General features: G+C 39.7%; 3 protein-coding genes across 5 annotated transcripts in view; all 3 read right to left on the bottom strand.

Annotated features, from left to right (window-relative positions):
• SUPV3L1 (Suv3 like RNA helicase) overlaps nt 1-13,377 on the bottom strand; it is a 20,287-nt gene extending 6,910 nt beyond the window's left edge. The window contains exons 1-11 of one of the 2 annotated variants that reach the window (XM_089510474.1): nt 13,323-13,377; nt 9,521-9,598; nt 9,011-9,118; nt 8,329-8,443; nt 6,324-6,492; nt 5,638-5,749; nt 5,026-5,103; nt 4,607-4,698; nt 2,930-3,110; nt 1,729-1,822; nt 1-7 (exon numbers count right to left, since the gene is read on the bottom strand). The exon at nt 1-7 is cut by the window's left edge and continues 213 nt beyond it. In XM_089510474.1, coding sequence (XP_089366600.1) covers nt 1-7; nt 1,729-1,822; nt 2,930-3,110; nt 4,607-4,698; nt 5,026-5,103; nt 5,638-5,749; nt 6,324-6,492; nt 8,329-8,443; nt 9,011-9,074 — 912 coding nt within the window. In that variant the 5' untranslated portion in view covers nt 9,075-9,118; nt 9,521-9,598; nt 13,323-13,377. Of the gene's footprint in view, nt 8-1,728; nt 1,823-2,929; nt 3,111-4,606; nt 4,699-5,025; nt 5,104-5,637; nt 5,750-6,323; nt 6,493-8,328; nt 8,444-9,010; nt 9,119-9,520; nt 9,599-11,780; nt 12,055-13,322 lie in introns of those variants that run through there. The other variant, XM_089510473.1, reaches the window with a different exon arrangement.
• Nucleotides 13,378-15,423: 2,046 nt separating this feature from the next.
• On the bottom strand, nt 15,424-41,884 carry LOC149318795 (vacuolar protein sorting-associated protein 26A). Of its 2 annotated transcripts, none has more exons than XM_089510476.1 (9): nt 41,780-41,884; nt 27,705-27,854; nt 26,136-26,211; nt 25,175-25,331; nt 23,702-23,866; nt 21,616-21,722; nt 21,106-21,174; nt 19,056-19,198; nt 15,424-16,572 (listed from the first exon to the last, which is right to left on the bottom strand). In XM_089510476.1, the coding sequence occupies exons 1-9, from the start codon at nt 41,780-41,782 to the stop codon at nt 16,459-16,461; spliced, it is 984 nt and encodes a 327-aa protein (XP_089366602.1). In that variant the 5' UTR covers nt 41,783-41,884; the 3' UTR covers nt 15,424-16,458. The 2 variants fall into 2 exon arrangements, with proteins under 2 accessions (XP_089366602.1, XP_089366601.1); XM_089510475.1 differs by lacking the exon at nt 41,780-41,884 and adding an exon at nt 28,007-28,244.
• A 2,192-nt stretch (nt 41,885-44,076) lies between these two features.
• On the bottom strand, nt 44,077-53,860 carry SRGN (serglycin). The gene is made up of 3 exons (XM_089507885.1): nt 53,716-53,860; nt 47,442-47,589; nt 44,077-45,098 (listed from the first exon to the last, which is right to left on the bottom strand). The coding sequence occupies exons 1-3, from the start codon at nt 53,819-53,821 to the stop codon at nt 44,888-44,890; spliced, it is 465 nt and encodes a 154-aa protein (XP_089364011.1). The 5' UTR covers nt 53,822-53,860; the 3' UTR covers nt 44,077-44,887.
• Nucleotides 53,861-67,640: the final 13,780 nt, after the last annotated feature.

Consider the following 67,640-nt stretch of genomic DNA (forward strand, 5'->3'; position numbering starts at 1 on the left):
TATGCTCCTAGAATAAAAGCACAGATAATGGATTAAAAGTGAAAAAAGAAAACAGCAGTTGTTATACCACATCAGTTCTTTCATAAGATCCTAGCTATGCCAATTCAAAACCCAATTAGAAAACCAAATGAAGTAGTAGTCATAGTAGTAGTAAGAATTTATTTCTTACCCACCTCTCCCCAAGGCTCAAGGCAAGGTACAACATAGATTAAAATATATAAAACAATTTAAATACATAAGTTAACACACATAAACAAATGTAGATCAGGAAAAGGTGAGAGATGTGCAACACTAAAAGGAAAAGCTCTCTAGACAGTTTCAGGTGATGCAACATAAGCAGCAGCAACTAGACCTTAGAGGCAATATGTCAAACCAACTCTGTTACTCATTAGTTTGCTGTAATAACAAGGCTAATGACACAACTTTTAAGCATTATAATGATGGTGTTAACATTAGGGGCTGAAGTTTTCACACTGCAAATAATATTTACTTGTTCCAGTAGTGTTATTTTGGGGAGGGGTACTGAGGTTGGTTGGCTATTAGTAGTTTTGTTTTTCTATAACTTAAAAAAATTGACAATAGTATGTTACTAGTGCATTATGCTACTCATTACTTGGAAGAAGTGAGTACTGTAACATTCTTTTTTTTAAAAAAAGTAATGCAACCAATAATGTGGTACTTCTGAAAGTAATACTTCAAAACTCTGGCAGCAACAGAACCCCCCCCCCCTCCCCAATATTTCTCTCCCATCAGGAATGCTACATAGTGCTTTGTGCCTTCAAGCTGACTCTTTATGGCAACCCCATCATAGGGTTTTCTTGGCAAGATTTATTTAGAAGACATTTGCCACTGTCTTCCTCCAAGGCAGGGAGAGTGGGACTTGTCCAAGGTCATTCAATGGGCTTTCACAGTTGAATAATGATTCCAACCCTGTCTCTCAACAGTCAAACCTCTAAATCATGTTGGCTCTCTATATATTCGTGGAAGGTGCTTAGTTAAGCAACATCCATCCTCAACTCTATGAAAAAATGGCTATTCAGTCAGGTTGAACCAATGCAACAAACACTGCTCCAGTATCAAAGCTCTACCTTCCCTTCACCAGCTTTTCCCTCCCTGTGGGAAGAGACATTCCCACCCTTATACACCTAGCTTGGCCAGGTCCAACAGAATGCAACTCCAATGTCTGTACTTTCCAACCAACTCCTGATGGTATTCAATCTTCCACAGAACTAGAAAGGCATGAAGGATGAAAGACAAAAGGATGCCTTCAATGACAGATAACACTTTTTGAACTGTACCTTGTCAACATAAAGGTATGTGCCTCAATTGCATTCTGTTCATTAAAAGGGACATGTGTGTTTAGAAACACTCTTCCAGTCAGGTAAAAATCATGATCAGTGCACACACACATGATGTGCCTTTAAGTAATTTCCAATTTATGACAATCCTAAAATGAAACTATAATGGCATTTTCCTGGCAAGGTTTGTTCGGGAGTGGAAGTGGCCATTGCCTTCCTCTGAGGCTAAGGGAGTGTGAACTTCTTAAGTTCTTCCAATGGATTTTCATGGTCAAGTGGGGAATTGTAACCTGGTCTCCTGGAGTCCTAATCCAACAACTCAAACTATTACACCACACTGGCTCATGAGAGGCATGTTCTGAGAAAGCCAAGAACTATCATCATCTGCACCTCAATGAAATACTGTGTTTAATTTATTCAGGATACTTACAAATTGAGGCCCATTCCAATTGCATCTGTAGCAACCATGATTTTACATGGATCATCAGGATCATTGAACTTCTTTGCCTGGGTAAGTTTTGTTCCTGAAATAATCAAAGAATAGGCTGTATCCCAAATAAAGTTACAATTGCATTCTTTGGTTTTATTTTGGCTTGATGTGTAAAAACTACCACTTTCTAAGTTCCCATTCCACAGTAGCATTTCCAGTGGACTGCAATAAATAAATAAATTGCTCAGGACAATTCAAACACATCAATGACCCACTGAGATTACTTTGGTAGAATGCATCCCATGTTTACACAGAAAGCACTACTTGAGTAAACTGAGGGCTCGATATGGAACTATGCATATATAATCAAACCTATTTCTGATTACAGCAGAGCACTGTCAGTGTTACGGAACCCATGCATAGACAATCTTATTTGCACTTGCCCATTCACACAATATCTTTATTTCCAATAGAAGCTATAGAGTCTACAGAAAAAGAGGCTGAATAAACATTAGGAAGAACCTCCTGATATTACAAGCTATTAAACAGTGCAACAGGCTGCCTGGGAAGGTACTGGACTCTCCTTGTTAAAAGTTTCTGCTAGATTCTCATCAGGAACATCAGAGTAAAAAAGAACATTAGAGTAATTTCCTGTATTGGTAAGGGGTTAAATTAGATGACCCCAGATGTCCCAATACTGGTTGAGTGTAGGTCATTCACAAAGAGAAAACAGCTGCCTAGAGTTATATTCTTTCTGTCTTTCCCTCTTCCTGTATAACATTTTACAAAACATCACCACTTTCACACTGCTCACACCAAGATTGAAATGTCCAAACAAAGAACTGCAAACCTAGAAACAACACAGGTATACTTAGTTCCATATTAATACAGTGTCTTAATGTGGTTTGGGTGGATACTGCCACTATATAATTAAAGTAATCAAGTCCCTGCCTGTTAACAATTAGTGAGCAAAACAAGGACAAGATGTAAAATATATATATTTTTACAAGACAAAATACTGCCCCCTGCCCCCCCAAAAAACCCCACAGGATATGCTAACATACTAGGCATAATAGTTTGATTAATACTTTATATAATTCAATAGCTAGACATCAAGTATATAATTGTTTTGTCACTTATATCAACAGTTAATAGCCAGGGTTATAGCCCCACAATTTCTCCAAGCATAGAGAACATTTACCAGGGGGCAGACTTCCATAGATGACAGCACATTCCAGGCCCCGTGCTTCAATCTGACGACTCACTGAATAAATATCATTCTTACTGAAGCATACAATGCAGTCTCCAGGGCGAAGCTTATCTAAGGATTCAAGTGCCTCATCTAACACTGTGATAGGAGTTAGCCTCTTGTAGTTTCTCACCTAGAGATAGATAGCAATCATAAAAGAAATTTCATCAACAAAGAAATCTTCAAGAGCAACTGGGGAGCCATTTTGGTGCAACAAGGGCTTGAATGTGTGGAGTGATGCCTCTGTCAGGTACACAATCTGTAAGTCTCCCAGATTTCAAACAGAGCTTGCTATACAGAACAAGAAGGGAAGCAGTTTATAGACTTTACAGTACAGACTGCCAAAATAAAGCTGCTTCGGGTCTCTTTGGAGGTATGCTGTTTAAATGATGCATGCATCCTAAGAATCCGAAAGCTGCACCAAAGCTGCACTCCAGTGCTTAGGAATGGAGTGTGGCTTTGGCGCAACCTCCGGACTCTTAGGATCCATGCATCATTTAAATAGCATACCTCCAAAGAGACCCGAAGCAGCTTTATTTTGGCAGTCTGTAACAGGCCTATATGATCTTCTAATCTTGGTCATACACTATAAGCACAGGCACTTGAAAAGGACAGAGTTTGGAAGAGTTACTTTTTTGGACCACAACTCACAGGGTCACATACCTCCACCTCCTTCCCTGTAGTACACAGTCACTAAATTAATAGCAGCAGCTTCCATGGCCAAAACAGCAATGCTTCCAAGTACTGGAAATACTGGAAATAACGTACCCTAACTGAAGTTCTTTGTACCAGTTGAGACATCCAATTAATTTACTGAGTGTACCTCTTTAGAGTTTTAGAACCATGTGATCTAATGAAAAGAAATATGGGGTGTAAATATGGACCTAAAAGTTGTTCAGCGGCCCTTTGTTTTCAGGGGAAGGAAATAGGAACCTATTGAAGAAAAATCCTGCACTGTCACTTGATTTTAATAGATGTTTTCAGCATAACAAATAACACTGTGATTGCTAGCATAACCTCCCCTTTTCTGCTGAGGAACAACTGTGGCAGAAACCTACTGTCTTTAAGTTCTGCCTGTGAGCTTCCCAGACGCCGGCTCCCAGTACTTATTGTCAGGTGCCTCCAAGTCATTTCCAACATATGGTGACCCTAAGGCAGCCCTGTCATGGGGTTTTCTTGCCAACATTTGTTCAGAAAGAGGTTTGCCTTTGCCTTCCTCTGAAGGTGAAAGAGTTTGATTTGCCCAAGGTCACCCAGTGGGTTTCCATGACTGAGTGGACATGCAAACTCTGGTGTCCAGAGGTCTAGTCCAGTACTCAAATCACTATACCATGCTGGCTCCAAATAGGCAACTTAAAAAAAGTAGGAAATTATAGGCTTTTCTTCTGATCCAGAAGGCACTCAGCATACAAATTATGCATGCCACTGTGAAGGGCACTCAGCAGCCATTACAAAAACCACTAGTTGCACATAATAAAATTATGCCAGAAATGAATTTCGGAAAGTTAGATCTTAAAAGCTTTAACTCCTAACAGAAAATAAGTGATTTTAATAAACAGGAACTAATGACTATTTTAAATAAAGGGAGCTTAGACTATGTACATTTAAGAACGAAGGTGTGACACATACCTCCACCTCTTCCCCTGTAGTATACATGAGTTCTGTCACCAAATTAATGGCAGCAGCTTCACCACAAACATGGATTTCTTCTGCGCATAGTCCTGAATACAACATACATGCAAGACAAAAAGGATTTCAAAGCAATTCACCTGGATCACAAATGTATTTTTAACAATATTAGTGGGAAAAAATTTGCATCTCGTCATAGCTAGCAATATCTAATAAGCAATAAGCAATAACCAACACAGACTTCACCATCTTTCAAATGGTCAATGGAGTTCAAAGCCATGGTTACAAAGAGATTTTTCTGTGTATCAGTGTGCCAGAACAGCCATGTAGTATACATGAAAGGGAAGCCATACAAGTCAGCACTAACCCTAACTCTGGATAAGGTGCTTTCAAAAACAACAAACTCACATAAAACATACCTAAGAGAGCTCGCGTCCAGGCCCAACCTCGAGAAGGATCTTTAATCATCTGAATCTCATCAATCACAGCCACTTCATCTAGAAATAAAAAAAAGATAGTAGGGTGAACAGTAAAAGACACCTAAAATTTAAAGGCACAACCGAGTGTGTATCTACACTGCAGAAATGCTGTTTTACACTTTAGCTGACATGGCTCCATCCTACAGAAGCCTGGGATTTGTAGTTTTGTGAGGCACCACCACTCTTTGGCAGAGAAGGCTATAAGTCCTTGTAAGACTACAAATCCCAGGATTCCATAGGATGGAGTTAGAGCACTTAAAGTGGTGTCAAGCTGCATTATTTCTACAGTGCAGTTGCACCCACAGCTATAATAATGATTCAGAGTATAAGCTCTTCAAAGTGGTGATCCATTTAAAAAGTGCTTTCACATTCTCATTTCTCCAGTCCATAACCAGTGCTTAGGAAAGTTAATTTCTGAGCTACAACCCCCAGAATGTTGCATCTAGCAAAGCCAAGAACACATTTTAAGTTACAATATAACTGAATATCAAATTTAAAAAATGAGTATGAACTCTTGAAGAACATTTTAAAAAGAAAAAAATGTATACATACAAGGCGTAGTAACACTACACATTTCAATGGTGCAAGCAACATGGGCAGCTGGTCGACCCTCAGAATCAACACAGACGCGTTCTTCTCCCGTTACCAAGTCACATGGCACATTCTATAAGGAAGAAAATGGCAATTTATAAAAAACAAAATGATTTGTCTGTACAGAAAGAAACAGTGGGGCCCTTCCAAGACACTACACTGAAAACTTTGAGAGGATAACATGTAAATAAACAAAGCATTTTGGTCAGCAAAAGGAATCTTTAAAAAAAAAAAAACCACCCTCAGATAAGGTCTGGATTATGGTCTCTTAGCTACAGATATTCTTTTCATACTCTACCATTACAGAATTCCAAAAATTCACTACGCTCTAAAGCAAAAGGGATAATCACATTGAATTTTTCACACTGAAAAGTATAGCTAGTTTTATCATCTGTATATCAGTACTTGTATAATACTCTTATTCTGTCTTAATTTTCCCCTTTCTGCTCTACTCTTTCCCTACTCTCTGTTGTACCTGCCCATAATAAAAAGATAATTATATTTTAGGGATACGTATTTATATGATTATGAAAAAAACAGTATCCATAGTGGCAGCCTTATATCATTTATCACCATCAGAGTACTTTGTATAATAATCTGGGCTGCAACATGGTCATAGAAGCATGGAAATACATTGACATACTGACAGCATCATTACTCTTTTGGAAGATCTCATGTGCCAGAAGCTTTAAAGGGCCACAATATATTCCTGATTTTGCTGCTAAATATCTCTGGATTGCATGATAAGTTTTTCCACTGTTTGTAGGGCCAGCATGGAAAACAATTTTTCTTTGAATAGCCCTGGCTTCCGGATACCTAGAACACACAAACAACACAACATACAGAAATGCATAGTTGAGCAAGACAGTCTGGATACAATTTTGGATTAAGCCCCCTTCCCTATGATGTAGCATGTGTTATCTCATCTGTTTTAAAAACTTCTCCTAATTTATCAATTATTCATCTGAGAACAAGGAAAGAAAAGTTTCCAGGGGTGAAAGCATAAAAAATATTATTTGTATAAAAAGCCCAACATGTGTCTTTTGACTAGCAGCAACAAGTCCAACTTACATCATCACAAACCACTTAGACGCTGAGCAGAGAGCAGAGCTGGACTTGGGCCGCAGCAAGCACATATCACAGCTCCAACCCAGCCCAAATAGGAGCAGCATAAAGCCACTCCTATTTGGGGCAGATTAAAACCACTCCACCACAGGTTCAGCCAGCTACCAGCTGGCTTGGGGGCGTGTGGTGTCTAAACGCCATGCCCCCAAGTCACCCGGAAGATGCCCAGTGTGTAATCACCAGCGTGACTTCCAGGTGACTGAAGGTGTAGTGTGTGTAAACACCACACCCTCAAGCTGGCTTGAAGATGGCCAAAGCTGCTATTCCGGCCCTTACTTGGCTATTGCAGAGGTCAGTATTCTGTTCTGCAACAACAACCCCAAAACACCATTTCCCCCTGCTGCACTTGCCCCATGGGCAATTCTCTGCTGGTGAAAAGTGAAGGAGCAGCAGAGATGTGTCCAACTACTTTGCTTTTCCCAGGAGATGCAGCAACAATGTCATCACCAGGGACCTCCTGAGGACTTCCAGAGATCCTAAAAATGTCTGTCATGGTACACCCAGCAGTGTTCAGGAGTGCATTTGTACAGCTAAAACTAGTGCACCAACTGTGCTCATTCCTTTGGATGTCAGATCTGGCTAAAATGACACATGCCTTGATTACATCCCATTTGGACTACTGTAATTCACGCCACATGGGGCTGCCTTTGGAAACTGTTCAGAAAGTTCAGCTGCTCCAAAATGCTATGGCCAGAATGCTGACCAGGGTCGGTTATAGGCAGCATGCAACTCCTGTGTTAAAACAACTTCACTGGTACTGATTTGTTTCCAGGCACAATTCAAAGTGCTGGTCATGACTTATAAAGTTCTATATGACATAGCTCCAGACTATTTGAAAGACCACATCTCTTCATGTGAACCTGCTAGAACTCTAAGATCTTCAGGGAAAGGCTTTCTCTCAGCCCCATCATCAAAGGTTTGCTTACTCAAGACACAAGAGACAGCCTTCTTAGTGGCTGCTCCCACCCTCTGGAACTCCCTCCCTACTTTCCATTTGCTGGCAGATAAAACTTTTCTTTTCAAGTAAGCTTTCAATATGTACTTGCATCCAGGGATGCTTCTAATTGGGGTGTTTGCTTTTGTATGTTTTCAATAGTTTTCTATTTTTAACATAGTATGTTTTTAGTGATTTTATATTTTTAACTTGTTATATTAATGTGATGTTTTTAATTGTTTTTAAAATTGTACTGTTTTTAAGTATCTTTTGTAAGCTGCCTTAGTTCTACTTTAGTAGAAAGGCAGCATGATAGATAGATAGATAGATAGATAGATAGATAGATAGATAGATAGAGGAAAATAGCCAGGCATGCCTCTGCTGTTCCCTTCTTACTCACTACACTCCAAATGGCCACCTTTGGAGGTAGGGGCTGCCACAGAGAAAATGCAAGTTTGAAGGGGCTGCATTAGGAACATATTGTGGCTATATTCCAAAGATACATCTCCAAAAGAAGGATCTCAGCAGAGAATTAATCACATAACAGTAATATTGTTACTATTGGGGAAGATGTGTGATTTCAAAAAGCTAACCAGTTGGGTGGCAATCTTAAATCGCTGATTTTACGCAGATCATCCATACACTCCAGCATAGGAAAGATTTGCTTAGCATGCCTCATGAAAAATGGAAATAGATCATCAACATGCCCTGTAGGAGGAAAAGGAAAAGAAAGAAAAAATATTTAAAATAACTTACCAGTAGATTATCACACAATGTTGCATTAAGAACAAGTGTAATCTTGTTAAATTTGACAAATAGATTTTACCAGTAAAAAAATAATTCCTACTTTTATTAAAATTAGCAGGGAATGCAGTTCTACATCACTGTCCTGTCACAAGAAAGCATGGGAATTCTGACCCATATTTAAGACCTTCAGTATTTTTCCAAATTATATAAAGAATCTTCAAATAAATATTAAAAATTCCTTTTGGAAAACAGCTAATTTTTAATACACACTTTGATATGCACAAAGTATAATAGCCTCTGTATAGTTTTCTTTGCTCCTAGTGAGAGTTTGTGCTTGATTTGCTCTAAGATCTATTCATTTGTCTTTTCAGCAGTCCACACAGTCCATCTCACTATATAACCAATATTTTAATGTCTACAAGACCCTCAGGAGCAAGGCCAAGGTCAGCAGCCTTTAAGCAGCTACTGCATGTAAAAACTAACCTTTTTAAAAGTAAGGTTATGAAATAGTCTGTTCCATAGGCTTACCTGCACCACAGCATATATCATTTAGAATAATGTGAATATCAGGACTCAGATAATTAGACTCCATAATATATTTCCTAAAGCTTATAAATGCTTGATGAAAAAGGCGAGCTATAAGAGGAACAAAACAAACAAAAGTTTAGCATTGCTTATAAAGCTCCCTGTCCTAAAATCTGGACAAAATCTAATACAGTAAAAAAATCATTTCATGAAACTTAATAATGTAATTTTTTGTTTTTAATTAGATTATATCTATGTGTATGGTTATGTTAACATTTGCAAGATACTTGAAATCAAATTAGATACTTGAAATCAAATTAGATACTTGATAATCTTAATGCACTGTTTCATTAGGTACTTATATTTTAACATTAGTCTTAAGCAGTTAACTTTGCAAATAGAATTTGCTTAGAATGATTCATGGTTCCAAAAAACCTAAAGACCATGTTGTGGGAGAAGCATATCTCAAGAAATATGCTATAATATCCAGGATCAAAAATGCACATTTCATACCGTCTAGTCCATTTTCTGACCCCAGTCTTTGTATTTCTTTCCTCTTGTAAAATTTATTTAATATTTTCAGTGCTTCACCTAGAAGACAAAATATAGATTGTGTCATACTACTTAATAAGAGAAATTAGTTATAGAAATGTATAAATATATAAATAAAAATTATTATTATTATTATTATTATTATTATTATTATTATTCAGCCATTTGTAATCATTTGTTTGCAGTATTTAATCATATATATATTCAGAGAGAAGCAACTATTACCAGACAAACACTGTGAAATCCATCTTTCGTAAACCTACTTTGGAGAGTCACAAACCATTACTTCTATAGTAACCCAAGTGTTGCAATCTGAAATAAGATGACAGCTCATTCATATCAGGGATGGCCAGCTTCTATATTTGTAGAAACTAATCTGTGATCCAGAGAATGACTTTGGGAATGAAGCTATCAGACACAACAAGGGGGGGCAGGATAGTTAGAATACCCTACTAAAAAGAACTTCAGTGGTACATAAGCACTCATGATATGAGGCTACATACTGAGGGCAGGTGGGAAGATGTGTTCCTTGAAAAATTCCCTTGATAAGAGTATCAGTTGCTATATAGATGCTATATACAGGGATGTATGTTATTATTTCTCTTCCACAAAATAAAAATACTTCTTCTATTGAAGTTAAAATATTAAGAATCTTTCTCATACCAGATTAAATTTGGAAAGATCAGACAAAATTGCTCTGAGGAATAGAAGTTACCAACACTGGACCTCCCTATCTAGTTTACAGGAAAATCCAAGAAACCATAATATGGCCAAGCCATTAATAATCCAGCCGTTAACAGTGTCTTGGGTCTACTATATGCCACAGAACCTATCAAATAAAGAAAGCTTTGTCGCTATAGTAATAGTATACATAGTACTATAGCAATACTATATATATATAATATAGTAATGAATGAAAAAGTGGCTAAAAATACTATGGCTAACATCCTGTTGGGAAGCTGCAATATTGTAAACCAACTTGTGATTGTGTAAAGTTGAACTGCACTGTTGCACAATCCAAACCATATCCCTCTCAAGAGGGAGCAGAAACATAGTACAGTTGGACCTTCTTATACACGGATTTTTTATACACGGATTCAAGCACACACGGTTTGAAAATGTTCAAAAAAAAGGATACATTTCAAAGATCAAACCTTAATTTTCCATTTTTTATTAGGGACACCATTTTGCTATGTCATTATATTTAATGGGACTTGAGCATACACGGATTGTGTTATACACGAGGGATCTTGGAACCAAACCCCAGCGTATAACAAGGGTCCACTGTAAGTGCGCAAGCAGAGCCAGAAGGATAGGCGCTGTGCAATGGCGCTGCCATGCAACAGGAAATCTTGTGCAGTGCCCCATTGTGCATCATCACAATTCACAAGGCTGCCTGTTGTGTCAGCAAAAGGTACTGCCACCATCCTTAAGTTTTGTGTCACAGGGAGTCAGACAGACGGGTGGCTTGGATTGGCCCCCATCAGCCTGGGACCACAGCGGTCCTGAAACCGCCGTAGTTCTGAACAGGCCACCACAAGGAGCAGCTTTTTGCCGCTCCTTTTTAGGCTGGGTCTGAGCCACTTTAGGGGGCCTCAAAGCCGCTTCCAGCCACGTTGGAGGCGTGTGTCATCTGCTGCGCATGCCCAGCGTGGGCGGGAGCTGCACTTTGGGGCCATAGGCTCTCATGTAGGATCCTGGCCATTGTACAATACTCTTTCAACATCTTTGGCCGACCAATGTGGTCCACTCATTTTCCTCACCGTGAAAACCTATGAACACCAGTGCTGGACGGCCAGCTTCCATCACATAAACCTGTTCAGTTCCTTAGGAACACCATCCATGACCTTGTTCCAAGCACCCCCACTTCCACATGTTAGACCAGTGGTCCCCAAACTGTGCTCTTTAAGGGAACACTGATATATAGTATTATAGTAGCTCAAACTGTGCTCTTTGAGACTGTGGACTACAGCTCCCAGAAGCCTCAGCTGTGTTGGCCAATAGCCTGGGATTCTGGGAGCTGGAGTCCAAAATCCCTTAAAGAGCACAGTTTGGGAACCACTGATATATAGTATTATAGTAGCTCAAACTGTGCCCTTTAAGAAAGTGTGGACTACAGCTCCCAGAAGCCTCAGCCGTGTTGGCCAATGGCTTGGGATTCTGGGAGCTGGAGTCCAAACACCTGGAGGGCCAGAGTTTGGACCCCTTTCCCTTCCCTTACTCTTATTGAGGGGCCTGGTGAGCTCGGCCCCTACGTCCCCCTCTGGGCCAGGCGCAGCCGGGGGCACTGGGAGCGGGACGAACAAGGACGTGTCCGGCGCCCGAACACCGCCGTCGTTGGAGGAAGAGGAGGAGGAAGCAGCAGAGGCTCGGGCCGTGAGAGGCCAGGCCAAGGCTCGGCTGGGGCCTCCCAGAGCGAGGCGGCCTCCATAGCGGAAGGAGCGCGAAAGGAGCCGGGCTGAGCAGCGCACGGACATCGGAAACACCATCGAGTAGAAGAGTGGCGCCGCTGCTGTGACGTCATCAGGGAGCGACGAAGGACCCCTAGTCCTCTTCCTTTCGGGTGGCTACATTAAATGCCTAAAAAAATACTTGTTGGTGGAAATAGGCTAAAGCAGTGGTTTCCTCAAACTATGTCCTTTTAAGGGGTTTTGGACTTCGTCTCCCAGAATCCCACGCTGTTGGCCGACATGACTGAGGCTTCTGGGAGCTGAAGGCCCAAATCTCTTAAAGGGCCCACAGTACTATACTATCCTATATATACACAATATATACTATACGATATTGTATTATATATCAGTGGTCCCCAAACTGTGCTCTTTCATGGATTTTGGACTTCAGCTCCCAGAATCCCAGACTACTGGCCAACATGGCTGAGGCTTCTGGGAGCTGAAGTCCAAAATTCCTTAAAGAGCACAGCTTGAGGACTTTAGAGTCACCATAAGTTGGAAATGACTTGAAGATACACAACACATACAGACACAGAGTCCTTTCTAAAGCAGTTGTCCTCAAACTGTGTCCTTTTAAGGGATATTGGACTTCAGCTCCCAGAATCCCACACTATTGGCCAACATGACTGAGGCTTCTGGGAGCTGAAGTCCAAAATCTCTTTAAAAGGGCAGTTTGGGGACCACTGGCCTAAAGTGTGGCGTAGGGTGGCCAGGCGTCCTCCTTTTCCCCAGCATGTGCCCTACATTTCAGCCTTCCGTCCAATTCCAAAAGGCCTTCCCCATTTTGAGCAGAGCTAAGAAAGATGCATGAATTCATATCTGTGGGAGCCTTTCTTTCTTTCTTTCTTTCTTTCTTTCTTTCTTTCTTTCTTTCTTCTATGTTGTCCTTTGCAGTAAGGACACACCTGGCCACCCTCAGTCGTGGTTTGAGCGTTGGGCCGCTCAAGACTCTGGAGAGCAGGGTTCGATTCCTGCTTGGCCATGGAAGCCCACTGGGGGGGACCTTGGGCAAGTCACACTCTCTCAGCCTCATAGGCAGGTGAAGGCAAACTGCCTCTGAAGAAACCTTGCCAAGAAAACCCCATGATGTGGTCGCCTTAAGTTGGGAATGACTGGAAGGCACACAACAAGCAACAACAAAGTTGAGCAAGTGTGGGCTGCAGCTGTGTCCCTCCTAAGAAAGGCCTTGGAGACCAGGGTTCCAATTCCTACTCAGCCATGGAAACTCACCATGTGACTTTGGGAGAGTCACACTCTCTCACCCCAGCAATCCCCATAATAGGTTTCTTTTAGATATTACTAGAAAGTCTTACCAAGAAAACCCCATGACAAGTTCACCTTAGGGTCACCGGAAGTCAGAAACAACTTGAAGGCAACACAATAAGGAGAAAAGCTCCATCAGGCCTAGCCTAAAGAAGAAGAGCCCTCCCTCCAGTCCGACACCATCCAGCTTGGGAGGGAGTAAAAAGGCAGGCCCAACTCCATCAGGGCTAGCCAGGAAAAGAAGAACCCTCCCTCCAGTCCATCTGTCTTGGTCCAGGCCTCAGAGCGAGAGAACCACTGGACTTCCCCACCACCATTCCCTTCTTCTGTGTGTCAAGTCTCGCTTAGACTGTAAGCCTGAGGGCAGGGAACAGTCTATCCGTAAGCCGCTCTGAGCCTTTAGGGCTGAAGAGCGGGATATAAACACCGTAAATAAATAAAAGCATAGCCAACCAATAAGTCCTGGGGGCCCAAAACGTGCCTTTCTAGACCTGGGCATCGAAGTGTGGGTTTAGCTTGGCAAAGGGAGCCTTGCAGTGCCTCCTCTCATTTTCCCACTGATTAATAGAAAGAAGGAAACTTTTTCACTGCATCCCTTGGAATAAAGGCAACAGGCTCCCTCTGCTGCCCTCTTTCCAAGACATGGCTGCCATAGTCTGGTTCAGTGTCCAAAGGGATCTTCTTGTAGCACCTTTGAGACTAGCTGAGGGTACATCTACACTGTAAGAATAATGCAGTCTGACACCACTTCAAAGTGCTGTAGCTCCAATCGATGGATCCTGGAGTGTGTACTTTTACAAGCTCTTTAGCCTTTTCTGCCATAGAAGTCTGGGGCCTCATAACATTACAAACCTCAGAATTCTATAGGAAGGAACTATGGCAGTTACACTGGTGTCAGACTGCATTATTTCTACAAAAGAAATAAGTTGGTAACATACGCTTATGCTGACAGAGCCAGCATGGCATAGTGGTTTGAGTACAACTCTGGAAACCAGGTTTCGATTCCCAGCTTGGCCATGAAAACCACTGGGTAAATCACATGCTCTCAGCCTCAGGGGAAGGCAATGGTAAAACTCCTATGAAGAAATCATGCCAAGAAAGCCCCACAAAAGGGTCACCTTAAGACCACCCTATGTTGGAAACATCTTGAAGGCACACCAACCACAACTAATGCTACCAACTTCTTTCGTTCTCTTAGCCTCAAAGGTACTACAATATCCCTTTGTCCTGTCCTGACTGTAACCCATCCTCACTGAAGTGAAAACAGGGCATTTCCTCACCCCACTGCACTACTTGAATAAAACAAAGATGAGCCAGCATGGTGTAGACTGCTTTGAGTACTGGACTACAACTTGTATGACCAGGGTTTGAATCCCCAGTCGGCCATGGAAAGTCATTGGGTGACCTTGGGCAATCACTCTCTCTCAGCCTCAAAGGCAAACCCCCTCCCGTGAAAAAATCTTGCCAAGCAAACCCCGTGATAAACCCCATGAATTAAGACGATCTTGGTCTGACTTCAAGATGTCTACTTAATCTACATTATTAACTCAGATTGACAGACATTATATAGAGCACCACCTTCAAATAAAGACCAACAAAAATGTTTTAGTGAGAATACAGCTATTTTTAATAATTCAAATAGCAGTTCATTATGTCTATTATACATAGATGCACAATTTGAGGCTGGTTAAATACAATCAGTCTTCAAAATTTCTTGGAATAGTTTTCAGATTGCTATATGCAAGTGTACATGAAAATATTTGGCATTTTTTGTTTGTTTGAAATTCTGAACAGGCACTTACATGAAGGAATTAAGTTCTCTCAGTCACAGGCATCCATATTAAGAGAAATATCCCAGCACGCAGCATCTTTGACTGTTTTATCAAAGTGCCATAGTAATAAAACAGTTTTTGCAGACGTATAATTTAGTAATTTTGCTTACTCATAAAGTAAGGTAACCAATAACACTTGCACTGAAGTTTAGAAACATTCTTGGTAAATAGGCCAAGTGAACTATAAAGGTGAGTAGCCTTCTATTCAGCAGGTTCCATGTTGTGCCCAAAACAGGCAGTGTGTTTGAGGACTACATGCTTAATTGTGGACAGACTGAGGTTTTCCAAAGATGCTAAAATTCACCTGATGCATTTATAAAAATTTAAAAAAAAAAATCAGGTATTTCACCACACAGACATACAATACCTATACGGAATTCAGATGGTTTCCATCCATATAGTCCAAGTTTCCTTATATAAGGTCAGAGCAGAAAAAGAGGATGTTTTTTCAATATCTGGGCATGTTTGGAATATAGTGAAAGGGTGAAATATGAGTGCAAAAAGAATGAACTTGTGTGTATGTGACCCAGTGTAACCAATAAAACCTGTATTAAAACACGGTTTCTTTCATGTACATGTCCCATTCACTGAAACAGGGCAGTCCACAAGAATTCCACCTTTTAGCATAGAGCACATGAGCTTCAAGTGTGTTAGAACCTGGTAACAGACTCATTAGGACTGAAATGCTAAGAAAGAAAATTAAAAGAGTAGTCACCCCTCTTATAAAGCAATTTTAGAACAGTGCTTGTTTATACATATTTCTCACAAGAGACAAAAGTCTGAGACCATGATATAGTCTTAGGCCTATCCTAAGCACATAATTTTTGTACATCTTACTTACTTCCCTGTGGTAAAGGGATGTACTTTCAGGGCAAAATCCTATTTTAAACCTGAATGTGTCATTTTAGGGCAACATATTTTATTACAATTTCAAGGGTACAGGTAACTGACATTGAGGAAATATGTATGATATGAAATATGGCATAGAAGAGGAAATGCTTTAGTTTACCATCAATGATTAGCAAAACTTAAACGCACCAGCCTACATGCATGGAAACGTATAACTAGACTTTTTTTAAGCTTTATGCATATCTGAGTGCATCACACCAGACAAAAGTAAAATGTGCAGTATAAAATAGCTTAAGAAAGTTCCAGTGTTTGAGAAAGCACTTATTTTAAATGTATGTACACACTTGAATGTTTACTTGAAGAATGTTTTAGTAGTGTGGGAAATGCAGCACTGTAAGATGAGGAAGACTGTTGGTAATGCGAGTTTTGGTCTTCTTCCCTACAGCCTGTTGCCACCTTTAACCTGCTGATTCTATCAACAGTTCTTTCACTCCCTACACCTTGTTCACATTTCAGGCTGCTCTGCGGATGCTTGTGGTTCTGGACTTTCAAATCGCTGGTGGAAGTTAGTTCTTTGTTTCCGCAGTTTCTCGGGAGCTTTTCTCCAAAGAATGATCTCCTGATTAACAATAGGATAAAATACACAATTTAGAAATTGGATAGCTGAACAGATCAATGTGTTACAGACCTAAGCAGCTGAACTAAAATCTGAGTTCTTTTCATAAGTCATCTCTAATAAAATACAGCAGAGTTTATTTCCTTTGCAAGATTTTTATCCTACTTTACTATAAAATATATCCAAGGTGGCAAGCAAATGTACAAAACTATTCTCTCACATTAAGTTAAGGTGCATAAAACTCAGTAAATTATAATCATAACATGAGATAAAAGGCAGAACATACATACTGGTACACAAGAATGAAAATGTAATACTACACTTAAGCAGTCTAAGAAATCATATAATATTTAGTATCTACGTTAACCAATAAGCTTACACAATTGTTTCAATATTAGGAAAAGGATAATTTTCTGTTCAACATATGTAAAATCAACTGACACTTAATAGTTTTCATTTTAATCTGTTGCAGCATACAAAGGAATAAAAGAGTGGGAGAAAATCAGAAACTAGCAATACTTTTAGGACTAACTGGTTTATATTTTAGCATGAACTTGCATGGATATCAGTGCACTTTCTCACTTATAATGACAGCAATATTAAAGCCTCAGATTATTAAGCATATTCGCACAGCTGTGGGAATGGGACAGAATGTAAAACTTTCTAAAACATCCATAGATATTTTTTTTAAACTTCACAACCAAACATTCATTTGTTTTCAGCAGGGTGACCAAAGGCAACTCCTGCCCCAATGAGACCAGCCTTGTTTCAACTCTAGACAGTTTGGTAAGCTAGAAACCTAGATAACTTGGCACCCAGTATAGTCACACTTGTTTGGCTCCTCCTGTAAACACATCTAATGAAACAAACCAGGAACTGTAACTCAGAAAAAAGTCCTAGTTTATAATCTTGTTTTATCAAGGGAGCAACAAACTGAACAAAGGTCTGGATGACACACTAGAGCAGTGGTCCCCAAACTGTGCCCATTAAGAGATTGTGGACTTCAGCTCCCAGAAGCCTCAGCCATGTTGGCCAATAGTCTGGGATTCTGGAAGCTGAAGTCCAAAATCACTTAAAGAGCACAGTTTGGGGAGCACTGCACTACACAGATAAGCCAGGGAGATGTAAAAGGTCTCTTAGGCTGCATCCACAATGCAAAAATAATCCAGTTTGTTACCACTTTAACTGCTATGGATCCATTCTATGGAACTCTGGGGATTCTAGTTTTGTGAGACATTTAGTCTTCTTTTTCAGAGAGCTCTGATGTCACAACAAACTACAATTTCCAGAATTCCACAGCATGGAGACCTGGCAGCTAAAGAGGTGTCAAACTGCACTATTTCTGTACTACAAATACCACCTACGTATTGCAGGCCTGGTTTCTTCAGAATCATGAGTCAAAAACGTCATTACAGTGGACCCGTGTTATACGCTGGGGTTTGGTTCCAATATCCCCTGTGTATAACAAAATCCATGTATGCTCAAGTCCCATTAAATATAATGACATAGCAAAATGGTGTCCCTTATAAAAAATGGAAAATCAAGGTTTGATATTTGAAATTTATACTTTTTTTGAACATTTTCAAACCGTGGATGCCTGAATCCGTGTAAAAAAAATCCGTGTATAAGAAGGGCCAACTGTAATTCACAAAGCTAATTTTATGAACAAATAATTTTTGTTTACATAATGCACTGAGAAGTTTCTACTGCTGACATTCTGATTTGATTGTTTTAATATAATCTGTTTTATTGTTTAGCATCCTAATTATTATTATTATTATTATTACATTAGTTATTGTTTTTATTACTTCAAATGTAACAGAAAAGGTAAAAGGGATCAAATCATCTCATTAAAACACTATAGTTTCTATAGCTATAGAAGTTCAAATTGTGTTTAGCCCACTAGTTATGTGTTATAATAATCACTTTTCAGGTGCGATGCGGTTTCTTCTTTTATGTTCAGGGTATCTGTTTTGTGATTAAGTAATCATACAATTAGAATATTACACACTAATTTAATAGAAAGGATAAAAAGCATTTATTTAGAAAATAAGATGGAATGTTAAAAGAAATGAAAAGAGGAATACTGTATATCAGTGATGGCAAACCTATGGCATGCATGCCAGAGGTGGCACTCATAGCCCTCTCTGTGGGCACATGTGCCATCGTCAGAGCTTGTTACTAGAAAGCCAGAGGGACATGGCACTTTGCAATAAATAAGTGGGTTTTCGGTTGCACTTTGGGCACTCAGCCTCTAAAAGGTTCACCATCACTGCTGTATATAATAAGTTGTAGAAGATATTGACTATATGACAAGAAATTTGTATATTGGGGTGAACCTTTGGGGGGATGGGGGAAAGACTGTTCTTTGTAGAATATTGAAGAGAATGCAGTTCTGCAACTATGTCTTTTAATGTTCTTTTATATATTTTCTTAATATTTATTTAATAAATAAAATAATAAACACTATAGTTTACAGAATGTACCTGTTGCTTGAAGTACCGTCTGTCCTCTTCATCAACTAACACTAGATTCAAGAAGTATCTTACTGAGAACTTTTTATTTACATCCCTCATTGTAGGAGTAGGATCATAGCCAGCCAAAAAGAGTCTTATGGGAATAGATTCACCTTAAAAAACAGAAGTCATGATTCGTTTTGTTGGCAAAAAATAGAATAGCTTAGAATATTACCACTATTTACTTACGTATTTGTTCTATATCCCACCTTTGTCTCAATATAAAACAATAAACAAAGCACAACTAAAACAATGCATAGCACATACATATAAAAACCACTAAATAGGCAATCTATTTTTAAAACATTACAGCACACCCAATCTAAAACACCCATTTGAAACAACAAAAAGAAAAATCAAAGGCCTAAATAAAGCCTCTGAATAAAAATGAATTTGCCTACTGTAAAAAAGAGACAGAGAGCAAGCAGAGGAGGGCCAAACTAGCCCCTGTGAGAGGGAATTTCATAGACTAGGGCAGCCATCAAGGTTTTCTGCCATTTCCACACTAAATGAACTGTGAGGGTGATGTTAAGCTTTGGGCAGGCTCTACAGACAGGTATAGGCTTTGGAATAGTGTGGACCCAAGCCCTATGGGTCTATATCAGTCATAATTACTTCTTTAAATGCTGCCCAGAAAGGGGAACAGCAGCCAGTAGAGCTATTTCAAAATGAGGCTTATATGTTCTCTATAACTAACACTACTCAGCAGGATCTGCTCAAATTTCCCTACATTTGCAAAAGCAGTCCCAGGTAGAGTGCATTCCAGTAACTCAAATGGATTGTAATCAAACCATGTGTTACTACAACCAAATCTGACATCTCCAGGAATGAGTCATACGTCTCTTTAATTGTGCCAATGCATCCCTAGCCACTGCTGAAACATGGGCCTCCGGGCTCAGGGCTGAATCCATGAGTACTGCCACCCTTGTTGTAGTTGTGTGCCTTCAACTCATTTCCAACTTACGGCAACCCTAAGACAAACCTATCATGGGGTTTTCTTGGCAAGATTTGTTCAGAGGAAGCTTGGCATTGACGTTTTCTGAGGCTGAGAGCATGTGACTTGCCCAAAGTCACCCAGTGGGTTTCATGGCCAAGCAGGAATCAAACCCTGGTCTCCAGAGTCATAGTCCAGTGCTCAAACCACTATGCCACGCTGACTCCACAGCAACCTGCTATTTCAGGGGAATGTAACCCCATCCAGTACAAGATGAATTTTGGGAAAGGCTTTGGCAGCACTTAAGATTAACTACTATTAAGCTTGTTGTGCTGACACACAAGTTGGAAGTTGTACAGTATATTCACAAATGGTGTACCTGTAAAATTCTCGAGAGGTCTACAAATTTCAAAAAGCAGTATGTTGGCCTGGCATAAGACAGCTTTTAAGACGAGAAGGAGGAATTTCTCTTTCAACCAGCTACACTAGGTCTCAACACACCATTTTGAATACACATAAGTCTAACAAGGGATTTGGAGTTTCTGTGAGAGCAGCCTCCAAGACAGAAACAAAATATCTGAGCTCAATGTATGAACATATATGTCTCCATCTGGATGATGAGGCAGAGCACAAACCTGTGTCATCACAGGGGGAGGGGGACAAGTAACTCAGTATTTCACACACTCCTTTGTCTCTTGCCCCTTCCCCTTTGACATCATATGAGGGGATTGGGGACATGACACATGCTATCCAGAAAGACATGTAGCCAGCAGGACGTGAACAAAGGCAGAAAAAGAGTTGTGTCTGTTTTTTCATTTCCTCATGCAGAGGCGAGGGCAGGTCTTGACAGGTACATCTGCACCTGCAGGCTCAGAACCGAAGACCTTGCGAGCAAAGGAATTAACATCTAATTACGATCCTCTTGTTCATTGAAGATCATGCTACTTAGTGCTTTAGGTCTTTTATATGCACAAGTTTAGACTTTTAAAAAATCCCATTCTAAATTACAGAAGGACATTTCTTCTAAAGAAACAGCTGACATGCAATATAAAATTAGTCTCGTGATTTTAACATGCAGTCACTCACCTTTAACTGGTGCACCATCCATTATTTCATACTTTGCAATTGTTTCCGTCTCTGTTGTAGTACTGGGTCCTAGTTAAACAATTATCAGACTGTTTTATCTGTATTTTACTAAATTTATTTATTTCCAATTTCCCATTTATAGTTGAACACAATTATTTGGGAGGCACTTCCCCTATATCCACAAATGATACTCTTTATTTTTCTAAATGTCCCAAACCCTTTTTGTAGCATGTTCAGAGAAGAGAAGAGTGGGGGAGTATGCTTCTGTCAGCCCAGTCCTTTTATGTTTAAAGCTGGATTCAACCCAACACTTCTACCAAGTTATTTTTACAGACTGTTATATTTAATAGCATGTTACTTCTTACAGTTAACAACACTACAGTTACGTGTCAGAGACCAACAAGAAAGCACAAACAATTCTATAATACATGCATTACAGAATGGGAGTGAATCTATCAGAAAAAGCCAGAGTTGGACTGCATGAAAATAAAATTATTCCTTTTTTCTTACCAATTCCAGTGATCTCCTTTTTGATCAGTTGTAATTCCATGTGCTGGATTTTTATTCTTACTAAAAGGAAGTAAATTTTTCCAACAATCACATCCTTTAAATGATACCTTAATACAAAGGAAGAGAGCATATAAAAATGTTGAATTTGTAGGCTATGTGTACAGAAAATTATATTTTTGTTTTTTAGCAATATTTCCTACCAAAGTGAGTTATTTGTTTGACTCATGAATAGTGCCATTACTGAAAAAGTTCAGCTACAAAAAGTTTTATTCCCTAATAAGGATCTCCAAATATTATGCAAAAAGATAGACGCTGGAAGTGATCATATACATTTTTTACAAAATCACTCAATATGCAAGTACTCTTGCCTTCAGACATCATGTGGTGGATCCCTCTCTGCTTCTTACTCATCTGGTGCACAAGCCCACTTGCTAGAAGATGACACAAGTCTACAGCAAAAGTAGGCAACTGCCATGGCTTCAGGAGCCACACTAACCTCCTCAGGGGATCCTGGAGGTCCACACCACCCCTCTTGCAAAACAAAACAAAACAAAACCCACAACTTGTTACTCCCAAATACCATAGGGAGGAATTTCCACTACACTTTTGCCCTCTCTGAGACATTTTAGGCCCAAGAGGGGACTTTCCTTTCTAATAGGAAATTAACTTATGGGTAAGTTAGTTATTTTTTTGTGGGGGTTTTGGGCTATGTGGCCATGTTCTAGAAGAAGAATCCACATAGCCCGAAAAACCCACAAAAAACTATGGATGCCAGATGCCAACCATGAAAGCCTTCGACTTCACATTGGTAAGTTAGTTCATTGGTAAAAAGAAACCTTTGCATGGTAGGCACAAAAACACTAGAAAGCACAAACTAGAATGCTCCATATCCCATAAAAGGCATTTTGGGGTAAAAAAAAAAAAGCCCAGAACCTTTTTTTAAAAAATTGACCCTTGAGAGCCAGAAAAATTAGTGGGGTGCCACATGCAGCTCATGGGGTATACTTTCCCCACTCCTTGTCCACGTCTGTATCTTACTTTTTTGACAGAAACCAACTTCCCCTCCTAAAGCAAGAAGTTCCAGAGTCTGGGTAAACCTACTGAGGCCTTCTTGGACATATTCTGCAACAGTGGTGAGACACAGCACATTATCTCTTCCAATTATCTGAGCAGGCAGGTAAAATTGTAGATGTAGGTGGTTCTTTAAATACACTTTTTGTAATTTATTAAGAGTTTTAGAAGCAATGACCAACACTTTAAAATTAAGGTGTGAAACAGACAAGGAACCAAAGAAGCTGGTACAATAACTAAATCAAATAATCTAAAATAGAACTGGTCATGATCAAAACTTTAGCCACAGCTTTTTATACAAGCAGTTAGCTGAAAGCTATAAACATTCTTCAAAGGTAGCCCCACAGAGATTTCACTATGGTAATCTAACCCTGATGTAATAAAGTATGTGCAACTCTGGTCAAATCCTTCTTCTCAACGCATGGGGGGGCAGACCATTCCTTTCTTACCACAGGCCATCACCTTGCTTTCAAGAGCAAAGGCAGCCCCAGATTATCCCTAAACTGCAAACCTGTTCAGAAGTGCAGCAGATAGGGTGAGAGCAACCTGAGGTAACATAGAGGACTCTAATACTTCATTATGTATTAGGAAATAAAGTCTCTGAATGTTCCTCGAGTGAATATGCCTACAAATAAGAAACTAGCATGCTCGGGAGAAAGATGCTAGCACAGCCTACTTCTTGCTGAGATACTTTTAATTGGTATTCTAATTAGGATTTTTTTACACATAGAAAACATTAAAATTCAATCCTGCTGTGAATCTGACATCCATGTTACTCATGCTTCAGCATGTGTAGATAAGACTTTATTCGGGACAACTGAGAAACTAGAAAAGCTACATGAGCTTTTGCTTCAAGACAAAAGGAATGACAACTTTGGATGGAAAACCCACATATCCCGATTAATAATCTAAAAGCAATCTTTTGTTTATCACTGTTATGCACTCTCTAGTTTTCATGATTGCACTTTTCAAAGTCAAGTGTTCTTGTGTTTGGCTTATTCAGAGACATACATACTTGGATTTGTTGTATTCAAATTCTATGTGCAGACAATCTTCAATGCCTACTTCCATTTTAATAGAGTTGTTAACATCTGGGTATGTTGCAAGTTGGTGAACAATAAGGTCATATTCTTTTACCAGGTCTGACAATCTTCTTACTATTGTTACCTTAAGGAAATACCTGGAAAAGAATGACATTAGTGAAGATACTGTTCACCTATTTTCACATATTTAGGACTAGGTTTTTGGCTTTCTTTACCAAATGAGATAAAACCAGAAGATTATATCAAGGTTAATGCATTAGCAGAGCTCTTTTAAATAATCAGCTCACAATTCTATAGTACTGTACTTGTGTTACAAAGGAACCATAAAAGTCATAGAAACTAGCTATCCTCTCCAAAGCAAGAAAGAAATCTATTCCAGCTTCTAAAAATGTATCAATAATTTTAATCTGTAACATTTCTTTGCTGTAAACTAAATACCCTAAAGTCATCAGATATTGTCAGATCTTGGAAACGTAAAAGGGCCAGCCCTAGTTAGTACTTGGATGGGAAACCACAATGTACCAGGCGCTGTAAGCTATATTTCTGAGGAAGGAACTGGCAAAACCACTTTTCATTATTCCTAAGAAATTTTTATGGAGTTCATGGGTGCCCAGGCACATACAAACTGTGCCGTCCATACGCAGTGTGCGACGATGCCATCACATGTGTGCCGTGTCCTAATGGACGGGCGCACGCCTGATGTCATAGCACCGCTGGAGGGCGCTTAGGGTACCCTATTTGCAGCACGAGGAGCTCCTAATTGGAGCTCCTTCTGGGAGGGTGCCTCATTCCCACAGCAACTAGATAGCCGCGGGAACAAAGCCAGGGAGAAAGGGGCTGAGCAGCCCCTTTCTCATCTGGCTGCGCCTGTCGGGGTGTTTTGCCGCTTCCCCATGGCCTGGAAAAGTGCCGGGTTGGAACCACAGGGGCTGCCGGTGAGGCTGCCCTGCCTCCAACCTGGCAAGAAAAGGGGTGGCTGCGGACCGCCCCTTTTCTGCCATCTGTACCCCACGTATATTTATAGTACAGAAAGGATGATCACTCTATTCTTCTAAGACTTTTATTTTTATTTTCTGTTTGCTGTATCTTTAGTTTTTTTCTATTTCTACAAATAAAAAATATTGTGTTGAAGTGTTATTTTAATCATTAAAGTTACTCTGACAGACATTTATACCAATAACTTCTTCCCTCGTTATAGTCCCGAATACTCTGGAGCAGGTTTTCAAGAAGTACAAGGTGCTATGGGGGATCCAGCAAAAAATTCCCTCTCTCTTTTTTTTGTATGGGTCTTCCTTGAATCAAATACACCTTTCACAAGTTGAAAGACACTTCTAATAACTTTTTTGGAAATGTATGTATGTATACCAGTATCCCATTAAAGGTAAGCCAGTCAGACTGCTGTAATTACAGGTGCAGGGGAGAAATGTGCTTTTCAGTTTTCATACCTCAATCTGACATTAGCACCAATGTAGGATTCATATGGCTTCTCAACTTGCATAAATTCGAAGTCATAACTTCTACTTTGTGTTAATTCACCAGGTAAGGCCAATTCCTTCACTAGATTTACAAATTCATGAGTATTGCTCTTGTCGTTGAAAAGTTCTGAGGAATGAAGGAATACAATCAGAAAGCAAACTGGAAAGCAAGTATAACAAAGGTTTTCCTGTAGAATATACAACAGTTTTTAATGGCCAGCATTTGGAATGCTGGAGGTAATGGGTAAGAACAGGGGGGCACAAATAGTAAGCCATAATAAGAATCTTGAAGTCACATGTAAAAATAAAGAATAAAGACTAAATGTACTCTTTCAGTATGATAATTAGGTGCCTTGCAAAAATCCTAGAGTAATTTTTAAATAACTGTTTGGTTTATTGTGCTGCACAACAGCCCATCTTCTTTTATCCCAATACAGACACTTTGACTAACAAGCATCTTTATGCAATAAATGTGAACAAGCAAGGATGACATAGTGGAGCCTTTTTTAAAAATATATGAAATTTTACATTTTCCATAGTGTAACCAGGGATACATTTTGCTGAACTTCCAACAGATGAAACAAAATGTACAATTTTTTTAAAAGCTCTTTTCTAAGAACAACAAAACAATAATTGAGAAATGCAGGAAAATCATACAGTTCTTACTGCATGTCATTCTCCAGAACCAATACAGCAACTATCCCTAGCTTTACATAATGTAAAGATGTACTTTATTTGTGTAACTGCTGCCTGACAGAACACAATACAGAAAAGTGATTCTATTCAAGTTCTTCATTTTCAGTGCTATTTATCTTTAAGCAAATACATTTAACATATTAACTACTTCTGACCAGTCCAGATATTGACTTCTGTGCATCAAGCTTATAAACACTTGACAGTTACACAAATCAATGGAAATTTTCTAACTCACCGATTTGTCCTACAAATTCAATTCTGATTCCTTGGTGTTCTAGCCTCTTTCCATGTTGTTTAAAGACTATGTTCACCTGCAAAAAACAAGAACCTATTGAAACATAAATGCACAGATTCATTTTCATTACAAGGACTCAAATGAGATTACTTATTAAAATTATTTGTATATCCCTCTTGTCTGGCATGTTTGATAATCTATGCAGCTTACAATAATTTAAAACATGTAAAAAGCCTACAGGAAAAAACCACAAAAACAGCAGTATAAATTGAGACAGATGCAGTAGATGAAAACTGTTTTGTTTTGTTTTGTTTTGAAAGCAGGGCTACTATTCTCTGTTTGCTCCTACCCCATGTTATAGTGCTGGACTATGTGGCCTTTTGATGTCTTCCTACTCTGAATCAAAACTCTTTTGCAGTTAAAACTGGGCAATTTGCAATTCAAGACCAATCCTTTCCCTCAAACACCCAATTCTTTATTATGCAATCATTTACAAATCTAAAAAAAAAAGACATAAGTAGCTCATGACTGTGGGAAGAGAAACTGGTGAAGTAGCTATTTAGCAATGAATTGTGAGAATTGAGATAAACAAGAGAAATAGGAAGAGACAGACATTTGAGAGTGAATGACTGTGACAAACACAAATATCTCTCACCTCCCCTTTTTCCCCCAATACCTGAAAGCAGTAATAAGAGTTAACAAATAGTAGGACAGTTCCCAAGATTGGTGCCAAAGAAGAGACTGACTTTTCCATTCTATGAGTTAGGACATGCCCACACACCAAGAACAAATTAATCCTTCATATGGAAGAAAACGGAGCATTTCTGATTCTTATGTACATGCTATTTGTACATGCCTGAACTCAACTGTGGTACCAGCTTTAGTTACTGCACCTCACTCCTTAAAACACTCATCATAACTTGAAGAAAAAGCCACCCAGAAGCTCTTTCCACCAAATCTCACATAAGGAAAGAGAGACAGAATGTTTATACAGGTAGTTCCTGCAAAACAGTGTGCCTTCCAATACTGCGGCCCTAACAATATGAGAAAATGTCTCATTTAAATTACATGAATGCATTTCAGTAAAATTAATAGTGAACATCCCCTTCTTTAATGGATCTTATTCTGGAGACTGTCTTATTCTGATGACAAAACAGAAAACAGAAGCCTACAGCTTCAGAACTAGTTCTGGGAACAAATAATAAAGGACACAGACGATAATCTTTCACTTCAGGTTGTGATCATTCTTTAGCCCAGCCTTTACCAGCATGGAAACCTTCAGATCTCTGCGTTTAAAACTCCCAGCATTCTAACTCATGGCCCATGCTTGTTGGGACTGATGGAAGCTGAAGCTTAAAATATCTGTAGGGCAACAAGTTACAGAAAGCTCCTTTGGCCATTGCAAATCCCTTCGAAATAATCAAATTTATTATTTGTAACTGAGCTTAATTTCTACTGTGGGATCAGATTAAATGAATGTACCAAACAACAACTATAACCTCATTAGTATATATCTCTGGCTATTCAGTTTTCTTAAGTAGATTCTGGAAGAGGGGAAAGTGAGTTTACCTTTCCTGAAACAGATTCACCATCATAGAATAGATAATGTTTTTCTGTTTTACCATCCTCTGTTTTGATTTCAGCTGTTTTTCGTGATTCTGCATCATTAAGAACAACATCAATCTCACAAATGGGACCAAACAAACCTCCAAGAAAACTCTGCAATAAAAAGCATATTAATTTAGATAGACTAAACAGGAAATAAACAGAATAATATTACAGCCACAGAGTATTATCACATTTCAGAATTAAGTAATTAGGAGAAAGCTCTATGGTTTATTACAAATAATAATAATAACAAGATCCCATACTTGAAACGGATTTGCCCTTGTGGTTAGGGTTGCCATATCCCGGCGGCCCCCGTGACATTCACGGTTTCGGGGGGCCCCTCCCGGTCCCGGTCCGGTTTGGGCCCCCACCCGTGCCTTGTTCCCGGTTTGGGGGTCCGCTGCGGGCATTGCCGCTGCCGCTAATGCGGCTGCTGCGGCGCCGACCCACCTCCTCCTCCGGCTCCGCCTTCCTCCTCTTCCTCGGCGGGCGGCAGAAGCGCCGCCGCCACCATGCCCCCACTGGGAGGGCTTGCGCGCCGCCCAGGCCTCAGCAGGGGCAGGGGCAGTGCGCGCGCCTTCCCCACTTCCCTCCCCGCGCGCGCGCGCGCCTGCCTCACTTCCCTCCCCCCCGCGCGCGCCTGCCCTGGTTCCCCCTCTTCCTCAACGGGCCGGCGGCAGAAGCGCCGCTGCCACTGCGCCCCCACTGGGAGGGCTTGCGCGCTGCCCAGGCCTCAGTAGGGGCCAGTGGCAGCGCGCGCGCCTTCCCCATTCCCTCCGCCCGCGTGCGCGTGCGTGCCTGCCCCACTTCCCTTCCTCCCGCGCCAGCCATCCTAAGGAGGAGGAGGGGGGAGAGGAGGAGGAGGAGGAGGTGGAGGAGGAGGAGGAGGAAGGAGCCGGAGGAAGGGTGCCTGAAGGCCAGGGCAGAATTGGGCCACAGAAGGAGGAGGAGGAGGAGGAGGAGGAAAGCTGAGTCAGTGGCCATTAGGTCTGCCTTGGTATTTTGGGGTTTTTTAAATTATTTTTTAAAATATAAAATACTTATTTTATTTTATTTCATTAATTTTTATTATTGCTTGTTTTTATTTTATTTCATTAATTTTTATTATTGCTTGTTTTTATTTTGTTTCATTAATTTTTATTATTGCTTGTTTTTATTTTGTTTCATTAATTTTTATTATTGCTTGTTTTTATTTTGTTTCATTAATTTTTATTATTGCTTGTTTTTATTTTGTTTCATTAATTTTTATTATTGCTTGTTTTTATTTTGTTTCATTAATTTTTATTATTGCTTGTTTTTATTTTGTTTCATTAATTTTTATTATTGCTTGTTTTTATTTTATTTCATTAATTTTTATTATTGCTTGTTTTTATTTTGTTTCATTAATTTTTATTATTGCTTGTTTTTATTTTATTTCATTAATTTTTATTATTGCTTGTTTTTATTTTGTTTCATTAATTTTTATTATTGCTTGTTTTTATTTTGTTTCATTAATTTTTATTATTGCTTGTTTTTATTTTGTTTCATTAATTTTTATTATTGCTTGTTTTTATTTTGTTTCATTAATTTTTATTATTGCTTGTTTTTATTTTGTTTCATTAATTTTTATTATTGCTTGTTTTTATTTTGTTTCATTAATTTTTATTATTGCTTGTTTTTATTTTGTTTCATTAATTTTTATTATTGCTTGTTTTTATTTTGTTTCATTAATTTTTATTATTGCTTGTTTTTATTTTGTTTCATTAATTTTTATTATTGCTTGTTTTTATTTTGTTTCATTAATTTTTATTATTGCTTGTTTTTATTTTGTTTCATTAATTTTTATTATTGCTTGTTTTTATTTTGTTTCATTAATTTTTATTATTGCTTGTTTTTATTTTGTTTCATTAATTTTTATTATTGCTTGTTTTTATTTTGTTTCATTAATTTTTATTATTGCTTGTTTTTATTTTGTTTCATTAATTTTTATTATTGCTTGTTTTTATTTTGTTTCATTAATTTTTATTATTGCTTGTTTTTATTTTGTTTCATTAATTTTTATTATTGCTTGTTTTTATTTTGTTTCATTAATTTTTATTATTGCTTGTTTTTATTTTGTTTCATTAATTTTTATTATTGCTTGTTTTTATTTTGTTTCATTAATTTTTATTATTGCTTGTTTTTATTTTGTTTCATTAATTTTTATTATTGCTTGTTTTTATTTTGTTTCATTAATTTTTATTATTGCTTGTTTTTATTTTGTTTCATTAATTTTTATTATTGCTTGTTTTTATTTTATTTCATTAATTTTTATTATTGCTTGTTTTTATTTTATTTCATTAATTTTTATTATTGCTTGTTTTTATTTTATTTCATTAATTTTTATTATTGCTTGTTTTATTTTATTTCATTAACTTTATTACTGCTTGTTTTTGTTTTATTTTATTAATTTTTATTATTGCTTGTTTTTGTTTTATTTTATTAATTTTTATTATTGCTTGTTTTTTATTTTATTACATTAATTTTTATTATCAAATATATACACCCTTGCCTTGTTTTTTTATTATTTTTTATTATTAAATATATGCAAGTGCATTTTTTGTGTATTTATGGTGCTTTGAATGCTAACAAGTCTGCCTTTCTTGGCCAATTATAGTGATGATGATGATGATGATGATGATGATGATGATGATGATATCAACAAGCCTCTGAGGCACGGCCAATGTAACTTGCTGTGATTTTTACAAACTCATGCGCAGTGAAGAAAAGCCACAGTCCCTTGACCAAGTACACACTTCTGAGAAGTACAGTTGAACCCAAGGGCAAGTCCATTTCTGCCATCTGTCTAAGAATAATGCCAAAATGTCCTCCATTTTGATCATGCCTAAAAACATGCATTTATATTAACATTTTTTTAAAAAAAAAACCTCAATTTTTTGCGCGTCCTCCATTTTTATAAAAATGTGTCCTACATTTGAAAATGTTGCCCTACATTTGTCCTACATTTGTCCCGGTTTAGAGGTCCTCACTTATGGCAACCCTACTTGTGGTTTAGATGAAGTAGAGTCAGTTTGTCATGTTCTACTTTATTGCTCTTTTTATAAGAACATCATAGCCTCACTTATAACTCCTCTTAGTCAAAGATTCCCAGGTAGACAAGATAAATTCTATGTAGAATATCTTCTCTCAGATTAAAATGAGCAGCTAGCTGCCAAAGTTCCTAGATTTTGTGCAGCTGCTATCGATTGCTGTAGATGTGTAGCAAAATAATGTTGTTAAATATTTGATTATTTGTTTTCCCACAACTTCCTCTTATGGTGGATGAAGTGGTTTTAAAATGTGTATATTATACCCGGTTGCCTGTCTTGTAATATACGTTTGTTTGTTTTTACTATGCTGGCTAATAAATGAAATGAAATTAATAATAATAATAATAATAATAATAATAATACCCTGCCCTTTTCCCAAAAGTGGGACTCAGGATAGCTCACAACATTTTAAAAAAGTACAATTAAAAACATACAAAATAGAAACAGAATTAAATTATTACAATATTAAAACAAGTTACATATTAAAAGAATAAAATACAATTAAAAAAGAAAAATGCTAAAAAGACTTTAATACAATACAACACCAGCCCATGCTTTAAAAACTTTCTATTTTAAAAGCCTGTCTTAACAGGTACGTCTTAGCCTATGTTTCTAGGTTCAAAAATAGAAATATGTTATAGCTAAACTTTCAAGTAAACTTTTCAGCAGGAAAAAGGAAGGTGAAATAATGAGAGACAACAAAATCCTACTAGAGATCAGTATCAGTAAAAAAGTAAAGATAGTGCAGGAGTAGGAGACCAGGCTGAGCTTGACTTTCACACCAAAACAGGTCACACCACCAGCACTATCAACCCACACTAATTATAAAACTTCACATCTAACCTTTTAGGAGACTTAGAAAATAATTCAGTCAAAAAATTTTCAATATAAAATGACACAGGTGGGTTACAGACAGTAAGGGGAAGACGTCTTGAAGGTGTCTTCCCCTGAATACGGAGCCTCCAGACCGCCCGCCCCGGGGGCGTGGCTAAGGTGGATGGGGCTTCCACACTGGGGGTAGTGAAGACGCCTCACCTGGGGCCGTTTCTTACCCGCAGCTTCCATACTGCCGCCTTGCAGGATGCTGCAAAGAGAGAGGCAGCTTCCGCACGGGCGGCCAAAAACGCGGCTTTTTTTTTCTTTTGCCGGCGGGCGGATGCGCAGCTGCAGCGGTCAGCACCGGCGGCAGAAAGCGTGTGTGCACATTTAAAGCACCCAGACCCCTTTAAACTTTTCCCCCCGCCTTACCCAAAAACAAAGGTGGCCTCCTGCCAGCTGGTGATAAGCTGGTGTTGGCATCCTTGTCCACTTGCACGTTGCCAGTCTCACTGGCATCATGGATGCCTCCTCTCCTTTGGTCCCCGTGCTCTTGCTGAATCTGCAATGCACAGCCACAGCTGTCGCCGCTGCCACCGCTGCCACCGCTGCCACCGCTGTCCCCCTGCCATCCCCCATCAGCTCCCTTGTACATATGTAAATATTTAAAGTTTTAGCGTTTTTTTTATTGTTAGGTGAAAATGGCGCAGGAATGTGTGTAGGAGTTCACTTTAAATTCCAAACTTTCCACAATTCTAGCAGCGCATGCGTACATGTTGCTCTAGGGTTAGGGTTACGAGCATTAAAATAGAGTGCAGCTGAGCTGCAGCTTCCACATCTGCATGGCATCTGACGCTCTAATTAGAGCCTCGGTGCAAACTGCGCATGTTCCAGGACCCTGACTCATTATGCGACGCAGCAGACACGGAGCTTTTAAATGGGCAACTTAAATTTGCGGCGTGCCAATTGTGGCGTATCGGTGCAGCAGCTTATATACGGAGATGCGCACGTACACCGCTTATCAAAAAGAAGCGGAGAAAAGCGGCACCTTTTTAATGCCGCTTCTTCCCGCTTGGGGCGTGCGGGCGGCGTGTTCATGACGGCATTCAGGTAAGGGCTGTCTGAAGGCTACACCTTCATGACATCATGAACACACCCCTTTTTGCCCGTCTGTAACCCGCCACAGACATCTAATTTAAATCTCAATAATTTAAGACAACTCTTGCATAGATACTTTTCTATTCACAGAAGAAAAATACTGTAAGATCAGAGAGGGTAAAAGCTAAAGGAAAATGGAAAACGTTCAGTTGTTTCATCCTCTGGCCATGATTCCCAAAATCAGTGGCTAGTCCCCCACCTCTTCCCCCCGCCAGGACTTTACATCTCTCTATTAAGACTGCATGCCAGATGGGTAGAGTCAATCAGGAAGGTAACCGGCCTGAATTTACAAGTCCTAAGCAGAGCAATGGAGGACAGGAGGTCGTGGAGGTTTCTCATCAACAAGGTCACCATGTGTTGACAGTTAACTCGAGAGCAGTTAACAACAAATAAAATATAGAGGGCACTCTGGATCCAAGAAGGGTTGGTTCCAGGCCCCACAGGGATACCCTAAAACACAGATCCTGAAATCCCTTCTTTTTAAAATGGTGCAGGACAGCAGAGGAGATGGCAGCAAGCTCCAGCCACTGACTAGGGGCACATTATTTGGGCTCCCTCACTTCCAGAAACAGACAGGAGATCTGCAAGGCTGAAGAGAGTTGAAAAGATCTGTGAAATGGCAGGAGGCATGGATTAGAACCAAGCACTACATTTGGATACCCACCATTTCACAGATTGTCACATCTTTTTGCAGCATCTCAAATACAGTAAGTAGTAGACTACTTGGTTTGTGCTGAACATTGTGTTGTGTAGTTTGAATCCACAGTTGGTTGAACCTGCAGATCCAGAGCCCATTGATACATTGAGCCCACTGTACAGTAAAAGTGCCTCGTAGAAACATAATTTGAAATGAGTTTTGCCCAAGTGCCAATTTGAAAAGAAAGTGAGCACCCTGAAAACCCTACATCTGAAAAACTGCCTGTTGCCTAGTCACATTGCCAAATGCTATTCATCCATACTTTTTTCCTCTCCTCATTCTAGCAAAAAGACCACTATTAAGGGATTATTTGGCCCTCTTGTAGAGGTGAAACACTGTCTTTCAGCAGATATGGAAAAGTGTAGTCCGCTAGCCATTTCTGTGGGCCCGGATCCCTCCTAAATTTTTGGAAAACATATCATATTCCCCCTGTTGCCTCATAGAGAGTATGGGGACAATTTCATTGTTTGACTTCTGGGTTGCTTCCCATGGGAGGAGCAGGGAGAGAAGACCTTTCCTGCGCTAAAATGGTCCAAAAAGGGCCAAAACATGGTAAAATTTTGGAACCTCTTGGGCAGGGACGTAGCCAGGATTTTAGGAAGGGGGGGGGGGTTCCAGACTAAGTGCCACCATTATAATGGGGCTTGGGTGCGGCAGTGCAGCAGCACACACCATCCATTTTTCTAATTGAAGGGGGGGTCCGGGGACCCCAAGAAACCCCCCCTTGGCTACGTCCCTGTCTTGTGCCATTTTTTAAAATGTTCTTTCAAAGAGTTCAGTCATCTCTGATCATTTGGGAGGCCAATGTGGCTCCCTGGCACCGAGCAGCTACACATCAATGTTACAAGGATTCCATCCTCAAAGAAGAAATTATACATGATGACATTCAAGACATTCACCATTTGAGGTCTCTGCCAAGGCCAGGTGAGGGTGTCATGCAGCTCTCCACATGTTGGTAGATTGCAGTTCATAGCAACTAACCAGCATAGCCAATAGTGGTGTGGCATTAATTTCAGTCCAACAGTATCTGGAAGGCCTGATAATATCCACCCCTGGTCAATAACTTCAAATGCACATAGATAGCATGCAGTTAATGTGCTTCCTGCCCCATTTCTTCACATATCTTCTTTTCTAGTTCTTTCTTTCATCTTCCTTATCCAAAATGACTCTTTAATTTTACTTGAGTGTTAGAAGGAAAGTACCGGTAGAATCATGAAAGAGAGTTGTGGAGGAAAAGATGTCCAGAGAGGGCACCTCTATCCTGTTTTAGTGCCTCAAAGCACTTTGAAAGGAATCCCTGAGGCATTCTGGCCCTACTTAAATATTAACACAACCCTCTTTTTTAAAATAACATAACATAACATAAAACTTGCTAATTCTGCCAGCAAAAACTATTCTGTCTAAACAAAAAGCACAATGGGTGTCCAGACTTCAAAGGAGTCACAGAAGCACTCAATAAAGACAATAAAAGGCAAAACAAACTTCCATTTCTGGCAAAATGGAAAAACATCATACAGTGTATATTTTTATAAATAACTTTGATCTAAGTAAAGGAATTCTGTAAGAAAAACCATCAAATTCTAAATGAATATGGTTACAATATCCTTGTATTACAATCTACAATCAGAAGCTTCCTTTTCAGTCCAAATCATACAATTGTTTTCCTATCTTTGTTTTGGCACGCAGAGCCCATAAATTTCAAATGCTGAGAAAACAGCCATAGCAAAACTATTTTATTCTGACAATATAGAATACCCCCCCAAAAAAAAACCCATATTATATTTGATAAGGCAAAATACGCAAGCCTCAACTCTTCAATGATTGGTGCCACACTTAAAACATTAAAAACAAAGAGTGCACTAGCCTAAACTGCTGTATAAAGAAGAGTAAAATATCTAAAGAGAGAGAAACGGTATGTTGAAAAGTGGACTCATTTTTAGAAAAGCAGATTAAAAGTTTTTAAAAACAACCCATAATTATTGCACATACGTTTGCAGTAAATGCATCATAAAATAAATTCTAAAAAAAATCAGATAGCATCGAAGTCATTGAATTAACATCTACAAATATGCTTCATTTATATATTACGGTGTTTTTTAGCCCAATGTAAGGATACTACAAGTGTACATTTACAGTCACATGCAGGACAAGAATATACAAGACAGGAAAACAGGATTGTCCACAGATGCCTACTACAAGTTCAGACAATGGCAAATGCATCCATCACTGCAAGAACATGTAAAGTCATCTTGAACATGCACATGTGGACATTTGCTATCACATCATATGATTTCAAAGGAATATTTTAGCACCTTTGAGACTGAGAGAAAGAAATTGGTAGCATAAGTCTACTTTCACAGATGCATGGACTGAAGTGTGTAGGAACAGACCTTTAAAAGCAGGCTGTGTCTGTGAATAGCAACAGAAATGGAAAACTTGTTGGTATGGTAATGAGGTGAGGTGACAAGTTCAGTTTTAACAATGGTCATTGGAGGATAAAGGCAGGAGAAAGGATGTTGCCTAAAGTCAAAGTAAGGAGAAAACCATATGAACAGTGGTGGTTGTTACTGGAATGTAGAGTTGATGCTGGCTGGGAATCAGAAAGGAGATGTGATGAACTTTCCAAGACAGGAAAGTTCTTCATGAGGCTGAGGTTAACTGAAGTGTTCTCCAGGAAGATTGAAGTGTTCTCCAACTGGTTTTATATGTAGTGGTCAGAGGATTTACCATATAATGAGGTTGTTAGATGTTCATTGTGTAGCTACATGTGATGTCCAGAAAGTGAACTGGCTGAGATTGAAGTTGTTGAAATTCTGGTGAAATATCTTAAGTCCTCTCCATGACTCCATATTATGAAGATATCATCAGTGTATCTCAGGAAGAGGAGAGGTTTTTGGGTGCAGGAGTTGGGGAAGTGTTGTTTTAGGTCAGCCTTGAACATACTGGCATATTGTGGTGGCATGTGTGTACCCACAGCAGTACCATTTACTTAAAGGTATAAGATGAAGTAGTTGTGTGTCAGAACAAAGTAGCAAATCTTGTAGCTAAGTCTTCTAAAGTCCCATCTGGAATGATGTTCCCAACAGCTGGTAATCCATCCCTCTGTGGGATGCTGGTATATAAGGATTCCACGTCCATAGTGGCTAAGATCATGTTCCCCAGGAGGCTGTGGATGGACACTCATTTCTGTAGGGAGTCCACAGTGTCCTTCACATAGCTGGAAGTGTAGGTGGCATACGGTCTTCTAAAAATACTGTCCATATATCTGGAGGCACAAACTGTGAGTATTCCAATTCTTGAGACGATGAACCATCTAGGGTTGCCCTATTTATATACAGTATTTGGGGGTCTGGTCAAGGCTCCTGGGATGTGTATATTCAGATTTGATTCTACACTTCAATGAAAAATTTCCTGAGTAGTCTGTGTAATTTCTTCCAGTATTCATCTGTGGGGTCATTAGACAAGATTTTGTAAACTGTTGTGTTATATAGTTTCTTCTCACACTCCTGTATGTGGTCCGATTTGTCCATGGCAACTATAGTTTAGCAGAACATAATCAGAGCTTAAGTTATGCTCATTCAATCCTCCCCTCATGAAACAATGTCCCTTTTTTTGGTTAAAAGCTAACTTCAGTTTGTCTTTTTAATGGAACTTACATAGTACACTTTGTATTTCTTTTAAAGCAGGATCAAACAATGGTTCCCAATCATAGTTTGCAAACCAAGAATGTACACACTCTTGTCTATTCAGTCAAGATTGATAAGGATGGGAGAGAATCACAACACATAGTGGGAAAAATACATAGCCAAGATCCTATTGTTTTACCGGTGTAATTACTTCAGAGGCAGTGGTATCAATGACAAGGAGAATAAGAACCAAAAAACAGGAAGATTAAGAAGTCAACAGAAAAACACAACCAGCTCCAAGCCATCTATGCCTTAGTTGACTTCAGGAGGGGACACAGGCAACTTTCCAAGGCACTGTTCCCATAGTACCATATCTTCAAGGGCACTCCTTCTCCCTCAAATGAGGCAATCACAGAATAGAAGGCTTGGAGTAAGCTATATCTTCCTCCATTGCTATTTCTGTCCTCCCGCTTTTTCAAATGGAGGAACTGTCAAAACACTTGCACAATGGTCCATTCTGTAAACCATTTGCTCCAACAAACTCCTGGCCCTTGAAACCAAGGATCCTGGGAGGTTCATTCATGTTGCACTCAATTTTAGCATTAAAACCAAAACACCTCAACAGCTGTCAACTGAACATGGGCATGGCAATAACAAGGTTTCATCTAAAGAGATATACTGACATATTTCAATGCTCTTTGATCTGTGATGGCTTTCATCTGTGATGGCTTTCACAGACAGCCCCCTATTGTAGCTCCAAATCCATGGTAAGAGAATCAGGTCACTCTCCAGTGAGTTGCTGGAGATCGAGGAGGATAACCTCACTTCTCTGACTGCAAACCAGGATGGGTCTGCCTGGTAACCACTCCTCTCCCCTTGACACACCAGTAGACAGTCATGGCGATTCCCATGGGGCTTAACAGCTGCCAGGGGCTGGACACTGTGAAAGAATCTAATGCATAGATCCATGTGCAACATCCAAAAACAAGCATATATGCACATAATCTCAAATCACGCATGCATAAGTCACCAACAGGAATGCAGCCAATGGCTTCATACAAAACTGTGATGTGGCACTTTCAATCTTCTGCATAGTTCTGGATACAGTATACCCAAATTATTTTGCAGAGATAGAATAAATGGTGATAAAAGAGCAATCCAAATGATCAGGGAGCTGAAACAACTCCACTTCAAGGAACAGTTACAAGGTTTGGAACTATTTAGTTTAGAAAAAAAGTAAGTATAAAGGGAAACATAATAACAGTGGATATAATTATGCACTGTGTAGAGAAAGAGGACAGAAATATGTTCTCCCTCTCTCCCACAGGTAGAACGCAGAGCCATTTAATATTAGTAGTTTCAGGACAGTACCTCTTCACATAGTACAAAATTAAATTCTGAAGTCTGAAGCCACAAAATTTGGTGATAGTGGCCATTAACACTGATTGCTTTAAAAGAGAAAAGACAAATACATGAATGAAAAAATCTAACAATGTCTATAAATCATGGTGGCTGAACCCTAATCCTGGGTTTAGAGTAGCGAGGAGGCAACCTTGATATGCCTGGGGTTCAATGTAATCCACCAGAATCAGCCATGGGCTACATACCTTGCTGAATTTCAGTGGTAACTGGGGAAAACTCATTTAAAACAGATGTCTTGCTTACTTTAAAAAACAGGTTTCTCTGGTTTATCAAAACATAGTAGCCAGCTGATCCAAGCCATTTCAAGCAAGTATAATGCTTAATTGATGTGTAATTTCCCCAGCTTGTTGACTAAATTTGATAGTGTCATTTACTGCTAAATTTTATTGGTCTGGTTTCTGGTGATGCCTTGGGAGTCAGAAAAATGGTCTCAGGGTGCATGCAGCATTTGGGCCACATGCTGATCAACCCTGATTTAGAGAGTGCATGCCTCCAAATATCATTTGGAGAATGATATTGCAAGAGAAAGATATTGCCCTTGGGCCCTGCTTGTGACCTTTCTATGCACATCTGGTTGGCCAACATGGATCTAATCCAGCTCTTTGTAAATTTCATCTCCAGAACTTCTGACTGATATACAGTTGTTGAAGGCACAGAAGTTCTAATGGGAAAGCAGAGTTAGCAGCATTAATAAATCATCGCTGAAACAATTAGTTTTCTGCTTACTACAGTAAATATACTAAAGATTTCTATAGCTTGTGAAATCTGAGGAAACCCCTGTATGCAAACACTTGAAGATACTATTGCAACACCAAATGAGGAAAATGACTAAGAGACTACTGAGTTAAATCAGTTGACCTTAAAAAACCCATTAACCAATCTTGGTATGTTAAATAACTCACTTAATTATGCTTCTTCAGGAATAATGTATACTATGCCAGAAAAGAGCAATATCAATAGCTTCAAGTAATCAGCAAGGTGTACAGAACTACAGATTTTGCAACTGCAACATGTTACTGAAACTCTTATTAAGTGATATTTTTGTACAAGACCCTCCCATCTAACAAAGAAAAAACTCAATGTTTAAAATTAATTTGTTTTAATGGCAATGTTAATTGTGAAAAAGACTATGTATAATAACTGTACTAAAGATCTCTATCACTATAAAACATTACATTCAACTGTCTGAAAACTTTAAAAAGGCAGCTGAAGTACAAAGGTCTATACATTTCGCATACACCCAAAATATTAGGAACTCTGATGGAAGGGGAAAAGACCGCTCTTGAGCATATTCCATAAAGCATGTGATATAAGCTATTGAATCTCTTTAGGGAGCCTTCACAAGGCCCTGTCTTCTATTGGTTGTATGATCAACCTATGCTCCCTAGGCTTTATTGCTTACTTAAATAACCTCTTACTGCTCTTGAAGCTATTCAAACATCAGGCAGTTCTGCTTCTCTGGAATACACCAGGACACTAGTAGTATAGTTATTGTTACTGCTGCAAAAAGTAGTTATATAAAGACAGCAAACATACGCTCCCAGTATCTGTGGATCCACAGCACAGCTTTATTATTTAATTAGGGTTACTTCAACCTTCACAAAAACCACCAAACAAGACAGATTTTAATTTCCCTACCAACGCTCTTCAGTGTTGTGTGAAGTAGTACTGTGGCTACTATCTGCATTCCAGCTCTCTCTTTTCCCACTAACTACATCCCAAAGTATATTTTGCTGCAATATACTAAAACAGGGTTCCCAATTTCAGGGGGTGCCACAAACAATGGCTTGTGTCCTTGAGTCACAAGCCATCGCTCTTTCTTTTCTTTTCTTTTCTTTCCTTATATATATATTTTTTTTGATTGCTCAATTTAGATTTCCATTTTATGCCTGGAGTTAAAAGTTAGTTTTTTAAAGTTCAGTGTGTTCAACCGTGGCATTGCGTGTGGTTCAAAAATTAAAAATCAGACTTCACCATCATCAAATGTGATACTCCTTTTGTAAGAGGGTGCGAACATTAGTCAAACGTTTTGCAGGGGTGTATCTGAGGGAGTATCTCAGGAAACGTATCTGAGGGGTGCATCTGAGGAAATGCCCCTAAGGAAGTAGGCTCAAGTCTACAAAAGCTCATGCTGCCAACTTCTATCTTTCAGTTAGTCTCAACGGTGCTACAAGAGCCCTTTGCGTACTGATTTTCCACACTAACACAGTCAGGGTGACTAGATGTCTTCCTTGTCCACAACATGCCCTACATTTGAACCTTCTGTCCAGGAGGATTTCCAAAGCGTCCTCCATTTTGAGCATCACTAAGAAGCATGACTTTACATTTATATTAGTGATTTATTTTGTAACGCCTGCCATTTCCCCTGAATGCTCTGTATTTTCTGTTGCCTTGCCCTCCTTTGCGGTTAGGACATCTGGTCACCCTGAAAACAACTATGGCTTTGAATTTCCAAGGGACCATGGGGCAGTGATCCCCAAACTGTGCCCTTTAAGATACTTTGGACTTCAACTCCCAGAATCCACTATTGGCTGACATGGCTGAGGCTTCTGGGAGCTGAAGGCCAAAATTTCTTAAAGGGCACAGTTTGGGGGCCACTGATGTAGGGCTTAGGAAAGGTAGGGGGGGAAAGCAGCCTGACCCTGGGTTTTCTGAAGAGCAAAGACTATCACAGCCCTGGTTCAAGGCTATGGAACCAGTGCTTCTTAAATGGAGGACATTTTGGGGGCTCTTCCTGGGCAAGAGGCTGAAATAGAGGACAAAAGGAGGACGCCTGCTGGTCTCACTGTTGGACCTGGTCAAAACCTGGAAGACATTTTGGGACAGTAAAGAACGTGCCTCGCAAAAAGGAGGACGCGTCAGGTGGCTCTTTTAAGGATAAGGAAACCAGGCACCTGACACACTCTTATGAGGGGCGCCCCCCATTCAGACGCCCGCGCATGCGCACGCCCTGCCCGTGACGTCACCAAAAGGGGGCGGGGCGCGTGGAAGGCAGAGGAGGAAGAGACGCTGGGGGCTCAAATAGGAGCCCCTCTTTCTCTCGCGCGCGCCACACAGGTGTGGGCGGGGCCGACGGGGACTGCGGGGAGGGGGCTGCCACGTCTCCATGGTAACCGCCAACGTTCCTCTCAACGTTCCATAGAACTCTCTCCCCTCCCGCTCCCAGGCCTGAGCTAAGCAAGGACTAGAACGTTCATACAGAGCCAAGAGGCCACACAACACGCGCATACATGCCGCTGACTCCCTTACCATGGTCTGTCGGTCAGTCAGTCAGAGTCCGGACCCCCCACCCAGAGTAGCAATAGCTTTGGCGGCGGCGCTGGCGGCGGCAGCAACCCCGTCCCGCGCCCCTGTCATGTGACCTCAGAGGCCGCTCCACGCCCCCGGCACGTGACCGCCCCTCCCTCGGGGCGGAGGGAGAGGGAAGGGAACGGAGGTGCAATGCCACCCTCCCGCCTGCAGAGGGCAGCATTGTCGGACCAGGCTCGGAGGCTGGCTCCGGGGAAAACAAGTGAACCCGGAAATACGGCGCCTAAGCCCGCCCCTTCTTCCGGTTCTCCACTCTATGGTACCTGAGATAGATACTGTATATATATATATATATATATATATATATATATATATAATCATATATATAATCATATATATATATTCATATATATATATATATATATAATCATATATATATATTCATATATATATATATTCATATATATACACACACATATTATATATATTCTGTGTGTGTGTGTGATGTTTGTGTGTGTATATATATATATATATATACACACAAACATCACACACACACAGAATATATATAATATGTGTGTGTATATATATGAATATATGTGTGTATTGATATGTGTGTGTGTATCTATCTATATATTTTCCCTCAGGTACCATAGAGTGGAGAACCGGAAGAAGGGGCGGGCTTAGGCGCGGCATTTCCGGGTTCACCTGTTTATATATTATGTGTGTGTGTGTGTGTGTGTGTGTGTATATATATATATATATATATATATATATATATATAATGTGTGTGTGAATATATTTGTGTGTGTGTGTGTGTGTGTGTGTATATATATAAAAGCCCCTTTGAGACTCACTTTATGTGCGTGTGACAGTCAACCCGTGTGCTCTTTAAGGGATTTTGGACTTCAGGTCCCAGAATCCCAAGCCATTGGCCAACATGGCTGAGGCTTCTGGGAGCTGAAGTCCAGCACCTCTCAAAGGGCACAGTTTGGGGCACTATAATACTATAGTTCAGTGGTTCCCAAACTGTGTCCTTTTAAGAGATGTTGGACTTCAGCTCCCACAGCCCTAGGCTCTTGGCCAACATGGCTGAGTCTTCTGGGGGCTGAAGTCTAAAATCTCTTAAAAGGGCACAGTTTGGGGACTGTTGATCTCTACACTAGAAATAGTGCAGTTTGACACTACTTTAACTGCCATGGCTCAGTTTTACAGAATCCTGGGATTTGGAGTTTGGTGAGGCACCAGCACTCTTTGGCAGAAAAGGCTAAAGGCCTTGCAAGACTACAAATCCCAGGATTCCGTAGGATGGAGCCACAGCACTTAAAAGTGGCATTAAACTGCATTGTTTCTACAATGTAGATAAACCTCAGGTGTCCTTCGGCATGTTTAGTCTGGAGGAAGGCCCACTATTACCACAGTGCCCTCTTATATAGCACTGCTATTCCAATTTAACTCTCAAACTATCTAACCCTATTACTGCTGCCTTCTCTGAGCCATTAAGTGTTTCAGCGCAGAGTGTTGTTGTACTTCCACGAAGGTCTTTAAGCAGAGGCTGGATGGCCATCTGTCAGGGATGCTTTGATTGAGATTTCCTGCATGGCAAAATGGGGTTGGACTTGGACTGGATGACCCTTGGGGTCTCTTCCAACTCTATGATTCTAGCAAAAAGACCTTCCCTGTGGCACCCTCTCTCTCTCTCTAGCCATTGGAGCTGGTTTCCCCTTCCATCCTGGGAAGGAGCAGCAGGAAGTGGGCTTTAGCTGAGTGCAAAACCAATGTGTGCTTTTGTAGCTCATGTGCGGCTTAACTCTTCGCTAAAGGATGCTTCTGCTTATCATGCTCAGCAACAGCAGTGTGGGGATCCGAATATGAGACCACATTTTTTAAAACCTCTTGGAGTGTGGTTTTCGAAGAAATAACCATGCCAGTCTCTCATGGCATGAAAAGGAAGGAAAATGCAAGATTCTTGGAATCCAGGAGGATGTTGATGTAGAATTTATAGTCTGCATGTATTGGATTTGTATGTAGAATTTAGTCTGCATTGCCGAGAGAATACAAGATTATCTAACAAAACATAATCTAATCCTCTGTTTGCTATATTCTAACATCCCAGAAAAATGTATTTTCCCCCCTGTCTTGCGTCTTGTGGATTTTCTGTAACCATGGATTGCTTGTGTCTTAGTTTTACCATTTCCATTTTTCACAGATGTTCTAGTTTGGATAGTATGTTAATAATACACTTCTGACAGCGTGGCAAGATTATTTAGCCTAATATCTAAGAAATGAAAAACACATTTTTAGATGCACCTCAGTTTTAATAGAATTATAGTTAAGTAAATGCAGGTATCAGGGTGAAATGCTTCTAGCACCATACAGTAAAAAGAAGTGCTGAACAAAATACAAGATGAACAGATTTGCAAGCACAAGTCCAAGTTATATTATAATCAGAAGTAGCATGAGAGATTAAGGCATTTAGAATAATGCTGTTTGTCAGGCAACAAACAACCCATTACAGAGTAGTACAAAATTACTATTTTGTGAATTACAAAACCAAGCCTTTTGTTTTTTATTAATGAAGGTACCTCAAAAGGTTCCTATTTTGAAAATTGTTATATAATGTTATGTAAGCTTCCTTGAGTGACATAAATCAAGGGGTAGCCATCAATGGCAATAGTGCACAGCCCCTGTTTCTTGTGTTGCTGTTGTGGCCAGCTCCCTGGGTATATGAAAAGTGTACCCCAAAATCTCCAGAATGACATGGGACTCCTCTTACTGATTTCTGATTTTAGCATCACTGCATTTTATTTTATATTTAGTTGTCTTTTTCCATTCATCTATCTTGCACCTCTATATCTGATTATTTCATTCTGTTTTTACCCACAACTGTAAAAAGGGATCGCAGATTTTGAAATGCTGGTCTACATCTTTGAAGAGGAAAAGCTTCTATACATTACAGTTTATACCAAAGAAAAGCGCTAAACATTTAAAGGCATTTATTTGCTGGTTTTATAGTTCATACAATATTTTTTATCTCGGTGTAATTATATTCAGTCATAAAACACAAAAGGCATTTAAGAAATAAGATCACAATAGCCAGAGCAGATATCACAGTCTGTTTTCATGCAGGAATAAACCTTCCTTTGTTAATTTAAGCGTCAATTTCTGATCTGGTTGGTTCACTTTAAACTCAGGAATACTGGGATCATCCATCTCATACTCAGTGCCTGACCCAAACTCTGGATCTACTTCATTTCCTGATCCGTATTCATCTCCAGAAAGTGTAAAAGTATCAGGATGGTCTTGAAATTTCTTCATTCTGCAACACAGATTTTAAAAGATTATAAATCTCTGGATAGAACACCTTCTCTATCACCCCTGCAGCCCCTACCAGGATAAACTGAATCAACTTTATGAAACTTAAATGAAAGTAATTGTTTATAAGTCTTTAGTCTGTTAGAACAGTAGGCAGTAGGAGACAAGTCATTGCCTCAGTATATTTCCTGTGGTTTTGTTTGAGTATGAGATCCAGCTAACTGGGGTCCACAGTGTATCTGTATTAAATAAATTGTCTGCTCTCAAAGACAAGATATAATTAGGTGACCATACATTTCATATTATAAAGAACATGGTGGTTGGATATAACCCCTTCAGGGACAAGATAATGCAGTTTATGTAAAATATGTGTACAGTGGACCCTTGTTATACGCTGGGGTTTGGTTCCAAGATCCCCCATGTATAACAAAATCTATGTATGATCAAGTCCCATTTAACATAATGACATAGCAAAACGATGTCCCTTATAAAAAATGGAAAATCAAGGTTTGATATTTGAAATTTATACTTTTTTGAACATTTTCAAACCATGTATACATACTTGAATCCATGTATAAAAAATCCACGTACAAGAAGGGCTGACTGTAATAGCTAATGTGTTCTTATTGTAAAGACAACATACTATATTCATTTTTTCAAATGCAATGCTGATTTGAGAGCTTGCCTTATCTGTGCCAAGCAGGTTGTAGCGCTTTTAGAAATGATACATTTCCCTCCCTGGGATTGCTTTCCAAGGATGCAAATAAAGATGGGAGAGAAAACAATGGTCCAAAACACACTACAGAAATAATTCAGTTTGAAACCGTTTAACTGTCCTGTCTTAATGGTAGGAAATTCTGGGAACTGTAGTTTTTTGTGAGGCATTTAGCCTTCTCTGTCAGAGAGCCTTAGTGTCACAATAAACTACAATTCCCAGGATTCCCTAGTACTGAGCCAGGGCAGTTAAAGCAGTCTCAAACTGGATTGTTACTGCAGTGTGTTTTGGACCACTGACTCCCTTTGCACATTACAATTCATAGTATGGTTTGTCAAAATGTAAGCTGTTGCAATGTACAAACCCTCCTTGCTAAGAAGCCATAATTATACTCAATAGCTGCAAACTGGAAAATAAAACCATGTTGTTGTTTTGTTGAGCTTAGAAACAGTGGCTTGTTTAAACCATAGATTGTTGTGACAGCCAAACTTACAACTGTGGCTTGTTCCTAGCATGCTTCCTTAGGTTAGGTGCTCACAATGAAACAGAAACTGAGACAAAAGGAAACAAGTCAGAATTATTGGGTACAGTTATGGTTTGTTTAATCATCTGCTCTGGAATTTATGACTAAACGAACAAACCATGACTAACACAAACAGCATGATGTGCAAATGTGTCCTTTTTCAGCAATTACACCACATTCTTCACCATCTACATGAGAGAGAGATGGAGCAGTTGGAGAATTGTGTTGTTTCCCATTCAGACATCATGGGAGATCCATGGCTGATGAGAATAGAATTCTTTCAAAAAAGAGAGGTCTGAGTTCCCAGTCATGAGAATTTGAGTTAGAACTAAGAGCAGATATATAAACGTAGTGGATAAAGTACAGACTATAAGGATTTAAGCATGTGACCTTAGTCCTGTTCCTGGGACTGTACTAAAAGGCTTGTGTAGTACATTTGGTAATTTGGTTTTTGGTCTTATGGGGTTTAACCAAAGGCTTCACAGAGAAAGTGAAAACAAAGAATCCTATGGCACGCTAAAGAGTGACAAATGTGTTACAGCTTGAACTTTCCTGGACTATAGCCCACTCAATTGTATACCCAGAATCTGAAATAGTACATCAGTGCTATATATGGTATTTGGGGATGGGATTGTGGATGATGACATTTGAAGGAAGTTAAATGAGAAAAGTTCTGACAACAGTGACAATTACATTGTTAATACTGGCCATATACAGAACTGTTAATAAAAGGTGGGGCAGTTGAGGAATAAGGTGAGACTAATGCATAAATTGTATATATTAGTTATGCAGAGTTGCCAAATTTTTATGGTGCTTTTCTGAGTTTTATCATTAAAAATAGATACAAATAAACACAAGTGAGTGGGGAAGGAGATGAACTTGGATCGTACATATAGTGTCAAAGAACAGAAAGTTGGATTTTTATTACCAGGAAAAAAATAACAAGAACTGGACCTCCTCTAGCTCTTGCTTTAAACTAAGACTAGATTACTTAATGAAATCTCTTGTGTTTTGCTCCATCAACCTGCAAACATCACATCCTTAGTTTGCTGCTCAAGAATAGCAAAGATTAGCAACTAGTACTTGAAATGACAATACTTTTTACATACAGTGCTGGATCAGCTTTGGGAGGGAGGATCATGTTAGCATTTCCATCAGGAATCTCAAAAATCGGTCCTTGTTCTTCAACGCAATTTGCAAGGTGGTCATTAGGTCTGCACCTCACTCTCATATATCGGCCTCTTTGGACAGGAGCCCCTGTTAAAACATTTACATATATTAAAATCAGATATATTAATGAATTTCAGCAATGATAATTTACAGGGAGTGTCCCTCTGCTAGGGACTGAAGAAAAGCAATTTATAATTTCCTCTGGATGATATTTTATCTTTTACAGTACTACTTACAGTACTACTTTACAAGAGCACTATCATCTAGCTTTCTTTCAAATTGGCAGTTGTCCAAATACTGGCATCCTAACATTGAAAAACACGGTTCTTTTTGGCACGCCAGGACAACGTCACCAGTGCGCCATTAGCACACTATGATGCGTCCAAGATGCAAGTGCGGCACCCAGCAGTGCGGATGCGGCGCCGCGCTTGCATCACGTACAGTGCCATGTATGGACGGCACCATGTAAAGATGGCGTCATCCATACATATTACGGTTCCAGAGTGTGCAGTTGCCACGCACTCTGGAACCCTAATTTTGGTGCCGGCACAGCACTTTCGGCCTGTCTGTTTTGGGCCATTGTCATGTGCATTGTATTGGCTTTAAATATCTAATTATGTAGGCAGGCTTTTATATGGGGTGTGTGTTGTAGATATGTTTTTTAAAGGTGTGTCCTTGGGGCTTCATGCCTCTGGACACCCCAGGAGCCACCCGGTCCCTTTCTCCGTAGCATCATTCCTGCAGCCGTCTGGTTGCTTCAGGAACGATACAGCACCCAAAAGGAGCTCCGTTTCAGAGCACCTTCCCACACTGAGCCGTTTGGATGTGGTGCATGCGTGACATCATCATGGCAGCCCCCATGTGGATGGAAGGCAACCATGATGACGGTGCCACCACGTACTAGAGTTGCGGGGCAAAGTGCCGGTCTGTCTGGACCAGGCCTAAATTTAATGAAATAAATAAATAAATGAATGAAAATTAACAGATGGCTTTTCATTGTAGAAGATAAGGCAGTTGAGAAGATGAAGCCAATATAATCCACGTGTCAATAAAACATATAAATGCAAAAGCTAAGCAGGGTGAGCCCTGCTTAGCACTTGGATGAGAGACTACCCACTATTACCAAGTGCCACATTCATGGCATAATTCAGGTGACCTGGAGGCACATACACAGAGAAAAATATCCAGAATTCACAACACAAATACAATGCTCAGCTGCATATAGAGGTCTTGCTCACAGTTCACATGCTAGCAGTTATATTTCACTTCCACCAGTATCTTCATCAGGCACAGGTGTTAAAAATCATACAGTGAAAGGAAGAAAATTCTACTGAAAGTGCCTGTATATATTAATATTTTTACTACATATGTATGGTTCACACACACTGGATGACTTTGGGCAAGGTCCCTCAACTTCAGAGAAAGGCGACCCCCCTCTGAACAAATCTTGCCAAGAAAACCTCATGATAGGGTAGCTGTAAGTCTGAAAGGACTTGAACGCACACAACATCATCATAATAACTCCTTCCACCTGTGTATGTCAATACATGAAGCATGCAGTAGATATATGGTTATTTTCCTGCCTTCTAAATCTATGCTTTGATTTAGGCAGGATATCCTAACATCAGGCTACATGTTCTCTCAGTTTTACTTTTCAGGATTATTTTGCAGTTTAGAATGAGATATTCCTATTCCGTGGCTGGCAGCGCCACCTGAGCCCATCCCCAAAGATTGCTGAACACATGTGTCCCTTACAACAGGTCATCTGATGGGAACTTGAGTCCAGTATCTGGAAGGTTACAGGTTTTTCAGCACTCCCCCTTACACTTTCCTGGATAGAGCAAGGCAGGAGTGAGAAACCTCAGGCCTTGAGACTGAATATGGCTTTGCCTCATGCCACGCTCCCTTCCCCTTATATCCTTTGATGATTTTCCAGTGTTTGCACACTGTCCCCCTGACATTCATTCTGCAAGGCTGAAATTCCTCTCCTGAAGCAGAGCTGCTTTCCATTTACTGGCTGTGAGAAATAACTGCTGCAAGTGTTTCCTAGATGTCTTCAGACTTAAGCAACTGAAGTGTCTCAGTCCCTATGCCTTCCTTTTTGGCTTAACCACATTCCAGTATATACCTATTTTTCTTTCCCTTTGACGTTCAAAAGAGTAGAATGAAAACTTAAAACTATGAAGAACTATTTGTGGGTTTAAGCATTCATTCCTCTCCTTAAGAGTATTAAATGTCTGTGTTGCAAATTTAATAGTTGAACCCATCTTTTGTTACTGATTTGGGGGGGGGGGATGAGGAGGTCAAAGAACTATGAAAGTAGTTGCATTAGTTCAAGAGGGATATTACATTTCGTCTGGTTTTTCTCAAACAGCAGACTGTTTATAAAACAAAGATTTACAAAAGCAACTTGGGAAGTGTTATGATCCTGCCACTGAAAGGGAGAAGAAAGTTCAAAACCTTTATTGGCTAGCTAGCACCTTATATAAACTGCAGCTCTCCTTTGGGTGCCAACTGTAGCAATGAATCACTTGGATACACAGATTCTATAGTATAAAATATGTTCATGCTGAGATAGGTCTACAATAGTATGGCACTAGTACCTGCAGTTCTCTTTAATTAACCCCCAGGAAAGAGTAACTTGACAATTAAAAATCTTAATGTGGAACCTGCAACTGAACATTACAGCATGGAGTAAGATGAACAGAGGCAAAAGATGTGATTAAAAGGTTTGTAAAAGAGCATTTCTGCAAGTGTAGCTTGTTACGCAAACCTCTTTTGCACCTGGCCACCCTAGCATTCATGTAGCAGTTGGCTAGTAATGTTATTTTTGGGGTATTCTAATCCATTCTTCTCCCCATCTCATATCTCTCCTCCCTACCACATTTCCCAGACTAATAATCACTGTTTCATTTTCAGTCCTTACCAAACTGCTTTTGGGATATTGTTCCCTAAAGGGGGGTTGGCAACTGTGGCCCTCAAGATGGTTGCCAGCATACAACACCATGAGCCCAAGATAATAGAAACAATGATGAAGGATTATGGGAGGTAGAATCCAAAAACATTTTGAAGCCCAGAATTGCTCAGCTCATCCTTGTCTTACAGTGCCATTTTCATTTTTAAACATTTACTTCTGAAAACCTTAGTGTTCCCCTGACTGTTGCTGCCTCCATGTTCAGTGTTGATGGGTACCATTCTGCCGACATTAATATTACTTAGCTTTAGAAGACAGGATAAATGTAGGATAAACCTAGGGTGTCTAATTATGAATTGCATTTCTTTTAAGCTGTTTAGGCAGTACTCCTATTCAGATTATCTGGGAGTACGTCCCACTGAAAGGCAACATGATGTAGTGGTCTGAACATTGGATGATAGCTCTGGAGACCAGGGTTCAAATCCCCATTCAGCCAACAAAATTCACTGAGACCTTGGGCAAATCACATTCTCTCAACCGCAGAAGAATGCAAAGGCAAACCCTTCTAACAAATCTTGCCAAGACAACTGTGTGGTAGGTTTCTCACCATAAGTTAGAAATGCTATAAATCGGAAACAACAACAATAACCATATCCCACGGAAAGCAGGACATCTCTGAGCCAACATGCATAGAACTGTGCTGTACATATCCTGTGTGGTGATCTCTTAGGAACAGAGCATCAGTTTCTTCACACTTACACAAACTTCCTTTACTACTAGAAAAAAATACCTGAAGCCTTAACATAGGAGGTTGTAGGGCTCGCCTAAGAACTTTTGCTGCCTGAGGCAGAACAAACTCATTCCAAAAGTAAAACTGCCATATATACTTGACTATAAGTCAACCTCAAGTTGAGGGCAGGTTTTGGGGCCAAAATTATGGATTTTGATATGACCCATGGATACGCTGAGGGTAAAACTTAGGGGCATATAATGAAAGATGTAAAGGTTGAAGCAAAGGAAAATAATGCCAAAGAACTTACAAAAGTAAAGCAGGCAAATCTGTATCATACTAAATGCTAGATGGATGATAGAGTAGAAGGGGGTCAATGCTTCCAGGGCAGATAAACACACCAGGGTGTGTGTGTGTGTATATATACACAAGTTAAAGCACAGTACTTACACTGACCTGTGGATAAGTCGACTCAGGTCTTTTGAGTCAGTTTTTTAACCTAAATTTCTAGACTTATACATGAGTATATACAGTACATAATACACTGGGCCAGTCAAATACTATTGATACTAGAGGGGAAAAACTCTCACAGGCACCACTCTTCTTCTCCTAATAGTAAAAATACAACCATGTATGAGTAACACCCCCAAACTGCTGCTTGAGACAGCCATCTTATTCTCCCTAGTGTTAGGGCCAGCTCTGAGGAGCTGGATGTTATTTTAAATCTCGTCATCTTGTTCAAAATCATAAGCAAACCAATCAAAATACATGGCCATGTTCACCACTACTTTAAGCCAGGAACCCTATTTAATAAACCTCAGTTAAATAAATCTGGGATTAATAACATCATAATTGTTAAATATAAACATGTTAAATATTTTGGTTCAGCATGCTCAAATAAGCCTTGATGTAAAAGTCTACAGCAAGCCCTGGCCTACAAATCCTGGTTTGTTTGGGTGTAATTAATCATAATCCTAATTTCATCTGTAACTTTACAGTTCTTTCTCCCATTTTCCCTGCTTTGTTTGCCTCCTTTTTAGGACAAACAAATGAAACGGAAATGAATAGGCTGCATCTACCAGCATGCGGTCCAGTCATGTTGCAGTATATTAAGTCAGGCTATGTTAAATAGATGTGCAAGTGTGGCAATAATGTAGATATACCATAGAGGCTATTGGTTAGCAATATAGTTTTTCCCTCATCAAATTACCATTCTCCACATTTACCAGCTGCTTAGCAAAATATTTCATTCCCTAGAAAAAACTCAGAGAGCTAACAAATTATACCTCAGTGCAACTGGAATTTTCATCCTTAAAATATTTGCTTAAAAGTTAGTCCATTTTGGATTGCAGATTTAGGCTATAAGAGTTATTTGTAGTTAAACCCCATTAAATTCAGTGTAATTTATTTCTGAGTAAACAAGAAGCCCAGTACATTTTAAGTTACTAAAACACTGAAGTGTAATTGAAACAAGTGCACATTAAGGTAAGTGAGCGATTTAAATATTCCCGATACAAAACAACACAGGGTTAAGAGATGTACATGTGTTTCAGATTATACATTTCTGTAAACGACAGGCTATACTTTAAACTACTACTAGTAGTTTGACAAATATAAGACAATATTTAAGTAAGAGTAAAAGCAGAGCTAGAAAAAACTACTAGTAGTAGTAGTAGTAGTTTTTTCTAGCTCTGCTTTTACTCTTATTTAAATATTATATTTGTCAAACTACTAATAGTAGTCATTGTTATTTTGAAATACAACTCCAGAATCCTTCCAGCCAACATTAATTATTTTGTTTTGCTAGTTGATTTTATTCCTAAGTAAGTCTGGCTAGGTCTACACATTTAACTTACAGAGACTAGAACTTTTTGGTGTTAAAGTATCACAATTACTTTACATTTGAAAAGAACTATGTTCTTCTAAGGCACGTATCTCTTCGTACTCGAACACTAAATGCACAGTATTTTGCTCAACTGTTGCCCACCATTAGTACATTCCCACATCCTATGTAATTTCCCCTCCCAGTTCCCATATCCATTGCAACTGTGGGCTACCATTTGGAGTATGGTTTAGCATTACACTGTCCACTATTCATTTTGAAATGGGAAGAGGTTGACCACTTCCCGAATGTACTGTTCAAACAACAGAGACCCCTTGAAATCCTTGGGAAATAAAGGCATCACAAAAGCATTAATGGCCATTCATTCTGCTTACAAGGTGATCTCCACATTCCCTTGTGAATTACTATACTGAACTACCGCCACCATATCTCACTAAGCATAAAATTTGGGAAAGGGGGACATTACCTGGAACAGGTTGAACTGTACATTTTAGTATGCAATCCTATATCCACAGAACTGGGAAGTACCCACTAAAATCAGTTAAATTTACTTCCAGCTATCAATTTCTTTCTCTCAGTCTCAGAGGGGCTACGAGATGCCTTTCCTTACGTCTCTGAGCAGACATGTACAGAAGCGTTAGTAGTCTCTGGTTGGCTTCCACTATAATCATGCTACACAGCTTAGGAAGGGAAATTACAAAAAAGAACAAGCACTTGAAGTTTTACCTTGTATTGTGCATCCTGTAAAGAGGATTATACAGAGAGCCATGAAAATCCTCCCATTATGTCTGACGAGCATTTCTGTTTTGGCCTGCGTACCTCCACAGTCCATGAACCGTCACCAGTACTTTTCAAAATGCAACAGGACAAGGAGGGCAATTGCCTTTACAGAAGGTTTCACAGACCTCAAACCCAACCCATGACTTGCGTCACACAACTTCCTGAGCACAGGAAAGTAACACATCTAGTTATAAAAAAAAACAACCAGACCTGACTTCTACAGTTCTTGATCCACTTACCACAAGAAGAATGTGGTATGAACAACAAGTGCAAAGCTAGGCACGTCTACATAGAAGAAAGACCTACCAAAGTCAGTGGGATTTACTTCAAAGCAACTGTGCAAAGGACTGCAGCCTCACTTAAAGTTTTTAAAATAAGAATGTTATCGCTTCAAGCTACAATCCTATAAGCATTACCTGGTAGCAAGTCCCATTAAACCCAGCAGAGTTATTTCAGAGGAGGTGTGTATATGATTGCACTGTTAGAGTGTGAATCTTCACTCACAATACAGTATACAAGAATTAAACTCTAGGTTTAGGGCAAGGATCTACACTGCCCAGTTTTGCGTGTGTGTATGTATGCCTGTTGTGTACCTTCAAGTCATTTTTGATGTGTGGCGACTCTAAGGTGAATCTATCATGGAGTTTCTTGGCAAGATTTGTTCAGAGGAAGTTTGCTATTGCCTTCCCCTTAAGCTGAGACTATGGACTTTATCATATGGCAAAAATCGGGGGATTCAATAAGCATTATCCAGGGAAAGTCGCATGATCCCAGCTAAGATTATCACATGATGTCACAATTACAGAGGGCTTATCCTGGGAATAACCAGGAAATAACCAGCAATAAATCATTCATGGGGCAATCCTGGGAATGATTTGTTGCTGGCTATTCCCTGGTTATTCCCTGGTTATTCCTAATCTTAGCCGTGATCGCACGTCTTTCCCTGGATAATGCCTATTGAATCCCCCAATTTCCCCCCGTACGATAAATTCCCATGTTTCATGGCCATACGGGAATCAAACCCCAGTCTCTAGAGTCATCCAAAGCTTGGACCACTACACTAGTTTTATACTATCCCAAATATTTATTCATAATAAATTGGGGGGGAAACACTTAATTAAATATCAGTACTAAACATATTAAATGTGTGTGTGTGTGTGAGAGAGAGAGAGAGAGATTAATATTGATGTTAAACTATTACAACTATTAACTATAACATTAACTATTATAAAGTACAGTCCTCTCACCCCTGCGTAAGGAGAAAATCGTGTATGCTCGTGCCCTATTGAAAATAATGGGGCACGTGCTTGCAGTGCGGTATGGCACATGTGCCACATGTGCATGCACCATTGTTAACATTGCACTGCAGCTTCAGCATATGCTGAAAGCCACGGAAGAGAAACCCACATATGGCGCGGGGTCACTGTATATGATAAGCATAATATAATAATTGATTAACACTAAATATTAATATTGTCGTTTATTTTACTTTTTTAACTTTGGCAAACCATCATGACATCTTCAAATGTACACTAGTAAGTGTAGATCTGTAAATTAAAATATTACTTTTGTCTTTCTTTTCTGAACATGTGTGTTCCTGGCTGAGCTTCCTAGAGTTGGTTTATTTTGGAAAATAAAGCAGTGAAGCCTCAAATCTTTTAACATTACTGGACATAGAACACACAGCTAGGAAGAGATTTTATTTTATGTAGTAGAATGAAAGCAGAAATCCATGTTATTTAATTTTTTTCTACTACCCGCTCTCTTGATCCTATTCCCTCCCGTCTCCTAATCTCTATAGCCCCTTCTCTTCTGCCCTCACTCCTCTATATCTTTAATCTCTCTCTCTCTCTATGGATTCCTTCCCTTCTGACTTCAAACATACTCTCATTTCCCCAATTCTGAAGAAACCCTCTCTCGACCCCTCTTCTTTGTCTAGCTATCATCCAATATCTCTTCTTCCTTTTCTTTCTAAGGTCCTAGAACAAGTCATTTATTCTCGCTGTATTAAGTTTCTTGAAGCCAACTCCATCCTGGACCCTTTCCAGTCTGGCTTCCGCCCAAGGCACTCTACAGAAACAGCCCTCACCAAGATCTCAAACGATCTCTTGAGGGCCAAGACAAACGGACTCTACTCTGTTCTCATTCTTCTTGGCCTTTGACACTGTTGATCACTGTCTCCTGGTTGATTTACTTTCTGACCTTGGGTTCTCTGACTCTGCTCTCGACTGGTTTAAATCTTACTTGTCAGATAGATCTTTTGCAGTGGTCACGGGTGGTCTGACTTCATCCTCTGTTCCCCTATCTGTTGGAGTTCCCCAGGGCTCTGTCTTGGGTCCCCTTCTGTTCTCTCTAAATACACTGTCCCTAGGTAAACTCATCAGTTCTTTTGGTTTCTCCTATCATCTGTACGCTGACGACACTCAGCTGTATCTCTCCACCTCTGACCTTTCGACGGGGCTTGAACAGCAAGTTTCTTCTTGTCTGACTGCCATCTCTCAGTGGATGCGGCTTCGGTGCTTGAAGCTCAACATGTCTAAGACTGAGCTTCTTGTCTTTCCACCTAAACCCACCACTATTCTTTTTCTGTTTCTGTCGACGACACTTCTATTCAACCGGTTCATCAAGCCCGCAGTCTTGGCTTCATTTTTTACTCTTCTCTGTCATTTATTCCCCAGATCCAGGCCACCACCAAGGCCTGTAGATTCTTTCTCCACAACATTGCCAAGATCCGTCCATTCCTCTCAGCCTCTACTGCCAAGACTCTGGTCCATGCCCTAGTGGTTTCGCGACTAGATTATTGTAACCTCCTTCTGACAGGGCTTCCTCTTTCACACCTCCATCCTTTAATCTCTGTCCAGTATTCAGCTGCCCGTATTGTCACATCCACTCGCCGCTTTGACCATGTTTCTCCTCTTTTATCTTCCCTTCATTGGCTCCCCTTCCCCTTCCGCATCCGGTACAAGCTTTTGTTATTGACTTTCAAAGCCCTCCATGGATTGGCCCCTCTTTACTTATCTGACCTTCTTTCTCCTTACATTCCTACTCGCACCCTCCGCTCTTGAAGTCAAGGTCTCCTGTTACAGTGTAGGACTACCACTGCCCCCTCCCGAATTCGCCCCTTCTCACTTGCTGCCCCTTACTCCTGGAACCTTCTTCCCCCACATGCACACCTCATCACTTCTCTACCCAGTTTCAAAACTGAGTTAAAGACTATATTGTTTAGAGAAGCATTCCCAGAGGCTAGCCCAGAGGCTAGCCCTCTCTGACCCAGGATGCCTCCTTTTAACCATCCATTAAGAAGCCAAGCCTTTCCTCCAGTCCATCTGCCTTGGTCCAGGCCTCGGAGGTGGAGAACTGCTGGACCTGATCCCATTCCCCACCACCACTCCCTTCTCCTTTTGTGTCATGTCTTCTTAGATTGTAAGCCTGAGGGCAGGGAACTGTCTAACTAAAAGATTGTATGTAAAGCGCTGTGTAAATTTACAGCACTTTATAAAGGTTAATAATAATAATAATAATAATAATAATAATAATAATAATATCTTTATATTTTGATATAGCTGTTTTTCCTTCATTAGAAGATGTACAGTGGTTATAAATGTAAAGCTCACTTCAAGGAACTGAAAAGCCACACATTCAACAGAGTGCTTCTTATTTCCTTTTAATTTTTTATGAGTTGTTCTGGTTAAGAGATGACAGCCTATGTAAGAAACCAATTAGGCAGAATGATTTTGTTGCTTGAATAGGATGCTATCTATAGCAACTTCCTTTGTGACACAGAAAAAATAACGATTTCAGACTTTCCATGTATGTTTTGAAGCTACTGAAGAAATAAAATTAAGAGAAAACTTTCTCAAAGTTATAGATATACATAGATATACATGGAGCTAGTTTCTCCTTTCTCCTTTTTGCCTTGCCTGTCGGGGTGTCCAGGGGCATGAAGCCCCATGGACACTTTTTTCCAGGCCACGAAGAAGTGGCATTTCACCGCTTCTCTGTGGCCTGGAAAAGTGCCAGGTTGGGGACGCAGGGGCTGCTGGTGAGGCTGCCCTGCCTCCAACCTGAGAAGAAAAGGAGCTGCTGCAGGCTGCCCCTTTTCCACGGTCTGTACCACGCCCAAGTTCTCCCAAGAAACAAGCCCATCATGTAATAGTCTGCCTGCATGTCTGAATGAGACTATGCCATTGCTACTTAATTTGAGCTTCCTCATTAAAGAGATTGTAAAGTAGCTAAGGCAGACATTCATGATCAAAACTATAATTGTATGAAGACTCTAAAGAAGAGACTAGGCACTGGCAAGGAACCACTAAAGGGAATAAAAGGATCTCTGGTGGTGCAGTGGTTAAATGCCTGTACTACTCACTCACAAACCACAAGGTTGTGAGTTCAATACCAGCCAGGGGTTCCAGGATGATTAGCCTGGCATCCTTCTGAGGTTGCTAAAATGTGTATCCAGCTTGTCAGGGGCAATTAGCTTACACTTTGTAAACCGCTTAGTGCACTGATTAGTGGTATAGAAATGCATTTGCTATTGCACCTGCTTCTGTTGGGCAGAGCCAAAGGACATGCCCCTTCCCTTCCCTTCTCTCCCTTTCACACACCATTTTACTCATGAGTAACCAGCATACAGGACAGAGGGAAGGTGTACAGAGCACCCTCCCACCCTGCCATGCACTGGTTTACTCCAGAGTAAAATGGCATGTGGGAGGGAGGGAAGGTCCCCAGAGCATCCTCCCTCCTTACTGTGCACCAGTTTACTTCGAAATAAACCAGTGCAAGGGATGGATGGGGTGTGCTCGGCTGGGTATGACTCCTCATCAGGAGTGTCACCAGTGCATCTGAACCCCCTCGCACTGCCTCCAATGATGCTACTACCACCAATGAAAAGATGTGTAATACAGATCCTTAATACAGTGATTCCCAACCTTTGGTCCTCCAAATGTTTTAGACTTCAGCTCCCATGATTCCTGACTGTCAGCCAAGTTGACTGGGGCTTCTGGGAATTGAAGTCCAAAACAAATGACAGACCAAAAATTGGGAACCACTGCCTTAATAGGTTAGCTGTTCTTAGAGGAGAAAGAGACAGAAGTAGAAGTGGGAAAACACAGGAGAGTTGCAAATAGGAAATGTGTACATCTTGAACCTTCCCCGTGACATTCTTATAGTTGTTCAGAAAAACTTGTCTAAGAGCACTCCAGTTTTGTGAAAGATACGTCCTGTGACAAAATAATTCCAGTTAAGTGGGGAAGAACAGTTTCCCTCTTTCTCTTACATACCATGAATTCTTAACATAGAAGTGAATAGAAATAGGGGTGAATTTCTCTAGAATGTTATGTTTGAGGATACTTTTTTCAACAAATTTAATGCCACCAAAAAATGATTCAGGAATGGTCTTCATGCGCAATCAGCCAAAAGATTCCAAAGAAGAATCTAGGGCTGTATGTAAATTACTTAATGTACAAATCATAGCTTAAGGTTATCCTGACGGGGAGGCACATGAGAAAGAAAATGACCAAGAAAAAAATTACTATCCATAAGATGGCCAAGTTGGAAATTAGAAGATTAGCAACCCAATCTGCAACAATTTTCACATGGGACATCAAAGAAACATGCTGTAAATTAAACACAAACACATCTAACAATAGCCTAATGGCAATTTCTTCACAGGGGAAGCCACCACAGGAAAGGGGACCTGGAAGTAGAGAAGTGACATGAGTGTGGCTTTTCAGCCCATTGTTTCATCATATATACTAAGAAACTTCTACACCACAAGATTCTAAGAATTAAAACTTAGCACAAAGGTCTAATTTGTATTTTGGTCGACAAAATTACTTCTGACATTTTGGTGCACTATGTGAAAGATGTTCAGCCAGGACAGTGTTAGCATATCCTGTATTATGTTAAGGTACAAATATTTTGTTATATTTTCTTATAATATGAGTTACATAGAGACCAACAGCATGATCCTTTAAGTTACTTCTCATCAGTGGCCGTATCAAACCTGAGGGCATGTAGAAAGGACTCATGTAACTTCAAGGGTGAAAATATTGCTTCTTCCTAACCCACTGCCATGTGCATTTCCTCTTGAAGGTCAAAGAGAAAGCATTCTGTCAGTCTAAAGCAATAGGCCAGTCTCCCTGCTAGCCTCCATTGTATTTCCCAAAACCTCATCCTGTCCCAAAATCCCTGGGGTTGTCCTGGTTTTATCATTGCTTGATTAAATCAATGTCACCACCATCAACCAAAAATACAGTCAGCCCTCGGTATCCATGGGGGAATCCGTTCTGGACCCCCTGTGGATACCAAAATCTGTGGATGCTCAAGTTTGCATTGTCGCCAATGGCGGTGCAGCCACGCTGTCGCACCACCATTGTGAACAATGGGACTCATCTTTCCTTCCTCCCAGCTCTCACCAATGACAGGCAGGCTGGCTGTAGCCAGCCTCCTCCTCCTCTGCTCTTTTCTCTTTCTCCTCCTCCTCCTCCTCCCTCTTCCTCCTGTTCCTCCTCCTCCTCTTGCTTCTCCCTTCTCCCGTTTCTTCATCCTCTTCCTCCTCCCCCTCTTCCATTTCTTCCTCTTTCTCCTCCTCTTCCTCCCTCTTCTTCCTCCTCTTGCCTCTTCCTCCTCCTCCTCTTCTTCCTCCTCCTCCCATTTCTTCCTTCTCCTGTTCCTCTTCCTCCTCTGCTGTCGCCACTTCACTATGGCCTTGCCATCCGTGGATGTTTGAATCCATAGATGGAAAGTCTATGGAAAGCAAGGGTGGACTGCGACCCTTTTGTAACTCTGAAGCGAAACCATCAACCAGCTGAGAATTCCATTGTTTGTGGGATTTCTGGAAAATCCACTCAAACTGCCTAAAACACAGTAAATCTGCCCACTTGAGAACTCCCACTTTGATCCAGCTTGGAATCAGGCAGAAACTCTGTCTGATTCAAGTGTGACACTTCAGTATTTCCGGCTGGACCACAAAGCAAAGTACTGAGCCCCATTCAACTCCCAGCTTTTCCTTAGACTGGAGCCTGGCTTCTGGAAATCCTTTAATTTGCTGTCTACTACCACCTTTTATATCTTAATTCTGTGTGTGTGTGTGAGTGTTTCACCTGTGTGTTGTTTACCCTTTTTATATATAAACTCACCTAATTTGGAACCTGTCTCTGGAGTTCTTTGAGTTCAGAACTGATATATATATAGGCTGAAAGTCCCAGCTGGAATTACCTTGGCCCTCTCATTGCTCCCTATTGAGCTAAATTAATTTCCCCATTGAATACAATTTGTGGATCTCCTTCTGAGACCCTATGTTTTTGGGTAACAACAGTATGTGAAAGAAACTTTGAAGTGCATTCCTTTCAGTCCTGCAAGGAGATTGGTTTGAGCAGTAGTTAAATAGTCGTGTGCAAAATGGCATGCATTTTGAGACAGATAAATAAAGCATGGGTTTTGAATAACCGCCTCAATAGTATGTTCATTTCAAGTGAAAACTGTACCAAGTTGGGTTTAAAACAGCTATGAAGACAACATTTAACGTATTTATTGAAGATAATCTAAGCACCTCCTAAAAGGAAGCGGTCTCTTTCACAAAGATATTGATAAATCCCTCTAGATTTATCTTTCACTTCAACAGTAATCTTTTGATAAATGTCAAGCTTCCTTCCTTTATCTTTAACCCCTTCTCTAGAATCCAAAACAGAATACTGCATAATTGTATATATCAGTTTTTCCCTTAAGAAGTAATTATTATTATGACTAGAAGAAGGGAAGATTCCCCAGGAGTTCATAAAGATGGGCATTTGCCAAGTTGTAATGAGGGCTATATGTACAGATATGTACAGCTACACTTGCAACACAGGTTGTCTACCTAGTTCCACTAAAAATAACCTGACCACTTTCTTGTTTATTCAGCTTTCTGATCAGGTGTGGAAATATGGTATATTTCTTCTTGCTGTTTGGTTTGACATGACAGACAAGTGCATGCACATTACAGTAAGTTACTGTTAGAGAATTAAAAATCCATAAAAATGAGTGCATTCCCCCCAACTTGTTTTTCCAAAATTCAATGATGTTGAAGTAATAGTTTTAAGATTTAAATCAGTGACATTAACATAACTTTGCTCAGAACTTTAACTGCTGGTCATTTTAGCATGTATTACAATACTGTTTTAAAATTTAAAATGCAGTTAATTAAACAATTAAGTAAACAACAAATTAATTCCTCAACAAGTACATCTGCTCTCTTGTTTATTAACATGACACTGTTGCTGGAAATAAAGTACACTCATTTTATTTTATTTTTTAAATGATTGAGAAGCAAAAGAAAAAGGATATAGTATAATCTGGAGGGGAGGGGACACAATATATATGCAAAACCCTGTTAATTACATTCTTCCAGTTCAGACCAAATGCAAACGTTACTTTCAAGTCACATATAAAGTAGATTATAAGAGCTCTACATTCTTTCAAGGCATTAATTTTGTAAGGGAGATTTAGTTTCTGAGAGTACTCTAGGATTGCCTGTCCAAGCAGATACATGTGGCTCATTGTTGCATATTTGAGATTATTTCTGAAAATGCCTCATATAATGAGCAAATAAGGATGTGAGGCCTTTAAATGATTGCCATTTACAATATAATATTTAGATTTTAACTTACTTTACTATTTATTTTCTGGAATTATATAGCCAGTTTAATTAATACTCATAAAGGACATTTTCTAGGTTCTCGTGGTCCCTTTCAATTCTGTTCCTGTCGTTCACCCCTCCCAGTTTTGTACCTTCTGCAAACTTGATAAGGATTACCTCCACCCCATTATCTACGTACCGTATATACTCAACTATAAGTTGACCTCATGTATAAGTCGAGGGCCAGTTTGAGGGCTAAAATTATGGATTTTGATATGACCCATGGATAAGTTGAGGGTAAAACTTAGGACCATGTAACAAAGGATGTAAAGGATGATGCAAAGGAAAATGATACCAAAGAACTTAGAAAATTCTGTCAGGCATAACTGTTTGTGCCCATCCTAAATGCTGGATGGATGAGAGCATAGAAGGGAGCCTTGCTTCTTTTTGGTGCTCTCAGGATAGCTCTAGCCTTTTACCACTTTATACAGATAAAGGGGATGGCTCCATATATATATATATATATATATATATATATGAGTTAAAATACAGTACTTACATTGACTCATGGATAAGTCGACCCAGGTTTTTCGGATCAAATTTTTAACTAAAATTTCTAGACTTATACATGAGTATATACAATAATCGATAAAAAAAATGTTGAAGTAACATGGTCCTAGGATCCAGACCTGAGGCATTCCACTTGCTGTCTCCTTCCAGCTTGAAGCACAGTTTGATGATGACTCTTTGAGCATGGTTTTCCAATCAACTATCTGACAGTATTCCCTTCTATTACATGTTTAATCAAATTGCTGATCAAAATATTTTGAGGGACCTTATCAAATACTTTGCTGAAATCTATTTAAATGACATCCACAGCATTCCTGCCATCTGCTAAACCAGAAACTGCTGGCTTATGGAGGGACGTTTTCTGCTTGACTCCAGCCTCATTGTGAAAGGCCTCTCCAGTGAATTTTTGTGTTCATCCTAGTTGGAAACATCCAATGCCACCCAGATAACTATCTGAATGAAATTGCGTGTTAATCATCCATTATATGTGTTGTTCTGTTCACTCATATCCTAACCCTGTTTGGACATTTTTGTTGTTGGGGGTTTAACGTTGTTTGTGAAATTGAAACAAATATTTTTTATTACAATCTTTAAAAAAAAAACAACCACCCTGTAATGGGTTTGCCTTAAGGTTGCCATAAATCAGAAATGATTTGAAAACAAACAAACAACAACAACAACAAAAACAACAACAACAACAGGTGCTGTTTGAAAAATTGTCTCCCTGGTAGGTTTTTCACACTGCATGTGATTCCACAGGATCACATGTATTCTCTGGCTTAGTTATGTGAAGGGACAAATGCAATATAAATCCCTGAAATAAATTATTGTTTTGACCTGTGTCAGATTCAAAGCTGTATAGCTGTTTGGAAGCTGAAAACATAATATGCTTAGGACATGTTGCTTTTGTAGGGTTTAACTCTATTAGAGTCATCCTTTCAAATTGCTGTTCTAATTTTTTCCTATGTAAACTTCACATGCATTTCTCTGTGGAGAAACTTATGATTGGAATAGAATACAACTTTCACATCTTTGAAGAGTACCTGGCTGCTTTCCTCACTCCAAAATCTTCTGTCAGCACTTCTATCACTCAGTAATTGAAGTGTTATCTGAATTAGAAACTTGGAAAATTGTAATTTTGCTTGAGCATAACACAAGGCCTTTGAAAAAAAGACACAAAGTAATGATATACTGAAAGTGCCAAATTGACTGTCTGAATCTCAGTTCTGTTTTCTAAAAGTGCAGTCTCCTCATTCATTCTGTGGATTTTATCACACGGGAGAAAATTGTGGGTTTAAACCAGGAATGCTCCAGGAACAAATCATTCATGGGATTTTCCCGTGAGTGATTTGTTGCTGGAGCATTCTTGGTTCTTCCCAGGATAAGTCCTCTCTAATCATGATGCCGTGTGAAAATTTTCACTGCAATTCTGCAACTGTTCCTGGAAAATGCTTCTTTAAACCTCCAATTTTTCAAATGTAATAAACTCCTGAGAGGGAGTACATGATTTGGGATACTGAACCAGTTAGTGTCACAGATGCTGCTGTGGCCTAGAAAGGGGCAAACTATTTGGAGCTACTGCAATGTATTTTGAGGGGCTAATAAAAAAAATTCCCATAGATTGAAGAAGTAATTGTTGCTGCCATTTTTATAAGGGAAAAAAGAACCACTGTGGTATAGCAATTAAAGTGTTGAACTAGATGGTGATATTCAAGTCTCCATTAATAAGTGGGAGACAGTACTGGATCTTTCAAACAAAGTAATCAAACTGGAAAGGCAGAAGCTGATCCTACAACCAATCCTACAACCACCCATATACAGTGTCTTGCAGAGAAAGGAATAAATTTAAGAGATTACCGCTTCACCAATTCCCACCAGGATAGATGGGGATTGTAACCGTAACAGATGGATCTTGTCAGATGGCCCTGTGGCCAGACAGTAGGCAGCCAGTATCCAATCTGGGCTTCTTCCGCAGCTTTTCAAGAATGGAAAAAGCTTTACTGGCTTCATCAGGCACAGGTGTCAAAAATCACACAGGAGAAAATAATTATGACAGTGTTAATCACAAGCCCACATTTTGTCAAGGTATAGCTGTTCTCAGTTCAGGTGTTGTTGGAGGGACATCCATGGAGGCTGACCCTTCCTTCTTCTGGCCTTGTGGGTACTCCAGCAAATAAACTTTTAAATTCTACTAGCAAGACAAAAAGAGACGTGCCTCTTGAGATTCAAGTTGTCTCTGAAGCTACAAGCTCTTTTGTTAGGAAGAAAGTTTACAATGTTTTTATTTATTTATTTATGCAAGGCTTACCTGACCTGGGTCCCCCCCCCAACCCTATTTCACATGGGCATATTTTAGTTTTGAATAAAATGTTTGCTGAAACATATTAAATTCTTGAAACATACTGAAGGGACAACCCTCTGAAGGTATACCTGAGGTATACTTGTCTATGGACAGCTTATTATCTTATGCAAGGATTTCTGGGAATTCTGATATATTTATTTTTAGTATCTGCTGCATCATTATCTTACTTATGTTAAACAAACTTTTTAGCATATTATCCTGTCTCTTTATCAAGCGAGAGATCAAGAAGGAACACAAGGTTGTGTTAAGCAGAAAGAGCATCCCGCCCCCCCAGCAGCAATAAAACCACAAGTAAGATGAATTAGTGGCCATTTGTAAAATCAATAGCAAACAGCTGTTTCAAAGATATCCTATCAATAAAAAACATTATACAACAGATTAGCCCTTCTGATAAAGGACACATGCTACTTTAGCTTAATTATATGTCTTGTACTATATAATCTTTATAATTCTGAGATGGATAACAAACGTTCTCAACATCTGATACTAATTTTTCCCCTCCTGCATTGATATAGAAACTGACAGCTAAATGTCCACTCTGAAAGACTCTTTTCAAGTTACAGAAATGAGCAGGAGATAGCTAAGGTCACCAGCTGGTCAATAAGAAACAGACAGACAGTTTGCTTCCATACATCCAAGCCAGTACCCAGAAAAGCAAAGACCAACTTAATGTTTCACCAGCATAGTTTCATATTTTAGCTGTTAAAAATATTTTGGACCCTGATAGAGAATCTATGGGCCTATGAATGTTGATGGAGTCTATTTATTGTTGTTGTTGTTGTTGTTATGCTTTAATTTTATAGCACTGTAAATGTACACAGCACTGTACATATAATCATTTTAATTAGACAGTTCCCTGCTCTCATGCTTACAATCTAAAAAGACACGACACAAAAGGAGAAGGGAATGGAGCTGGGGAAAGGGATCAGGTCCGGCAGTTCTTCTCTCCCTCTGAGGCCTGGACCAAGGCAGATGGACTGCAGGGAGGGCTCAGCTTCTTAATTGAGGCCAGGATATATCACAATATCCTTTATCACTGAGCATGCAGATTGATCAAAATTATCTGAAGGGGCCCAGCCCTGGTTTAAATTAATAGTTAGCCCTTCCTGGGGCTTTGCCTTTGGGCCACTGAAACAAACAAAATTAGGTTGTATACAGTCATCTAAAAAAGGGAAAAACTGAGTTGTGGGGTCCTATTTTCTTTAAGTCTAAAATCCTTATCACACTACACAGTTAAAGCAGTGTATTCCACTTTAACTAACTTAAGGCCTCTACATGTTACCCATGCTTAGGGTTGCCATAATTGTCCACTTTTACCAGGGACAAAATGTGGAACAAATTCAAGACCAAACTGTAGGACAACTGCAGGACAAAACTCAGCCCAAAATGTAGGACATTGAAGAAAAATGGTGGACCTTAAATGTCCTACATTTTGAGCTGAGTTTTGTCCTGCAGTTGCCCTACAGTTTGGTCTTGAATTTGTCCTACATTTTGTCCCTGGTAAAAGTGGACAATTATGGCAGCCCTACCCATGCTGCTCGATATAAATTTTGGAATCAATATAACCCTTAATGACCCCTGGATGAACTCTAGCTGCCTGTCCACCATTACTGGCAAAGCGAGAGGACATGTACACCTCCCCTGAGGGAGCACCCATATTAACATCTCAGAGGGTCCGGGGAAGTCGCATGAAGGGATTATCTCAAGGCTGGGAAGAGTGAAAGGATTGCCTTCCCCGAAGCTATCAACCTCCTCCTCGAACCTATTGTCCGAGAGGCATAAGCCCTTTATACTATCTAAAGCAGACATCCAAGTGAAAAGAAAATCTTTAGAACACCTTTGTTTCGGCCAAGCCAGCCTCTTTGCCTCAGGCCAGATTTGGCCTATAAAAAGTCCCCACTTTGGCTGCTCAGCGCGCCATTTTCAGGTCTACTTGCTCCACGTCAGTCAGACCTCTGTTTTGGTAGCCGGCATTTCTGCTCACTCCCAGGTTGCGGAGCAGACTTGTCCCACTGTCCAGCACCCCATTCGCTCCCCGGAGGGAATCTACATTCTGGTAAGCATCTCCATTAGTAACGCCTGAAATCTGTTCCCATTTTCCAACCCTAATTTTCCTGAGTCCTGAGTGTGTGTGTGAGTGTATGCGCAACACATGTGTTTTTCCCCTATTTCAATAAAGTAGACATCTAGTTATTAATATCTGTCTCAGCTTTATTTATTGGGATCCCCTGGTCTACTCCGTATACATATCGGGAGACGATTCTGCAAGGGCCGTCATAGCAGGCCCTCCTCTTGCAATATTTGAGCTAATAATAAAATTCC

Source organism: Sceloporus occidentalis, unplaced genomic scaffold (genome assembly GCF_023333645.1).
Source record: "Sceloporus occidentalis isolate IW3139 unplaced genomic scaffold, rSceOcc1.0.p SCAF_2, whole genome shotgun sequence".
In the NCBI taxonomy this organism is placed as follows: Eukaryota; Metazoa; Chordata; class Lepidosauria; order Squamata; family Phrynosomatidae; genus Sceloporus; species Sceloporus occidentalis.

Coding starts and splice junctions, on each gene's coding strand:
- LOC149318795 (XM_089510475.1), bottom strand. CDS start 28,153: ATGCCCGCAGCGGACCCCCAAACCGGGAACAAGGCACGGGTGGGGGCC. Junction 27,855..28,006: donor CAAGGGCAAATCCGTTTCAA/GTATGGGATCTT, acceptor TTTTTATTGCAG/AGTTTTCTTGGAGGTTTGTT. Junction 19,199..21,105: donor GGATGGTGCACCAGTTAAAG/GTGAGTGACTGC, acceptor CTGTTTTTTAAG/GTGAATCTATTCCCATAAGA.
- SRGN (XM_089507885.1), bottom strand. CDS start 53,821: ATGGACTGTGGAGGTACGCAGGCCAAAACAGAAATGCTCGTCAGACAT. Junction 47,590..53,715: donor TACAGGATGCACAATACAAG/GTAAAACTTCAA, acceptor ATGTTTTAACAG/GGGCTCCTGTCCAAAGAGGC. Junction 45,099..47,441: donor CCCAAAGCTGATCCAGCACT/GTATGTAAAAAG, acceptor TCTGTGTTGCAG/AATGAAGAAATTTCAAGACC.